Below are 70723 nucleotides of genomic sequence, written 5' to 3'. Positions count from 1 at the left end.
TGAAAAAATAGTTATGAATTTCTCTACTGTACAAAATTGCTGTAGTTAATTTTGTTGTTTCTTCCTCTTAGAAACCAACATCAGTAATTGAACAACAGATGAGACTGAAACTAAATTAAACAAGTAATTCCTCAAGTCATAAACTCATTATTTAAAAATTTAATGGTTTTGTGTGATGGTTTAGTAGATTGTTTTATTATTATGGGATGCCACTGTATTACTTAGCATATGCCATAATGCAAAGGCTTTAATGAGCCTAAGGCAAGTTGCTGTGTTGATGTTATGTTCAAACTGATGCAATTCTCAAAGTTCTGGTTTTGAACCTTTCATTAGGCTTTAAAAAATGCTTCATACAGTGAATATTGCTGTAGCAGATACTGTTTTTACCCAAGACTCTCAATAAGCAGAGTTGTTAAACCAATTAACAGCTACAAAACTGCACTGCTGGAGTAGCTCTAAGCAGTACAGACTATTCATACCTGCATGCCTCAAGATTACCTTTTTTCCACAAATACAAAGCTCATCCCTCACTTAAGCTGAAGCTGTTGTGGTGTCACTCATCAAGTGCAGCAGGAAACAGCATTGGCAAGAAGGCTGACTTTTAACTTGCTGTGCAGAAGAAATGCTGTACGTTTACAAACGTAAAAGCAGATTGTAAAGCTGAAATCCATTAAATACTGCAATCAGTATCACGATTAGGCGAAAGAAGCTACTCAAATTGCAGGGATCATTATCACTGCATTTAAGCTGCAGTTAAGTAGAATGCAATAGACATGGCAATCTTCGAGACAAAACAAACCAAAACCCAACAACAAAACAAACAGCACTTTTTATACTGGTGCCAGTGACTATCCTTAAAGGTGCTTTTTTTGATACTTCAAATGATAATGATGTTCATGTGTTCTAGTAGTCTCAAATAATCATTGTCTTTGACCAATGCTTCCAATAGTCAGACTCTCATACCCTGCCTGCGTATTCACCACTAGCAGTCTCCCGGAGGCAGAAATGGGCCAGTTTCAAGCTGTCCAGCTGGGTAAATCAAACATCAAGCCATAAGCAGCTCTGCACTCACTAAAGCTGCTCTCAGTGCTGTGGCACAGCCCGACCCACAGTCAATCCCAGTGTCACTGCCAGCGTCTCTCCACCATCCACAAGGCACGAACAACCCTGATATAAAACCAGTCCTATACTTAAGCTTTCACTTTACTGACTTCAGCCACAAAGATAAGAGTAACTAAACTAGGCAGAACAGCACTTTTACCACCCACCCAGGGCTCAGCTGCAAGGTCATTCTACATGTTCTTGGACCATTAGGGCTGAACAATTTTGAGTACTTGCAGAATATGCTTAGTCCAGCCAGGATAAGCTTCTATATCCATTGCCTTCTGCTACTATAATCTGTTCCCTGAAATTTCCTTGAACCCTGTCTCTAGTTTTATCTTTAAATGCAGGAAGCTATTTGTGGCCAATTTAAAATAAACAGCAGTAATAGGTTATTTCATTTTTTGGCTACCATGAGTTTTGCAAGTAATAACCTACTTCTGTTTTCTACAGTCCATTTTTCTTTTCTTCCTAATCACTCATCTCTCCTATGACAAAGAAAAGGAAACTTAAAAACAATCCATCTAAGGAGTTTGCAGGTGTTAACTAGTTAGCAATACTTTATACCATTACTGCCAAGTCCACAGCTCTGTGCTTTTAGCAAGATGCTTCACTGGGTTCTGTGTAATGTAACTGGTATGTAGATAACCTGTTTTTCCACTAGTGGAGCTTTGAGCCAGCTCTGAATTGTTCTTTCAGTTAGTTCTGTATTTTTAACAACAGCAGGGCCGTGTCAGGTGTGACAAAATCTCTCTAATTTGAAGGGGTTTTCTTAGTTTTTTCTATAACTTATATATTAATTGTATTCACAATTCTTTCTACTTCCTTATATTTTTCCTTGCCTGGTTTTGTGCCACCACTTTTTGAATGAACAAAGTAGCCTTCAAGGATGGATGGATCTTGAAGGGAGGTGGAATCCACTGTTACAGATCTGCTTGCGGCCAGAAGAGAAACCCTAATGGAGATTATGGAACTTCTAGGCATGCAGGCACCGCTGGGTGCAACAGCTTGAAACCAGCATGTTGAATTAAGAATTTAAATCCTAAATCCTGGTGGCAAAAGGGTTAAGATCCGGATCTGTGGGATGTAGCCGTGGTTGGTCCCCAGCCACCATGAGGAGCACTCTGCCCCAAGGGCAAACAGCACAACTGCTTCCCACCTATGGGCACCCTCTGCAGCTTCCCCTCTTCCCACTGCCATCCCAAAGCTTCTCCGTCTCCCCTGTCCTCTGAGACTGATAATGGCTGGAATGTCAAAAGTTCAGCTTTGAATTTATGCTTTGGAGGCAGAGTTTTCTCTTTTACACAGTGGAAAACAATGGTCAAGGCAAAGCAGCACCCCAAAGTCACATGCTGACCTGTAATCCCAATCTTCTTGCCTTACATTTTAATTTTTGCTTGTCTACCACACAAGCAAGCTACTGAGCTCTGCAGAAGGGTAAATGGAATAAGAGGGGAGGTTGCTGTTATTTTAGGTGGCTTTTTTAATGAATTGATGATGGCCAAGAATTTATCTCATAATGACTGGGGCAAAGTACTTGTTATCCATTCACAAGTCTATTCACAACTCAGCCACCAGTTCCTGAGTTACCAGACTGTGAATGGTTCTAGCAGAAAGATCAAAAACTCCCAGAAATATTTTTATTTTGACAGATTATTAGGGGGGAGAAATTTTTTCTTCACACTATCAGAGACTGAAAGCTTTTTCTTGTATGCCTTTGTTGCTAGGTTTAGACCTACTTCCCTTTTCCTTTGCAGATAGGAGATGAGGAAAGTGGCTACAATGAAAATCTGTTTTGCATTCCTAAGCATCATGAAGAAGATTTTGAAAAAGTCTTCATTCCTCATGGACTCATCCTGGACAGGTATGAGGGTAAACAAAAAGGAATAGGGACAGTGATGCCAATTTTTGTCCCTACAAATGAAAAGACTGAGGTCTTGCCCTGTGCAGCCCATGAGAAACATGGAAACTCTGCAGCCCTAACACTTCTGTCCTAAAGCCTAGTACAAGAAGGGGGTTATGGAGTGGATTCCTTTACAAGCCCAGTTAAGCTTCCATGTTCCCTCAAATATCTTTAAGCCCACCTCTTCTGAAGTATTTAGGTTTATGGATTAAATCAGCTTGTGCTGCACAAATACATTAAGTTCCCTATGACTTGCTGTGGTCACAATTAGCTACTTATAAAAACCAAACAGCAAGATCAGAATTTTTACTAGAACATTGCTTAATATATGGACAAACAACTATGATATGCAGAACACTTTCCAGAATTTCCTTTTGTTTTTTTTTTTTTTCCCTCACACGACAGAACGACAGAACGTTTGGCTAGAGATATCATGCAAGACATGGGAAGTCATCACATTGTTGCACTCTGTGTCCTTAAAGGAGGCTATAAATTCTTCGCTGTTTTGCTGGACCATATAAAAACACTAAATCAAAACAATGATAAATCTGTGCCTGTTACCGTGAATTTTGTCAGAAGCAACTTTCTTTTCTTTAGAAAATTTACTCTCTCCATAGACTGGCATTCTGAATACTGGTAGTTTGCATGAGAACCCCACAAAAATTGAGTGTATGTACACATTCTGTTCAAATTACATACTAAAAAGGAACTGATTTACTGATCTGCCCCCAAGGGTGGAAATTATACCTTCACTGGAATAAACATATAGCAGAACACTCAACATGACAAAGCCAGGGGGAGATCCCAAACTCACTCCTCTTGCAAAAAGCAAAAGCAGTACATCTTTCCAATATAGAGGATAACACTTTTGGGCATGCTTTATGTCATTTCCATCTCTTCTCTCTCCTTCTAGAATGATTCACCTGCAGAAAATATTAGTTTTGTTGGAGAGGAACTGTCTACACTAAATGGGAAGGTATGAATCAGCATCTTCAGCTTTTAAAGGGAAACAACTGTTCTTGTGTATTTTCCAGGAAATCCATTTTTACTAAGATTTTGATATTGCATACTTCCAGCCACTTAATATGGATTTAAAACAGTTGCTGGGCATTGAAACAGTGAATAATTCCCACTGATGTCCGTGTAAACTTAAAGTGATCAATAATGAGTACTCCCAAAGATCCTATTCTCCATTTTATCCCAGAACACCCAGAAATGAACCACACTAAACTGAGTCATTCAGTGTGGCTCTAGAATACTAGTGCTTTGCATAGAGCAACATATATACCTGACACAGGTACTTTTATCACCATATTTTAAGCTTTCATAAATACTTACAGAAAGACTCTTCAGAAAGCACCAAACTCAGTAGTTCAAGTGACAATCTCCTTCAAAATCAATGCAATTTCCTTGTAACTCAGGGTTTTAGCGTCCTTTTGTTGGCTGTATAATTTGCTGAAAATTACCATTTAAATATTCTTCTTTTCTTTTCTTTTCTTTTCTTTTCTTTTCTTTTCTTTTCTTTTCTTTTCTTTTCTTTTCTTTTCTTTTCTTTTCTTTTCTTTTCTTTTCTTTTCTTTTCTTTTCTTTTTTCTTTTCTTTTCTTTTTCTTTTTCTTTTTCTTTTCTTTCTCTCCCTACTTTCCCTATGTAACCTCTTCCAGAATGTGTTAGTAGTTGAGGTAAGTAATGACTAAAGAAGGGGTGGAATGACCCGGATTTTTTTCTCTCCTCTTTTTAAATTAATACATATTACATATAAAATTGTAATTAATTGTGTTACTGGGCTGCTAGGTTGGTATACTGTAGTTTGATCACTGACAGTCTGGTTTTCCTTTCAAATTGAAGGATAATTTATTTTTTTTATCTCTTTCAGGACATTATTGAGACTGGTAGAACAATGAAAGCACTGCTTTCAAAAATAAAAGACCAGAAACCAAGGATGGTAAAAGTTATAAGGTACAAGTGTTATAAATAATTAAATGATGGAGGGTGGAGTGAAAGTTAGTTGAAAAAATTGTAATCTGTTGATTGATTGTGCTGTTATTAATAAGTTGTGTAAAGAGTTAATTAATTGTTGAAGTTACGAATTGTTATTCAATTGTTGTGGGTAACTGGGGGGAGGGAGGGAGGTCATGACTGACAAGCTGTGGGTGTTGACAAGTTGTGGGCACTGACAAGCTGTGGGTGTTGACAAGCTGTGGATGCTGACAAGCTGTGGGTGCTGACAAGCTGTGGGTGTTGACAAGCTGTGGGTGCTGACAAGCTGTGGGTGTTGACAAGCTGTGGGTGCTGACAAGCTGTGGGTGTTGACAAGCTGTGGATGCTGACAAGCTGTGGGTGTTGACAAGCTGTGGGTGTTGACAAGCTGTGGATGCTGACAAGCTGTGGGCATTGACAAGCTGTGGGCGTTGACAAGCTGTGGTTGATGACAAGCTGTGGGTGTCGCTGGGTTGGTGCTTGTTGGACAGAGAAGGAAAGAACTTTCCAGACTAATTATGTCCTAAGGTGACGACACTGGACTGCATCATGATTGGACCATGCGCTGACCAATGGGAACGATGGATTTGGAAATGATTGACCCAGAATGAAGAGTGGTATGAACCAATCGCGAGGCGAAGAAGGAGCCAATCACCGAGGGGATTGAAAAACACACCAATCAGCACGGATCGGGCTCTATAAGAACCCCCGGCTGTGCTGTCCTGGGCTCCTCTGACGGAACTCGGGCTCCTGGGAAGTTATCTGTGCTGCGGGCACAGTTTCTGTAGTGGTTTAGCCTGTCGGGCTTACCGAGTGGGGTCTAAGCTTTTCTTGGGCTCCTGCCTTTGGTGCTTTCATAAATTAATAGCCAAGTTGTGTCTTTCAAAAGTATTTTCAGTTGCTTTTAACACAAGGATATAGCTACTAACTAACATACTCAAATCATCTGGGTGAACAGTCAGTCTATGTTGACAGGTGCTTTTTTGGCTTGAAGTTGGGGGGCAGGGAGCAAATGGAGGATGTAATCCTTATCCAGATGCTTCAAATTTAAGTGTTTCTTTATCTGGGAAATTCAGCCATGCACTACCATCTTCACTGCTCAAAATAATAAAACAGTTTTTATTGCTTTTTCTGTGTAGTCCATAATGCCTGATGGATTCCCTGTTTCCTACTTCATGTTTGAGGGAAATTAATCTCTCTCCATATGGTTTCTAATACCACCTCAACTGCCTCAATACTAGAATGACAACACTCTGAATTAATATCCTCAACAGTAGAAGTTTCCAGAATCTTAAGAGTCTCTCAGCACTTGGGAGATGGCTGCAAGTAGCATTCTAGATCTGCATTTAGTAGATCTCTGAAAGGAAATTCTGTGGAGTGTCCCTGTATCTGTCAAGTAATCACAATGCTTTATAGAAACAGCTGCTTTATGCAGCAGTTATTCAGACAGTACTTCTAGTGACTGTCCGGAAGGTTCTCAGTTTCTTCTGAAGTGCACAGGCAAACCAAGAACAGAAATGATTTTGCAGAAGAAATTGTCCTTTTCTCCCTCCCTTCCTCCCTACCCACTGAAATCATTACCAGCCATTTGGACATGCTTCCCCCTCTGTGCTATTCTAGTGTCCTGGGGCATTGCTACATGGAAGTGATCTGAGACACAGGACTGGAGGGATCTGAATACAAAGTAGACCCACTCTGGATCAGGGTCTTTGCTTCTCCCCCCACTACAAGGCTGAACACTACTTATTTCTCTGCAATAATTTAATTGTTTTAATTTAAATGCATGATTTTAGAAGTTCATGGGGAGGTGTGGCGGAAGGGAAGTCTACAGCTTAGAGCAAGACATATTTTATAAACCATCCTTCTCTGCCTTACAGCCTGTTTGTTAAAAGGATATGTCAGAGTCCAGGTTACAGACCAGACTGTAAGTGTTGTGTTTTTCTAGTATTTTTTTTCTGTACTTCCCAAAACACTGTCTTATGATTTTACTTCAGGTAGCACATCTGATGACTGGCACATAAGTTTCATGAAGGCCAAGAGAAATGGGGAGAAGCGGCATAAAAATTTATGAACTAATGACCAGCTATGTTATCCCCAAGACCTCATGACCATCTTTTTTCCCCTGGATGGCCTGAGTTCAGGTTTAGATACTTGATATACAAATTTAACTATTTAGATAGCAGAAACAGAATCAAACCTTAACTTTGTTTTGCTTTGCTTTGACCCTAGAGGGCATTTGTTTTGACATTTGGCATTATTAAACTTGCCTTGTTTCCAAACTGAAAAGTCCTACTCAATCACAGTTCATCTACTTTCACTCAAGTAAAATCTCACTCCTTGTCTTCTCCACCAGGAGCAACTCATAAGTAGGTTTTAAACAATTACTTTGTTAATAAAAATAATTCTCTTAGCACCCTGATTATATTACTGACTGATGGAAATGGTTTAGACTCTGTCATCAATTTACAGCTCAGATTCTTAAGGAAGCATCCTGAAAGAGATGATGCCTATTACTCTTAGCTCAAGTATGTGTTGAATAGAAACTGTGCACTTAAAAGCTACTTACACCACTGAAGCATAAAAAGAACTGTATTTTCTTACAGATACAGGCTTTGAAATTCCAGATAAATTTGTGGTTGGGTATGCTCTTGACTATAATGAATATTTCAGAGATCTAAATGGAAGTACATGCACATTCCTCCACTGCCAGGTGCAAGGTACCTACCTACCACAGGTACCCAGGGAGAATAGTTGCTTCTACTCAGAGCTTCTCAACAATTAAAAACCCTTCCATTCCAGTTAGAAACTTCCACTAAAGGAGAAAAAAACAATTTTAAGGTGCCAAGTTGGTAATGCAACGTAGGTACTTAAGAAATGTTTCTGCTTCACTGTTTTGCAATTCTACTCCACAACTCTCATGGCTCAGCCATGCTGCAGGACATTCTGACCCCCAGGATGGTGAGCAGCATACAGTCTGCAGCCCCATCTGAAAGTAAAGTAACTTGCAATTTGACTTTAATTGGATGTTTGTCTGTTTTAGTTCAATCCCATGTTGCTCTTTTGTCACCAGTCTTTAAAGCAGCCACGCAGGAGCTCCGTGTGAAGGTTTTCTGTACACTGAGGGATAACACGGCTGTAAGATCCTTCTTCCCTTGTTCCATTACAGCTTCCTTAGGCTGCACAGAGTAGTAGACCCGGAAACATCCTAAATTAATAGGCTTGATGGGTTTTCTTCCCCCTCCTTTGTTTTCAAAAGTACTTCTAAAATTCTGGGGAACTTGGAAAGTGTTTCACTTCAAGGTCTTTTTACTAAGACAAACCACTTCTGAAGACACAAACGATCTGTGCTATTGCTCAACAGCATGAAGGAGTATGCAGTTATTTAACAAACCTAAGTTCTTTAAAATATATAAACCTATGTATTACAGATAAACTTGGAAAGACTATTAAAACCGCAAGTTTACTGCAAGTAGGAAACTTGGAACCATTATGGTTCCAGCGCGTTTTAACTGCAATGCTGGTAATACAACTGAAAATCAGTCTTGCATTTCATTCGAAGATAGAGGTTGATAAATACTGTACTTTTTGGTTTTTCTTTTAGCACATCTTTATTCTGAAAGACAATGACAAAGAGAAATAAATACAGGATGTGGTAATGCCAGTCTTCTGGAGCACCAATTCCTGGCTGCTGATTAGGTGCTGAACCATGACACCAGGAAATTACTTCTGCTGCTTGTGTGTCCCTAAGAAGAACGGGAAGCTGCACGCTAGTGCCCAGGACCTGCAGCTCGCTGACTGGCACTTGCACGATGCGCCGAACACAAACTGTTGAGACCCTGGGTTTTCCCGTTCTGACGGGCGGCGCGGAGCTGGGTGCGAGGCTCTGGCGGTACCGAGCGCTGCCGCCGTGCCCGTCACGTTCCGGGCCCCGGAGCGGATCGCTCCCGCTCGGCCCGGGGACCGAGGGGCACCAAGGCTGGAACAGGCGGGGACCGAGCGGGGATCGAGGGGGGGAACGAGACGGGACCGAAGGAGGGAGCGAGGCCCGGCCGGCTCCGCCGCCCCCGGGCCGGCCCCGCCCCGCCTGTCGGGTGCCGCGGTTGCCCGGTAACCGCGAACGCGGCCCCTGCGTCTGCGGCGGCTTTGTGGCCTCAGCACCCGCTGAACGCGCTCCTGGCCCGCTGGTCGCAGCCTGAGCGTGTGCGGGCGGCCACACTGCGCCAGTGGCCAAGTGAATTGTTCTCAGAGCTTTGGTCTCTGAGGGCGAGAACTGAACTCGCAGAGCTTTGCTCGGGCCCTGCGAGCCGATGCTGAATTAGGTTTGAAGGTAAAGGTTGACTAAAGTTGCACTTTTTGGTTTTGTCACATCTGTGCTCTGAAAGAGAATGCCGAAGGGAAATACAGGATGTGATAATGCCAGTCTTCGGGTGCAGCAGTTCAGTGGCATGTACTGAACAGGGGCTGAGTGGATGAACAACATATGGTCTACTGATTGGGCTTTTTTTCACTGAAGACATGCAACTTTTCCGAAGTATACTAGTCCATACATTGGTTTCCCTATAGTGACTACTTACACTGCCTAAAGGTGAACGAGTTCTGTTCAAGTTTCAGTGAGTTGTTACCATCTGGTTACTAAAATTATTAGGGAGACACTCCTGAATTAAGGAGTAAATGAGACCATATGCCAAAGTAAAGAATCTGCATTTCATGGAAATGGGAGGAAGAGAGAGAGAAAAACAAGTAGAAAAAGGGAGGGAGGGTGAAAGGCGTTTGGGAAGGGGGGGGAGAAAGAGTGTCAGAGACGATTAAGTAGAAAATATCACCATACCTCCCTGGGGTGGGGCAAGTTTGACTCTGTCTCTTGGTACTTTTGAATAATATAGAATCTTTAGCACCAGTACATCCTTCGAGTCTGCCATGAACTGGGCTCTGGATTTTCAGATCTGTTGTGTTACTTTGCATCTCACGCAGTCATCTGGTGCAAGGCCTCAGGCGTGGGTCTGGGGGCACTTTGGTGGGCTATGACACCCCCTCAGCTGCCCCCGTGGGAACGTCCTCTGGATGTGGTCTCGTGGGAGTGGGGAGTTTTAGAGCTAAGCCAGTTTGTGTGAGGGAGGATGGGTGTCCACTGCCTATTGCCAGAGGTTACACCACACCCAAAATTTCCTCCTTCTCCCTCTCTTGACGGGAGGTTTGTGTGCAAACCTGGCCTCAGCAGAGGAGCCTGTGGCTATGACTTCCCCACCCTGAACCCAGACAGAGCTGATTTTCTGGACAGCTGCTGCGTTTGGCTTTGTTGTGGATACATTTTTCTCCCTCAGCCTTGTTTACTTCTCCCCAGACATGAGATAATAGGACAATAGTGTTGCCTGTACCTTGTCTCAAGTTCCTTTAGGCAGCTTAGCTCACAGTCCAAAGTTCCAGCCAGGAGGCATTTTCAGCAAGGGGTGAGCTTCAGTGGTCACAGCTTCTTCATACAGTTTTGTCACAATGGGCAAAAAGTCCTTTAAAACAATATTTAAGCCATTCGGCATAGCATTCCAGTCTCTCACAAGTCCTGTGAGGAGCAGCTGAGAGAGCAGGGGTTGTTTAGCCTAAAGAAGAGGAGGTCCACTCTACCTATTTTAAAGTAGTATTTTAGCTACAGCTTTGTCTCTTTTAACTATTATTAATTTTCAGATTTTTAGCTCTGCTTTTCAGTATGATCCATCTTTGCATTGCAGAACATAGCCATATATTTAAAGTCCAACTAGAGGCCTAACAATACTAGCTACTTACTTCAGACAAGCACTTAGCTACTTTCAAATAATATAAAATTTTTAGCACCAGTATCCTTTGAGTCTGCCATGAATTGGGTTCTGGGTTTTCAGAGTTCCATTGTTGCTCCTTCCAGTTTTGTTGAGGCATTATCGTTCATCTGTGACATCCTGCCTCCACAATGGCTTCTGCATCCCCGAAAAAGACATCGACACCTCGTCTTTTGTCCAGGGAAAGACTGAAGTCTATTACTGTAAGTACCCACTGGGGCTGTGTTGAGGCTGGAAACCCCCCTCGTGTCCCTCCTCTCCCTGCCCTGCCTGTTGTGCAGCAGCACTGTGAAGCTGCAGAACCCCTCCCCACCTCTCTGTGCCGTGTTCCTGTGGCTGGGGGCTGTCCTGGTGCAGTAGGGAACACCGTGTGTTTCTTCAGGAACAGTCCAGTGTCTTGCCTGGCTGTGCCACCGCAGCCAAGTTAAGCCAGGTTCAGCCAATGTAAAGCTGAAGCCCTGAGCATGTGCTTCTTTCCCTTTCCATTTCCCACGGTGATTCCTTCTGTCAGGCTGGACACTCACCTGTGCTGCTCTGACCAACCTGCTCCTGGGCATGTGAGGATGGGGGGGGGGAAGCTCAAACTCTGCCCAAAGCCTTGAGAGACACAGCTGGTCCCATCTAGAGGAGCTTCCACACCAGCTGCTCTGTCTCATCTCCTGTGTGGGGCACAGATCCAGCCCTGCAGACAGCAGAGGAGGAGTCAGGGCCACAGAGGTCCCATGGCTGGCTGGAGCTCACTTGACTGAAGATGCCCCAGTGCTGAGGTTCTGTCAAGGAGATCCCTTTGGTTTCTTCTGTGGAGGGGTCTGTGAGCCCAGACAGAGAACACAAATGCTAATTAACAGAGAGGGCTAAAACTTGGACACACTCCTGTGCACCTCACTCTTGGTACAACTTGGCTTTCTGTGTCTCTTGGACTCACCCGGCAGTGTTCTCTCCACGCTGTGAGTTTTGACTGTTGTGCAGGGATGGAGTTAGGGGAGTTCTGAGAGCTCCTCCCAACTCTCTGAAAAGGTCACTGCCTCAGGCCAATGACACAAAAGAGGAAACAGATGCCCAAAGAGCAGAAATCCCCAAACATGTCACATCTAATCACAGAGAAGCTAATGGCACAGAGCCATGTGTTTGGAGCATGTGCATTATGAATTTACTGATGCTAAGTATTTCAGCAGGTAACTTCCAGGGCTTCCAGAACTGTCCTAGATGATGGGGTCACAAATTATTCACCGGTGCCACTTGTTCAAGGAAAGCCTTTCTGAACAAGTGCATCTCTGAGGTTCTAGCTGTCTTTTTTTTTTTTTTTTTGCCTTTCAGCTGCTTCCTTCTAAGTTCCTGAAGGAGAAGTTTCTCAATGTGAAGGAGGTGGCCAGCACTGGGGCGAGTTTTCTGCCCAAAATTGGCCCATTTCGACACATGAGTGAGACTTGTCAAAAGGTAGCCTTTTCCTGCTCTTTTCTATTCTGTTTGATGCAAAGTTGGAAGAGGGCGTGTGCTTGTGACAGGCTTGTCTCCAGCAAAATACTTCAGTGTCCAGGTCCTGTTGTCATTGCCAACTGCTGGTAGTGGTGGACTTGGAGTCCTGATCTGCACCAAGCCAACACAAATAACCTCTGCTGAAGCTGCTGGGGTTTACTGGAATGTAGCTGCCATTGATAAAACAACAGGGGGGAAGGCTGGGGACACAAAGACACAAAATTGCCATTTGCCATTCTCCTGCTGAAATAGCCACCTCTTGCTTAGGTGTGGTCACCATCAAATGCTTGGGGTCATAGGATTCCCTCCAGAGTGGCAGTGTTGGCCTTTGAAGGCCGAGGACCTGCAGTAATTCCTTCAGATTTAACAAAACTTAATGTGTTAATGTTTTGGGTTGGAACAATGTGTTGGGACCCTGATGGGGTGTTTGATTTTGCAGGCTGCCAGATGTACAGGGGACTCCCCCTGGGCAGAGGCAATGGATGTGCTTTATCTGGATCAGTGCCTACATAGAGAGGTGTGTTTAAAGCTGCCTTTCTTGCAGGACTGGCTCAGTATAAAGCACTGTGCAAACAGGTAGGTGACCGAGGTGGGCTGTTGAGCAGGAAATTGGCAGCAAGAGACATGTAATACATGGGTTAAGGATTGCCCTGGAGAGGGGCCTTAGGAACACCTCAGAGAGGGGCACAACTAAGGGACAAGTGTGCTGCAGCCATTCCCTTCAGCAGATTGTGTCTCCTGTGAAGGCACACAGGAGACCTGCTTGTGTCTCTGCACTGACAGCAGTGCAGCTGGAGAAGGCAGACAAAGCAGGGGAGAGTTTTCTCAAAGCTATGTCTGCTCCAGAAGCATTTGCTGCTGTTGTGTCATTCCAGACGTGCCTCTGCAATGATATCAAATAAGAGAGCAATAATAGATTACAAGAAAGCACCCATTTAAAGCTCATGGAAAAAGGAGATACCAACTCTACTCTTACCCAAGTTGCTGAGAAAAGAACTGAACCTTATCATCATTCAGCATTCACTTCATTTGTCTTTTTCCCAACTTCTCTATTACTTTACTTTTGCCTTTACCTATGTTAGGAACGCACTGACGCTTAAATACAAGGGGACAAAATCATTGAAGCAGAAGAAAACTGTTTATTAGTAATGTTTCAGCTGAGGCAGGCGTGTCTCCCTCACCGCTGAGACAAACACACCCTCAAGTAAAATGGCAATCTTTCTATACCCTTTATACCTGTCCAGGGCACTCCCTGTCCTCTTTGCCAGTGGATGGGTACTGGGGAACTCACGTACTCTCCAGACCGCCAACTTTCCTGTGCCCTCCCCTCTCATCCTACTTCCTTTTGGTCAGGTCTTCAAGCCCATCCCTCTCCCAGCTCACAGCAATAACCAACCAACCAACCAGAACAATCCAAACCACAAACAACACACAGAACCAACAACTTTCATTCTTTCACTTAATAACCTTTTGGCTTCAGCAAAATATCACCTCATCTCTCACACCTCCTCTGGTACTGTTCTCTTCTTACTGATGTCTAAGTTCTAGATCAAAAAAGATATTTGCAACTGCGTTGGCCTCGGTTTCTCAGAGTAAAGGACATCCCAAAATTGTTTCCCAAGGGTCTCATGTAAATTTGCGGGTTTTACTGACTCCATGAGTGCTCAGTCAGTGCCCCAGACCTGTGTGATCACATGGGCACAGAGCTGTGCGTAAGGTAAGTGCTGCCTGGCATTCTGGAGAGGAAACCTGGAGAAATACATGCCAAAAGAGCAGCTTGGCTTGAACCTGCTCTGTGTGGCCCAGCAGCTCTTGATCAGCTCAGAGCGGAGGTGGGTGAGCTACTGTTTCCCCAATGTGTCCTGGGCACATGTGCTCACCCAGAGTGTGTACTTCAGTGGGGATCAGTGTAAAATTCTCCTTCATGAACCTTCCTCCCAGCAGCTGAACCTCTCCCTGCTCTCTCTTGCCTCTCCAGTTGTTGCCAGTTCCCCCGATAGAGAGCTTGCTCCAAGTTTCCCCACCAGAGATGGTATTTCAGAAATTCGTCGCTCATGAGGTCTCGGAAATGGTACTGTCTCTCACAAACAAGGACAAGGTAAGTGCTGGGACGTGGAGCTTCAACACTGTGCTGAATGAGGAGAGTGGTGTAATTCCCACAGTGTACAGCAAAGCGAGTTATCTGCTGCAGCACATGCAGAAGAAAATGTCACAGGTGGAAATCTTTGTGTGCTGGGAATTCTCCACTGACTTTGGCCATGCATTGATGGTATCCACTTCAAAGGAGTTTCCTTCTCTTGAAAGCTCTGGATTGATAGGAATGCTGGGGGCTGTACAGCTCTTACCTGCTCTCATGCTTTGTCTTGAGTGTATGCCACATCCTGTGTCTCCTTGGCTAATCTGGGTTCCTGGGAGGACTCTCTGCCTCTCTCAGCCTGTTTGGCTCCCTTTGTGCAGCTCACAGTCAAAGCCCAGAGGCTGAGTCTTCTCCAATTTATGCTGGAATCACTTCTCTATGGCATTGGCACTGCAGGAAATGTGTTCTGAGATATCCCTGCAATCAGACTGATGTAGCAGAAGCAGGAGGAGGCCTTTAGGTGCCACTTCAGGCTCCTGCTAAGCTTCATCCAGCTCCACTCAGGTTTTCCAAAAGCAACATGGCGCTGTGCTTTCCTTTTGGAGAAACCACAGCACATCCAAAGCCACATGCTCCTAGAGGTTTTCATCTTCGCTTGAAGAAGTTGAGATTGTTTTGCAGTTTCCCAAGAGAGCTGAATGGGAAAAAGGTGAAAATGTCAGCAGTTGTGTTCCACTGTAAAGAGGAAAACTGAGACCATTTGAATTTCAGTCAGGGAAACATTTTCTCAAATGAAGCTTGTGCCAAGGGTGGGCTGGTGGGAAGAGACAGGAGGGTCTCAAAATCAGCTGGTTTTGACTTTTTGAGAGCATGTTACAGGTGCTCAGGGTTGATTATCTAAGTGCTGCAAAATGCACGTTTGCTGTGTCTGTGGTTCCCAGAGGGCAGGACCTGTCAGGAATGCCCAGGAGCCCATCTTGCCTGCACAGGCAGCAGGAACCCCTGGAGAGCCAAGACTGGCTTTTAATACTGGAACCAGAGTGTGAGTCAGTGCTGGTCATGTTTCTCCAGGAAGAAAATGCCTTTGTAGCCCATAGTCGATGGGCACAGCCTGGCTGTGTTTCTGTCACCTTTAACAAGCTGATTGCTCTCATCATTTTGTGATTCTTCCTTGCTACTTTACTGCCAATTTAAATGCTCTTTGCCAGCTCCTTGTTTTAGGGATTGTCTTGCTGTGTTCCTTCTTTTGCTTTTCAGTTTGCTTCCATTCCCAATAAGGCCACAATATTTGGTCTCCTCTCTTGCTGGTCTGCCTGCATGGCCATATCCCCAGAACTGCCTTACCCAAACCTGATCTGCTAGAAGGGAATTTCTTCCTTCCCTCAGGACAATGTGCTGTTTTGCTTTCCGGTAGCACATCCCCCCTCTGGAACACAACAGCATGGCTGTGTGCAGGCAGAAGCCAGCAGGTGTTTTGGCCTTGTTGAAGATGCAGATCACTTGGTTCAGGGGCTCTGTCCCCATCCTTCTGGTGCTGACTTGCTCAGCCCTTTCTTCCCACCAGACATTGCCCTACTGCCCCTGGCCAAAATGCTGCACCCAGACAGAAGGGGTTCAAGTTCACCCTTGTGAATTATGTGCCTGTACCTCCACAGCTGCAAGTGCTTTGGAAAAGGGGTCAGGGAAGGATGTCACCAGGACATGGACAGGTCTCCTCTTGATCTGTTTCCACAAGCGGCAAAATCATTGTTTCATGTCTTTCCTGCAGTTTACTCGGCTGGTGAAGGTCTACATGGAGAGATCACCTTATTTCGAGCTGTTGTGCCCCAATGATGCATACCACATCATCCCACCAGGCACATCTTCCCATGTGCGCATCCGCTTCACCCCCGACGAGACCAAGGTGAGACTGGAGGAGCCAAAACACAGAATTATCTCCAATGCCATTGTTTTCCCTGCACTCTGGGTACGGCCCACTCCATGCTGTGAGCTTGGCTCCAGGCTGGGGACAGGCAGCCTGCAGCCAGTCACACCTTGGCATGTGCTGTCAGGCACTGCAGCCAGGCCTGACGGGCTCTGCCTGCCCTCCTTGCACATTGCTGAGCATTCCCGAGGGAAGATGCACAGGGAGCAGTCTGAAAATAACAGAGGGGTGTTGATGGATATTCAGCCATCTCTAGGTACATTGGAAAGGGTTTAATTAGATGGAAAACAGTAGCGGAACAAAGAGCTTTCCTCCTTCCTGGCTGGCAACAGTTTCCCTGCCTCACCCTGGGCTGGAGCAAAGATGGTGCTTTTTCACACCCTCTGTTCTCCAGCCTTGCAGCTGTGCTGTCCCAGAGCATAAGTGACCATGACACAGCTGCAAGGCCAGGCCAGAGCATGTGCTATGCCTGTGAGCCCAGCCTGGCACAGGCACACTGAACTCTAGGGGCCCTTAGTCAGCAGCAGGTTGCTGAGCTGCAGGGGACTTGGACACCTGCCTGAAAGAGCTCGTGTAGCACAGGTACAACCTGCGGGCAGACCTGTGACCCCAGAGCCTGTGGCGGTGACACTGCTGTGGCTGTGTCTTCATGCCTGTCACTGTGGTTGCTCTGTTAACTGGAACCCATTCCATGCCAAGCATGCTTTTGTGTGGAGGTTTGAATACCAGTGCTGAGGCCCTGGCAAGTCTGATCTCAGCGCTGTGATCTGGAGGCTTGTTCATGCAGAAGGGTTTAGGACATGGCATGGAAGGGAGGAGGGAAACAAAGACAGGCTCTTCCCAGTAGCATCCTGCTGCCTCTTAACACTGTTATTCTCCTGACTTGGTTGGAGAGGCAAAGTTAGAGTGCAGTTCTGAGCCAAGTGATGTTTCTACACCAGGCCAGAGGTGCAGGAGCTCTTTGGGTACAACTGTTTTCTCATCTTCCTTTTGCTGCTTAGAGTCACTTTAACACTTTGTCCTATTCTCAAATAGCGGGGATAGAAACCTAAACAGGAATGTCCTGTGTTCCCTAGCCCCATGTTCCTTAGAAGGAACTTAGGAATTACTTAACATCATGAAAATTTAGAGTAAAAATTGTGGTGGCCTAGAGCAGTTCTCTGTATGATCCAAGTGACACAAGATTTTAGTGCCACTGAGACAGGTTTTGCAAAGTGCACTGCTGCCTTTAAAACGTGACAGTTTAGTACAACTTAAGCATTCATTTTGGGGTGGAAGAGGTAAATTGATGCCCTCGAAGGGTTATAGGAAATGGCTTTTCTTCTGCCATGGGGATGGCACTAAATGCCCTGTGCTGAGACAGTTTCTTTTCCTGCAGGATTATTCCCACGAACTCATCTGTCTCACTGCAAGGGACAGGATAGTTGTGCCTATTCAGGCCATTGCTGCCCAAGCTATCCTGGACTTCCCTGACCAGCTGGACTTCTCAGAGTGCCCAGTCAAGTACAGCAGCCAGAAGACTCTGCTGGTTCGCAATGTTGGTAACGTGGAAGCTCATTACCAGCTGAGCACCCAGAGGTGAGGCAGCTCACGTGTCCTTGTGCAAAACACCTGTGGGTGATAACAGAGCTGGAAAAGAGCAACAAGAGAACCAGAGCATGGGAGCTGCTGCCCTGCAGCCCTGGCTGGAAATGGGCAGGATGTGTGGGGTTTGCTGGTGCTTCTCATGTTTTAAGCAGGATGCAGCCTTTGAGTTTTCTGTGTCCCAGATTTTCTGGAGGCTGCTGGAACCCTCCTGGGCACAAGCAGCTTCTGAAATGGTTACTCAGCACTGTCAGCCAAACAGACCCGTTCTCTGGGAGGCCAGAGGCATGTGGCTTTCCTGTGGTCCCTGCATCAAATGCCCAACATGAGCTGTGTTACAGGGAGCTGGTGCCGTTCCTGTCACTTAAAGCTGATCTGATTTCCCTTGTCAGCTGAGGGCATCAGTCACCTCTTCTGTTCTATGACAAGCCTTTGCAAGCCAGTTAAAATTTTCAAACAGATGATTTAAATCTCTGAATAAGGTCTTGCCCCCATTCTTTGAGATTTCTTTTTAAATACTCTGAAGTTCCTGTATTTCTGCTGGGTTTTCATTTTAGTTTGTGTACAATGTTTGCCAAAAGATCATGAATTCTTCCTTGGGAACCTTCATAAAGGGTGAGCTCCTCTAATGCCTGTCAACATACCACATGCCCTTAGGAACATGCACAGGTGTGTAGGAAATACAAGATATTTAGTGAATATGTGAAAAGCAATTGGGCTGATTTAGAAGATAGAAGTATAGAAGTACAGAATAACTTCTGCTGGATGGGACCTCTGGAAATCATCTGAGCAGACCCACTGCTCAAAGCAACACCGGTGTCTGGGGATTGCAAGGTTCCATTGGGAGATCTGGACCCGCCTTCAGATGCCATACAAGAAAACAAAACATACAAATGGACCTAGTTAAAAAGCAGAAGAAAACAACCCATTAAAAACTCCCTCCCTACCTTCTCTTTTCTGCCTTTTGGGTGCAGTAGTGATTCATTGAAAGGGTAGATCTAGATCTAGATCAGGATGAGAACTATCTTAAGGAACAGCTCACAATTAACAGATAAAAGGCCAAAATTTAGCCTGCCAGCCCCATCTCTTGGTAGTGGTTTCTTTTGGTTCTAGCAGTGTCAGCGATGTCTCCTTCACAGCTCTTCTATCTGTGGGCTCAGGGAACAGCTTCGTGATGTTGGCTGAAATTCAGAGGAATTAACTGCAGAGCTTGTGTCCTTGGGTCTTGGGGAGCCAGGTCTATGTGAGAGATGACTGCTACAGCACTAACAGGGGAGTCTGCTGGGTACAGCCTGGGGTGGGATGTAGGAGATGCAGGGGCTGATTTGCACTCAGTTTTTAGTCCTGACAATTGAGTCCTGAACTTGGCTGGATCCTCTTCTCCTGATCATTTGAAAATAAGAAGATCCCCTCTTTCTCAGGTGACTTCTGAAGTCACCCCCAGGACTGTTATTCCCATCCTGTCATCTGAGGGCAGGAGTATGTAACATGGGGCAAGAATGGGAATGGGATGGATTGAGATGGGATGAGAGGGGATGGCATGGCATGGCATGGCATGGCATGGCATGGCATGGCATGGCATGGCATGGCATGGAAAGTACTGCTGAAGTGTGGCCAGAGATTCCCTTAACTGGCAGCTTCTCTGTTCTGGCAAAATTTTTGGCAAAAGAATATATCCTGTGCCTTGCCCACACCAAGCTCCAGCAGAGACCTGCAGCAGTCCTGGCATCACTCCTGGGGCAGATGCAGGAGCACGTACAGTAATCCAGCTCTGGGGCTGGTGGGGTCTTGTCTTCCCTCCCCTCTTTCCTAAGTCTCTCATCCAGCACATGAACAGTGCTGGCCCAAGGCTTCTCCCTCAGCCAGTAGTGATGTTCTCACTGGTGGTAATGGGAACAGCTCAGGCCCATAACTGCAGCAAGAGGTCCTTAATGAGCACAACCTCAAGCAAGTTCATCAGCTGTCACTGCTCACATGAATAAACTTCAGCTTGCCAGATATTCTCCTTATTTTTGCATGTGATGCATGCATCACCAAACTCCACAGAACACACTCTTAAGTGACAGATTGACCACCAACAAATCACCGAGGCCAGGAACTTTTGTTTCATCGGTGGGACTGTAGAAGAGCACAAAGCCCAGTAGCTGCTGGGCAGAAGCACATTTCACCTGAGCTGTCCCTGAGCATCAAAGTACGGAGCCTTGTGTTTGTCAGGCAAGAGCTGTTGACCTGGTGACCAATCCTAATTGCTCCTGTTAAATCCAAAGTGCACCAACACATCTGCATAATTATTTCCAACACATTGCACAGAGTTTGTCTGGTGGGCCAAACAAACAGTTACCAGCCTGGATGACAACCCAGAGTCCCAGACTGCATTGCTGGTAAATACTCAGAAAGCTCCTGTTCTGCTTCCTTGATGTGCTCCTGATAAGGATGCTACATTTAGCTCCGATTGTATCTTTCACACTGTAAATGGCATCCTCCTTTTGGGTCTTGTTTCCAAAGTCACTGTATTCTCTGCATTTGCCCTCTGTTTCAGAGTGTGGACTGCTCCTTTTCTTAGAGCAGCTTCCATTGAAATGCTGATAAAATTTGCCCTTTCTAGGCTAAATCGGGATGTTATCAAGGTAAAATAAACCAAAGAACCACACTATAAATTCACAGAAATTATTCCTTGCTCTTCAAGGAAAAGTTAATTCTCCCTGTCTGATTCCTAGGCTGTAATCTCACAGGACAGGTAATGCCCTAACATTTGCATCTCTTGAAATGAGGTTTATAGGCAGCAGGAAAAGGGAAATTCCTGAGGCAGTCGGTGTCAAGTTGTGCATGCAAATAGCTCTTAAACTTCTCTGTGCTTTTCACAAACCATTCTCTGATGGGATTGCTGGCAGTCAGACCCTTGAGTCTCCTTGCAGGAGGCTGGATGCAGAGTACGGGGGACATGAGGTCATTTTATCCCACAGGATCTTCTGAGGGCTGGATCTCCTCAGAAGTGGGTCAGTAGCTGTTCCTGATCCTGTCTGTTCTGTCTGTCTTCTGTTGACTGTGATCTGTTTGCTCCCTGCTTGCCCAAGTGAGCTGAAGTGACCTGCACTGCAGAAGGAGTATCATCCCCAGATGTGGCCCTGAGTCCTGATCCCTGTCTTTGTGTTGCAGTCCTTTCTGCGTGATTCCAGACAGGGGAACTCTGGCCGCTGGTGACACCATGCAGGTGACAGTGGGATTTCACCCGCTGACGGTCGGTGACCATTCCGGGTCCCTGGTAGTGTGCTGCAACACAGGTGAGTGCTGGGCACTGCATGGGGCACAGGACAGTTCTCCACCATCACTCCCTGTTGTCCCATCCCCCTCGATTCCCTCTAGGTGTACCACCACCCCTGTTACAGCTTTACCCCAAAGAAATCTTGAGAACTCATTGGTGTTTAGGGGGTTGATAAAGTGAATCCCCTCTAACAGGGCTGGGATTTTTGGAATTGTGTTTTGCTGGGAGATGCTGAGTAGAGGAAGGAGGAATCCTGATTCTCCACTATTGTGTGGCTATGCCTGGGTGCAGTTAAATTATTTTATTGTTGGGCAGTGCTGTATGTGAGGCGTGAGGTCTCCAGCACAGTCTCTCCAATGCAATGTATTCCTTGCACACCTCTGTCCCCATGTGCTGCTTCTCCATTGGCACGGACCCTTTTTCTGTGTTGGCCTCTACACACATATCTAGTTTCTGTCCAATAACATTTTCAGGCCCTCGAGTTCCTGTTTGGTGACAAATCAAGACAAATTTTTCCACGTCCCCATTTCCTAGGCCGCTCATGGATGTTGCAAATTTCTCACATCTATCTCCCATTTGATTTGTAGACTGAGGAATCCCATTCATTCTTCATATAGACGCTGCTCTGTACTTATTAATATTTCTTTTGTCCCTTTTAAATTTAATTTTAAATGGGTCTTGAGATCAGAACAATACAAAATATTTCAAGACTGATGTGGCTGTGCGTTTGGACAGGGAGATGATGATGATGATGATTTTCATGGTGTTAATTTTGTAGAGGTTTGTCATCTTGCAGAGCCGGGCTGGTTGTGTTTCCTCACCTGTGTCCCCTCCTGCTGTGGGCTGTCACTTCACTGGTTCCTCTGGGCCTCCTTTTTCTGCCCACATGCCCCCAGGCATATTTGCTTGTCAGCAACAAGGGGTCCAACGGATCAGGAGAGACAGGAGTCTCATGGGATACCCAGGGGAGACCCTGGGCAAGGCAGGACTGAACAGGGCTCCTCAGCATCACCTGGAGGGCTTTGATGCAGAAATCCTGGTGATCTGAGTGGGTCACCTGAGCACATCTGCCCAATCTCACTGTACATACTGTCACCTTGGGGCCAAACCTCTACCAACGCAGTGAGAAATAAGGTGTTTGAGGAGGTGCCCAGGACATCCTCACACTGTACACACAGAGCTGTCAGGATGTGATAAATGTACTGATCCATAGAATGGTCATTCAGCTAAAAACTGTGACACTTCCTTGTGCAACCTGTGGTTTGCTCAGCTCCTTGTGCTTCCATCAGCAACTGAGCTGAGCAAAGACTCCTCTTTGCTTTGTTCCAGGTGAAAAAGGTATCTGCACAAACCTTCACGGAGAAGCTGTAGATGTCAACGTTGGGTTGAGCGCCAATTCCGTGAAGGTTGAGAACACTTTCATCACCACATCAAACTACACAACCGTGCTCATCGAAAACAGGAGTAACATCACAGCCCACTTCCAGTGGAAGACTTTTCCTACTGAGGAAGATGAGAATAAACTGAAGAGAAGGTTGGTTTGAAAGATGCATTTCAGAGAGATACATGGCCCAAGACTAAATCTAACGTATGGCCTCAGGGGGGTGTTGGTGCTTTTGAATGGTTTAGGCCAAGTAAACCATCCCTGGCATTAGGATGTGTGTCTTGGGCTTCAGGAGCTCAGCACTCAGCATTCCATTTCCATTTATACTCCAGCTAAGGATAGCATTTTGGGAAGGGAAGGTTGATTGCAGTGACTGGATTTCCTGAAGTTCTGATTGGGCTTTTGACTCTACTCTTCTTCCCACATGATTTGGCAACATCCTTAAACATTTCCTGAGTTGCCAGCCCCTCTTTCCAAAGGTGATACACCTACTTCCACCCCCACCCCCCCCCCCTTAGTTCCTTCAAAAGTTCCTTGCCCATCCAGGCTGGTTGTGTTCCCTGTCAGCTCATCTTTCAGCACACAGGGGCAGTCTGTTCCTGTGCCTCCAAGACTTCTTTCTTGAAGTATGTCTATCCTTCCTGGACCCCTTTGCTTTTAAGGGCTGTTTCCCAAGGTGCTCTCCAAACCCGTCTCTTGAACAGGCTGAAGTCTGCCCTCCAGAAGTCCAGAGTGGAAGTTTTGTTGATGCCTCTCCTTGTTTCACTGAATATTGAGAACTCTTTCACAGTCACTGTACACCAGACAGTGGTGAACAGATGAAGTACATTAGTTCTTAGGGAATCTCCTGCTGATATCCAGTACCTGGGTCCCAGGGAGGCAGCAGACTTCCCTGTGGAATGGATCTCGTCAATACACAGGGCCCTCAGTTCCCCTTACAGGGGAGTCACCCACTACCACTACCCTTCTTTTCTTCTTAGTACTTGAGGCTGTGATCTGTCTGACAGACAAAGTGCAACTGGGACACTCTCCAGACAGAATTTTTCCTTTAGTGTCATTTGCCTGACCCTCTGGATGCAGGGCCTCATACCTATTCTGTCAGGGCACTGGGTAGGTGATAGGGGTCAGGATATAATTTTATTGCCTCTCCAATAGAGAGCCATTTCCATTCCCCACTGTCTCCTAGGTCTCCTCCTTCTGCCTGATTGCAACAAGGGCAAGGCTCCTCTGACTCCTGCTGAGCTTCTCTCAGGGTTGGAAGGGTGTAACTCCACCAGTTAATTTCTGTTTTGCTCTCCCTAATGCTCCTCAGCCTTTGCACTTCCTCCTAAAGCTTTGCCACCAGACAGAGCAGATCATTCACCTGCTGACACTGCACGCAGGTGTCTTTTGCACTATCCTCTGATATTAACACCAGGCTCAGACCCTCCTTGCAGCCAGGGGCTGGACAGCTGAGTCCTTCCTGGGGGGTTCTGTTTGAGTTAGTACACTCTTGCTGGCAGCAGCAGCAATGGCTTTTGATCATTTGTAAACCATTGCTGGGGGGGGGAGGGGGGGGAAGAAAAAGAAAGAAAGAAAGAAAGAAAGAAAGAAAGAAAGAAAGAAAGAAAGAAAGAAAGAAAGAAAGAAAGAAAGAAAGAAAGAAAGAAAGAAAGAAAGAAAGAAAGAAAGAAAGAAAGAAAGAAAGAAAGAAAGAAAGAAAGAAAGAAAGAAAAAGGCAATCACCTCTCAACCAGCCAAAAGACACAATCCACTACACAACGAGGGTGGCTGGCTACACCCTTTCTGCTCAGCTGCTTGCATGAACTGAAGTGCAAAATTGAAAAAACACCACACAAACTGCTGTGCCAAAACTGCCATGTAAAAACTGCTGTGCCAAAACTGCCATGCCAAAAAACTGCCATGCCCAAAACTGCCTTGGCAGAACTGTTGTGCCAGAACTGCCATGTCCAAATTGCCAAGCTCCAGTTTCCTTTGGCTCAGGTTGCTCACACTCCCCAGAGTAATTTAAAATTGCCTCCAAAGCACCAGGAGATGGACCCTCACCCACTTGAATGGCTGGCAAGAGGATCCTTTAGTGCCCTGGACTTCTTGGTTTTCCACTGTTCTCTATCTACTTAGACAGCATCTCACTTCCATACAAGCTCCCTGTGCTAAAAGAAAATCCTCTTACCTTCTCTGGCTACTTTCCTGGGCTGTTGATTTCCATTTTTTCTCATTTGGCTGCCTCAGCCTGAATGCCAGTTGATCCACTTTTCCCTCTGAAGCAACTAGGTTTCCCCAGGGTAAATTTCCAACTGGTTTTGGTTTTGTGGGTTTTTTTCCCAGTTACATCTGTCCACATGCTAGTTAAGCTATCACCAGGACATTTTCTCCTTCCTTCCTTCCTTCCTTCCTTCCTTCCTTCCTTCCTTCCTTCCTTCCTTCCTTCCTTCCTTCCTTCCTTCCTTCCTTCCTTCCTTCCTTCCTTCCTTCCTTCCTTCCTTCCTTCCTTCCTTCCTTCCTTCCTTCCTTCCTTCCTTCCTTCCTTCCTTCCTTCCTTCCTTCCTTCCTTCCTTCCTTCCTTCCTTCCTTCCTTCCTTCCTTCCTTCCTTCCTTCCTTCCTCCCTCCCTCCCTCCCTCCCTTCTTTCCTTCCTTCCTTCCTTCCTTCCCTCCATCTTAGGGATGGTTTTATCTCCAAGACCACTGTCCTGCTGTCACAGAAGCTTCTGAGATCTCAGAGCAGAGAGGACTTGTTTATGAGAGGAGGTAGTGCAAGATCCTTTCCCTCTCAGGACATTCTACTACCATGTACTGGCATGGGACCCAAAAAGCTCTGGATCATGAAAAGGTCTCTCCAGGAGTTTGCTGTCTCCCTCCTGCACAACAAAGTCCCTCGCTCTCTCAGAGCCTCTCTTTTCATCCATATAAAACCTTGAATGTCACTGAAGGGGTGCGGTGTCTCAATTAATTGATTTCCTTTGGAAGTGCTCTGGGATGCTCTTGTGAAAGACAGAGTAGGGAACAGGCCAGGTCCAAAATGGAAGAAACAAAGAGTGATGCTGGTAACACGTAGCTGCAACCCAGAATTGTCTCCCCTTCCCAGGGAAGTCCTGCAGTGGGCACTCCGTGATCTTTATCTGCCTCCCCCGAGCAGCTCAGGGGTAGGAAAAGCCAGTTGAGGTGCCTGGGGGATTCTCCCTCAATTTTGGCAGAGGCTTTGAGCCAGGGGGTTCTTCTGAGGGGTGCTGGCTTTCCAAAACTCTCCTGAGCTTGCAAGTGTACAGTAAAACTACCTGCTGTGCCAGTGAACAAGTTATCCTCTCATTGATTTGGGACCCCCGTGGCTTGGGGTCAGCGCTTGCTGGGGAGCTGCTGCTGCTCCTCCCCAAGTGCTTTGCTCTCCTGCACTCAGACTTCTCTCTGCAAATGCGTGGTTTATTAAATGATCTGCTGGCTTTGTCTCTCCCTGTGGATGCAGGCAGTGCTATTTTCTGCAGCCACTGACAGAGGTATCGCTGGAAAACTTCATTGAGGAGAAGAATATAGAGCAGGAGAAGGGCTATTGTGAAGATAAAACTGCCCTTGTGAGCCACACAGTCCAGGAGGAGATGGCAAAGGTGCAAGAAGACCCCATGCTGTTCTCCGATGACATTTTTTCCATTGAACCAGTGGTAAGTGATAGCATTTTCCTCCTCTTCCTCCTCCCTCTCTTCCTCCTCCCACCCTCCCTCCCCATCCTCCTGGATGCTGATGCACTCACTCAGCAGATCCTCAGGTGGATCCATGTGCTGGGAGGAAAGACATCAAGTCTCTGGTGTGGCTGCAGAGCTCGCTGCTAAAAGCAGTTCTGCCCTGCAGGCTCAAGGCAGGGAGCCTGACAAGGCTGAGCTCTGCTGTCAGGGCTCCAGCTCAAGGGCACTCGTTGCGTGTCCTTGCACTGTCCACAGGGACCAGTTCTTGTAGGTACGTGGTGTGCAGGGTTTAGCAGAGGGTGTTGGAGCTCTGCCAGTTCCCATCTTGACCTGAAGCATGCCATGGTTTGCTGTAAAAAGGAGGCCAAATTCAGCCCAAAGTTAATCCTAGAAATGCCAATCCCTTCCTGCATCCATGACTTGCACTATTTCTGAGTCTCCCTTCCTGTGTCATCTGTGAGCCTGGACTCAAGGCTGGAAGGTCTAAATGGGCCTTTTGAGTTCTCTTGCACACAGGGACAGAAAGCCTTTCCTGTTTGTGCAAGCAAACCCCCATGTCCTGCCATCAACCAGAGCCCTGATTCTGAGTATTGGTATGGTGAGAGATGATGAATGCCTAGTGCCTGCACAGTGCAAAATCCCTTCTCATCCTGGAGTAAACCCTAGAATAATGCCAACCTCCGCTTTCTTTCAGAACACGGGAAACTATTCTTTTTATTTCCAAGTAAGGGGATCATGGTCTCTTCTTGAGAAGAGCCACCAGTGCACAATGGCAGTTCCACACTGCTGTAGCTGACAGCAGCATGATGTGACCAAGAGCTTGTGTCAGAGCAGTAGGATTGTTGTGGAGAGTGGGAGCTGATCAGCTGAGCATTAACACACACTTCCAGCACTGTGTTGAGCTGGGTTTGGAGTGTTTCCTTGGGCTCCTTGTGTTCTTCACTCATCACTGACGCTCTAAATAAAGGCTTAGAGGACTGAGGTTGAAAACAAGAAATGTGAAGTTGGAAGATTAACGTTTTGCTGTCTCTTTGTGCCTTAGGAGGGAGAAATTGGGCCGAACTGTTGCACCAAAATCAAGGTGACCTTTAAACCTGTAGAAGCACTGGAGTATCGAAGTGTGGCTTACTGCAACATCTCAGGTACAGCTCCTTTCCCCTGCTTGTCTCACCCACAGTGAAGCCATGGTGCAAGCCTGAGCCCGCTGGGCTCCCCTGTAACTGCTGGGAAGAGTCCCTGCTCAGCAAGGCAGAGCTGGCACATTCCCACTGTCCCTGCAGCTTCCAGGGAGTCTCTCGTGCAAGGCCAGGGCTCAGAACACCTGTGTCTGGATTACTGATCCCAGAACAAGCCAGGCAGTGCAGGGAGACGTTTTCATGCCATGACTTTGCCAGCATTTCCACAAAGGCCAAAGAGCTACAGAGCAGAACAGCTTTAGTGAACCAGCACTAAGCCCCTCTAGACCACTGACCTCCAGGATGGGTCCATTTGACATGGATCCATCATCAGGCAGTAGGAGCTGAGTTAGAAATGTGCTCCCTGCCCCTGGATCACATCCCACTGCCCAGACACCAGCAGACCAGAGGTGGCTGAGCCCTGCTGAGCCCAGGGTGTTTGTAGAAGGACCACCCTCAGCCAGCAGCTTCTTCTCTCCCTGTGTGGGAATTGTCGCCTTGCAGCTCTGTCTGTGGAAATAGAACAGAGTGCCGAGTGTCAGAAGTTGAGGGCTTTGGCAACAAAGTCGTGTGCTACTGGGCTAGACAGTTTGGTAGTTGCCAAACCATGAGCTTTGTGCCTTCATTGAATGGATTTCAAAGCTCCTCTAAGCGCATGGGAAGGAAGCCATAGAATCATAGTATGTTAATGATATTAAGGATGGAATGGACCTTAGTGGCAAGACCAGGTAGCTCCAAGCCCCATCCAGCCTGGCTTTGAACACTTTGGGGCTGGAACCTCCACAACTCCCCTGGGGAACCTGCTCCAGTGTCTCCCCACCCTCACAGTACAAAATTTCTTCCTAATATCTAACCTAAACTTCCTTTCTTTCAATTTTCCCCATTACTTCTTGGCCTGTCACTACAAGACATCAGGGATGTTTTAAACTCGGCAGATGGGTGGCTAAAATTGGAAAGCAGCCCAAGGAATGGCTTAGAAATTGGAAGTCAGCCCCAAGGAATATCTCCCAAGGGAAGAGAAGAGTCCAGATCTTCTCCTGTAGCAACAGGAGCTGGTTGCATCTAGCTCAGAGTCAGGGACTAGCATTGAGGTAGCCTGGAAAATGCAGTATAACAGAGAGAATTATTGTACTGAAATGGACATCTCTCCCCAGGCCGAGAGAGCAGGCTGCCCCTGCACCTCATAGGGGAAGGCCAAGGACCCTTCGTTGAACTCAGCTCTCATACACTGAACCTTGGGAACATTTTTGTCAACACCCCCTACGTCTATGAGGTGAGCAGCAGGCCTAGGGATGGATCCTGATGGCTCCTGAGGCAGCAGCAAGCCTGGTGGATCTGTGGAATTCCTGCCAACCTGGCTAGTTGTGAGCAGGGAATATTTGATGTACTGGTCAAATCTGGGAGGTCAGGAAGGTGTGTCTGTTGTTCATGAAACCCCAATCCCTGCTTTTGTGTGGCCTTCCTTGGGGATCAGCTGGGAGGCTTCCTGCAAAACAGCCCCCTGGCATATGAAACCAGCACTGGGTTCAAAAAGCTGCATGTTCAGAGGCTTTTGTGGCAGCTCCAGACACAAGGCACCTTTGTACTGAGCTGTTCAGAAGCAGCTGGAACAAACTGGCTACGTTTGAGCTTTGGTCCATTGCAAACGATTTTCAGTCAGGTGTCTCCTGCTTATTCCTGGAAGTCACAGGAAAGCCATCCAGCCCTCTGGCTCAGTGCTGGCCCTTTCAAAGGGCTTGGCAGTTCTTCCCTTGCTGACCAGTCCCGCACCACACTTCAGCCTTGGTGCATCTCTGACTCTAGAAAGAGAAGAGTGTTCCTAGGAATAAAGCAAAGGATTTTTCTACCTATTTGCCTTCCCCCTCCCCGCCACAGTAGTGTCAAGTTTGCAAAAGAAAACGGAGAACAACTGAAAGAGGTAAAAAATGAGGCACTACATCATGCTAGACACTTTCAAGAGCTTGGCTGTGGAAGAGAAAGACATGCTGAGTTTTCTTACCAAAAGATGGTGCTGTCTATACATTTTGATGCTGATGCCTCATTTTCAATGTATTGTTTTCATGATATGGGACAAGGTGAATGAGTAGATGGTACTGCTGGAGCTGTGTTAACTGGGGCAGCAGCAGCAGCTCTGTGGTGATTCACTGTGCAGCTGCAATCACCCCACGTTGCTCTCAGGGCCAGGTCTGAATGAGCTTGCTGATGCTGACCAGAGGTGGACTGCTCTGTGTCCATGGGATAGCCCCAGAGTGACTCTGGTTATGTGGACTTACCACTGCTTTGCATGCAAACCCAAAGGCAGAACTTGTCCTGTTGTATTTTTTGGATTTCTGCCATTCAGCATCACAAAGCATCTTCTGCCTTTTCTGGGTGTTAATTGTGTCATTAGACAACAATTCACACAAAGGGAAGACTGCACGTGCATTTCCGTTTTGCTTTCTTGCTGCTGCAGGTGAAACTGATTAACCAAGCACCTATTGATGCTCCCTTCACCTATATCTGTACAACTGCAAACGTGGGCTACTGCTTCAAGTTTGCACCTGAGGAGGGCATCATTGCACCAGGTGGGATCCAGACCATCCAGATCTCCTTCAATGCCACCGTACTGGGGAGGTTTGAGGAAGAATTCCAGTTCAGTGTGGCTGGATCTCCTATGCCTGCAATCCTGACAATCAAGTAAGGACTCTGGGAGCTTGCTGGGCACATCTGTAGCTGTCTCTGGGACATCCCCCACCGACCTCATTTTGGGGTCAAGAAGAGAAGAAAAGTGCTGCCTGAGGTCCTCATCTCTGCTCTGATTGTGGCATTGCCTTAGGGGGGAGGTGCCTGCTGCCCTGTGTGCTACCTGAGAGCTGGAATGACACCTCCCTGCAGGGATCTCCCTCTGCCTTGGGCCATAGCAGGCAGTGGGAGGGAACAGCTTTGGGCAGTAGCTGCTCTGGGATGTCCCACCTGAACACCCAGCAAGGCTCCCAGGGCTTTGGAGATGGGCCAGCCTGGGTGATTCTGCACCAGCAGCAGTGATTTTAAAAACTTCTGTGAATAATCCATCCCAAATGGGCAGCAGCAGCCTCACCTCACCTCTCATGGCCATGCTGTGGGGGACAATCTGTGCTCCCAACTCCTGTGCAGAGAGTGCTCTGGTACCTCCTTTCCACAGCCAGGAAAGGGCTGATCCCGTGGGCTGGTGCCATTGCAAGAGATAATCCTGGTCCAGTAGAAGGGAGAAGGGGTGATAACAGGGGAGGCCAAGCTCAGTCCTCAGGACCACAGCAGCATGAGGGCTTGTCCCTGCTAGCCCGAGCCATATGCTGGAAGGATGATGTAGTGTAAGCAGGAAAGCTGATGCTGGCTGCACTGGAGCTTTGGAGCTGGGCTGTTGCTGTTGGGAGGCCCTGGATCAAGGCAGCAAAGAAACAAAAACAATCTGCAGTCCATTATACCAATGAGATAAGGGAGATGGATAAAAAAGGACAAGCAAGTGATCACTTAGCAAGAGAAAAGTGGTGAGTAGGTCTTCCCACAGTAGAGAAACAATTATGCTGGCTTTGTCTTTGGAGTACTGCTTTTTTATTTTGGAAATTAAGAGGGAACCATCCACCATCAAATGATTGATTCTCCTCTCCCTCCCCCAAAGTGGTCACAGGATGTTATTGCATAAGCAGCTTTCTCCTTGAGCAAGGGCAGGTGTGCCCTGTTGAGGTGTGTAGAGCAGAGCCAGTGGCAGTCCCGTGAACACAACAGAAGGCACAGTTCACTGGTCCTGGATTTTTAACCAAAGGCCGAGTGGGCATTGATTGGCATCAGCCATGAAATAAACTCGTGAGTGTTGTGCAGCTTCAAGTGCTGATTTCAGTGGATGTTGGGGCCTGTCTGCTGAGTTCAAGCACAGCTGAGGTGGTGTGGTAGATTCAGGACATCCACGTCCTGAACGGATGAAGTGCAGTAGCTGTTGGCTGTGCCAGCTGGTGCACTGGTGACAAGCTGATCCTTTCCTGAAGCGATGCACTTCACTGGGCTCCTCTGAGAACGAGCTGTGCTTTTGGAGCCCTGAGCACACTTGCTAAAAACAAAAAGTTGCTGATAAAACAGGCGAAGGGCAGGTCTTTGTATGGAAATCCGAGGGAAGGTTTATTGGGTCTTGAAGGCAGTCCAGGGACAAAGACAAAACTGGGTTGAAGGCAAAGGGTTAACTATGGGACGAAAGAGGCACGTCCTGAGGATCAAGCTCCTATAGGGACAGGGAAAAGCAGTGCAGAGGAGGGGCAGCCAACCAGGGGAACCAATAGGGTAACAGGGCTGGAGCAATATGGGCATATCAGGAGCAATAGCGATCAGGAGAAGGGAGAACATTCTAGGAGGAATAGCAATGAGGTGAACAGGGGCTGGACAGGGGTGGAACAACTCTACAAGCCAAGAGAACTTCAGACATCAGCATGTGCCTGCAAAGGCCAATGGGAGGGAGGTACTTCTCACCCCAGCCTGGAGGGGTGTTTCTCCCTGCCTGCCCCTGCCTCTACAGAGCTGAAGCGGCACAGCCCCAGTGGCTGGCTCCTGAGCCTCCGTGCTTTCCTCTAGGATTCATCTGTTGACTGGGTAGAATTGTTGCTGCTGTTTCCAGAGAATTCTTGAGGCTCCCTTGACTCCATGTCTCAAAACTCTGTAATGATTGTGTGGGTTAAAATCTGCTGAGAAAGTTCCTCCATGGGAACACCAGTTACAGTTAAGAAGCAGCAAAGCAGGGAACCTGTGGCTGGAAAGGCTGGTTACAGAAGTTTGTGGGGACACCTTTATGTCTGTCATCTTACAGATGGGGAATCTGAGGCACAGAGCCATGTCTGGGTGTGTGTTCAGGGTCCTTCATGGGACCACCAGCAACTTGGGGGCTCTTCCTACCTGCCCTGTGCCCAAAGCCCCATCCGTGGCTGTGGCTGCTAGCCACTTGGGCTTTAGCTGCCTCCTGTCCACATGACACTGTGCTGAGCACATGGTGGTGTGTTGATCTGAAACCCACAGTGCCCCCGACTAGGTTTTCTGTCCCCAAGCCACTACAGCCAGACACTTTGCAATTGCCTTTAACCAAGCCATTTCCTCCTCATTGCAGGGGACATGTCTGTGAACCGACTGTACACTTCAACGTCGATGAGCTCGACTTCGGTGACATTTCCTTTGGTGAGTGTTCCCTGGGCTTAGACACAGCATGAGGGATCTGTGCATTCCAAAGTGGAACGCTTGAACGTGAAGGCATCCGTCACTCATGTTCTGCCACTGCAGCAGCCTCTTCAGGGTGTGAACTCCAGGGCTGCTGGTGCCTCAGGTAGCATTTTGCCATTGTGAGATCAAATAGTACCAGGGAATAGAAAGGCAGTATTTTCTGGTGTCTCCGTCCTGGTTTAAAAGACAAGATGTCTGCCAAGAAAGGAGGGAATCTTGCTGAATGGGAAGATGACTCCCTCCCTCCAAATTATTGTACCTGTGGAATTCCAGGGCTTCCAGGCAAAACTATGGGAAAAGGAATGACAGTTCTTTACTAGAATATAGCAGAACAGCACAAACAACAAGGCAGTAACAGAAGTTTCCAACCTGCCAAGTACTGTTTTTCCCCTTTGGTATAGTTACGATCACAGGCAGGAGGAGCTGTGGGATCTGGCAGGGCAGTGATCCCCTCCCAGCTGGCAGGGAAGGTGTGGGAAGGGAAGGTGTGGGAAGGTGTGGGAAGGTGTGGGAAGGGAAGGGAAGGGAAGGTGTGGGAAGGGAAGGGAAGGTGTGGGAAGGGAAGGGAAGGGAAGGTGTGGGAAGGGAAGGGAAGGGAAGGTGTGGGAAGGGAAGGGAAGGGAAGGGAAGGGAAGGGAAGGTGTGGGAAGGGAAGGGAAGGGAAGGGAAGGGAAGGGAAGGGAAGGGAAGGGAAGGGAAGGGAAGGGAAGGGAAGGGAAGGGAAGGGAAGGGAAGGGAAGGGAAGGGAAGGGAAGGGAAGGGAAGGGAAGGGAAGGGAAGGGAAGGTGTGGGAAGGGAAGGTGTGGGAAGGGAAGGTGTGGGAAGGTGTGGGAAGGTGTGGGAAGGTGTGGGAAGGGAAGGGAAGGGAAGGGAAGGGAAGGGAAGGGAAGGGAAGGGAAGGGAAGGGAAGGGAAGGGAAGGGAAGGGAAGGGAAGGGAAGGGAAGGGAAGGGAAGGGAAGGGAAGGGAAGGGAAGGGAAGGGAAGGGAAGGGAAGGGAAGGGAAGGGAAGGGAAGGGAAGGGAAGGTGTGGGAAGGGAAGGGAAGAAGGAAGGGAAGAAGGAAGGAATTGTGCAAACTCACGGGCAGCAGGGGATCTCCGCAGTGCCAAACAGCAGCAGGCAGAAGCAGGGAAGGCAGGCGAGTTTGATGATGGTGCTGAGCTGCAGCCTAGTGAAGTGCTGGGGACAAGCACTCAACCTCCCACAGCACCACACGGCCGAGCTTCCCCATCCCCGAGTGGAAGGAAGGAAAGGTCCGCTCCCTGCAAAACCTCAGGTCCCACTTCAAAAACACCCATGGCATCATGCCACAACTCCCAAAAAACCCTGAACAGAAAAACCCACCCCCCCACAGCCAAAACCCCCCAAACCCCTATCCCCTTCCCAGACCAAGGGGAAAATTCACTACAAAGCCTAAACCCACAACAATGAAGTTCATGAACTTTTTAAGAAAACGATTTGCCTTTCCTGAGCTGCTTCTTCCCCACACTTCATCACCTCTGAGGCACTTATTAAGTTGCTTTTTGAATCAATGAAGCAAGAAAGGCAACAGGTTCTGTAATAGCAGATTCATCCTGCTTAATCCGATTTCATTCCTGAGGTCTCTTCAGCTGAAGGCAGCTGTTGTAGTTTTGCTTCTTTTTAACTGTTGATTGCTGTCTGCATGTGGTGACCTCAGTCTCATTGGAGGTTTTGAAATCTGTGTTTGTCCTTCTTGTGGCCTCTCTTGTCTCCCTGCTGGAGTCACTGCTGGAGCTGGCACTGATCACTGTTGATGTGCGCAGAGAAGCCCTGGGCTGTGCCACAGTTGTTTTTTCCCCCCCATCTGTGTTCAAATGACTCTTGGTGAGCAGGCCTGGAGAGAAGTCTCCTCCCCACCGAGCTGGCCAGCCAAGCCAGACGTCCACTGCAGAGCAGGTTGTGGCTGGTGTCCGGGCTCTGCAGGACATCCTCACCGTAGCAGCGTGCACTAGAGGGTGAAGTGCCGCTACCTTCCTGAAAAGTGCCTTTAGTAGAAGGCGGTCAGGCAGGCACACAAACACACACTAAGTCCACACGGCCGCAAGGAGCAGAATAAACCACGGAGAAAAGATGAGAGGGATCCTCTGTATGGAGTTCTGATGGAGGTTTCTTGTAGCCACACACCAAAGGGGTCCAGGAGCAGAAGAGCCAGAAAAAAGGAGGGTCGAGGCTTAAGTACAAGGCAAGAGGGGGCAGAGTAGAACACGAGGGTCCAAGGGGCTGAGAGCACAGGGGCGATACAAAGGTGGGGCAAAGGGCAACAACCAACAAAGAAATGGGGGTGGAACACTGTGGAAAATTTGGGCCAGTGGGTAAAGAGGGAAAGGAGAACTTTGCAGAACTGGGGAGGACATTAGGGATGACATAACTGGGGTACATTAACATAGAGGAGCAAAGAATTGTGGGGAGAATCCCTTTTTGTCACCCTGGGTTAAATGCCCTTTAGACGTCTCCTTGTCTTTCCTTCCAGGGCATGGAGATTGGTATCTCCCTGGCAGGCCCCTGGGTCTCCACGCTTCACCATGTGTGGCTGTATCTCTGGCTTTCCAGCAGGGAAAGCAAATCTCAGAGCTAAAGCAGGGTAAACACTTGCAGGCAGCAATCACAGGGAGCAGCACGGGTATGATGTCCGGGTTTTTTGGGTGAGGTGGGACATGTTACTAATTGCTAATCTCAAAGCAAGGCTCGGGTTTACCTCCAGCTGAGTGGGCTCTGAGATGTCACGTGCTCAGTGTGTTTGGCCCAAACCAAGAGATGCCTTAAGGATCCTGCAGAGAGAAACTGCATTAGGGTACTTTGCATCATATTCCAGTTCCTGATTCCATCCTCACTTTCTTTGATGTAGCTTCTCTCAATGACGACTCACAGTTTATGTATCTTAAAAATTGTGGGAGTGTTGGCAGACTTAACAGGGAATTTTACAGCTTGGATTTTCAGAGTAAATGCTTGGTGTGGGTGCACACTCATCAGTGGGAAATAACTGGTGCTGGTTTGGGGCAGGTGAGGGAGCTCCTCCCCATCAGAGAGAAGCTTGCAATACTCAGCAGGGCTAAGAGTGGGCATTTTCAAGGCTGCAGTTTGGAATCAGCATCAAAGAGAACTAAATGACAATTAATTTCTCATGCAGCTTCTCAGTGAGCTGTAGTTCAGACAATAAAGTGCTGAACTCCAATGACACTTTAATCCTACCAGGATATGCACACCAGGAGTCATGACATAACTGGTGCCTAAATGGAATTTTATGTCCTTTTCCTAGGCTTTCCCTACACCATGACCTGTTGCCTCACTAACCCCTCCCCAGCATCCCTGAGGTTCAAGCTCCGCACTCAGCCTGCTGTTAGTAGCTTTGATCAAATACAAAAGCAGAGTGACCCATCCTGGAGGCAGGGAATTCATTTTTATGTGGAGCCAAGGGAGTTTACAATGAATCCCAGCCAAGGGACCATCGCTCCCCAGGGACACCAGGATATCAAGGTATGGGAAGAATCCAGCTGAAGCTTCACTGCAGTGTGGGAGGGCTTTAGCTCTGCTGCCAGCTTTGAGCATCGTGTGGGTGAGATCTGCACTGGCGTGAGGCCTCTGTTAGCTGGGTTAATCGGGACGCTCCTGAAGAAGCACTGTTTTGTTTCCAAAATCGTACGCCGAGATCACATACAAACAAAAAACTCTGTAGCTATGAACTGCCCAGCACCTGCTGGGCCACACTTTGCCCTCAACTTCCTGCTGTAAAGCTGATTCTGTGCAAGTCAGCAGATTTCCTCTGCATTTATGTCATTGTAGTGAGATGAAAAATTTGCCCCTTAATTTGAATACAGTGGTGTGTAGAGCTTTCGTCTAATGTTTTAATTTATTTGACCTATACCCTGATAGCAAGGTGTGTTTAACAAATCTGGTATCGCCAGGAGTCTTTTGTTACTCTCAGAGACTGTGCTCTACACATGGACCAGCAGAAGAATTAAGGCAAAATCCTCCCTCTCCTTTAGCATGAAACAAGAACTGGAGGATATCACACGTGGGTAACGAGCTTTTGTATGGAGGAATTTACTCCTCTCCCTCTCCTCTCCTCTCCTCTCCTCTCCTCTCCTCTCCTCTCCTCTCCTCTCCTCTCCTCTCCTCTCCTCTCCTCTCCTCTCCTCTCCTCTCCTCTCCTCTCCTCTCCTCTCCTCTCCTCTCCTCTCCTCTCCTCTCCTCTCCTCTCCTCTCCTCTCCTCTCCTCTCCTCTCCTCTCCCACCAGGTGACCCTGTGTTCCAACACCGTGATGGATTTCTGCCCGAGAATGCTGGTGGACCTGGAGGGTATTGGCAATGGAGTGGCATCAGTGACCATCATGGCCAGGTACCAGCACTTCCCTGGCCTCCCCCAGCACGCTGCCTTGACCTGGATTTTCTGGCTGGAGCTGCCAAGGAGACGTGTTGTTTAATGACCTCATGTTCTGCCCAGCCGGATGAGAGAACAGCAGTGCTTGGAAAGCAGCCTGTGCTGAAAAGCACCCCTGCTCACAGCCCAGCATGATCCTGGGCCTTTTTCTAAAGGGACCAGGAATGATGCGATTTATTGGCCTGGTTTTTGGTGCTTGAAGTGGAAGAAATTTCCCGGGGGACTCCTCTGCTCCTTCCTGCAAGAGGTGGAGTTGTGCTGGGTTGTAACCAACCTGCACTGGTTTGGGACACACCAAGCAGCTTGCTGAGAGTCAGGGCCTGGTTCTGTTAATGAGGGCACGTGACCGTGGGGAAGTGGCTCACAGCAAGAGTGGTGAGGGCAGGATCTTACAAGGGGGAAACAGCCCTTGAAGTGACAGGCCAGCTCTTGTTTTTCTCCTTGCCTCTGCTTCCCATTTTGAGCGTTAATGTTCTCAGACTAAAACCAAAAGTTGTTCTTGCTGCAGCAGCATTCCATCCTGCTATGCTGCCACAGGCGTCAGTTTAATGACAAGAGAGATGCAGTTCCCTGGTGCTGTTCCCTCTCCCAGGCAGAGCCATCCAGTCAATGCCTGGGCTGCAGTTTTTTTAAGCACGTGCAACTGGAAACAGGCATAGACCTGTGGACTGAAGGACTGAGGGAGATGTAGGAACTGGGAAGGGGTGATCACCCACTCTGCAGGACAGGTGGTGTCTCATGCCCTCCAAGGTTAGGGCAAATTGTTGAGTTCTCAGGCAGGGCAACAGTGCCAAGGGAGAGAAGGGAGTCATTTTTATTGAGACACTAGAGTCGTGTGTTCCTTGAGCCTTGGTGAGCACTGCTCCTTGTTGGGAAGGCTCCCCCAGAGCTCATGGATCACTAGAACTGTTACAGGAGTCCTTGTAAGCCTTCTTGAGTAAAGGAGGGGCTGAGGCAGCTGTGAGACAGCTGTGCTCTGCTTGGGGCACTTGGCAGTCTCTGGGTGCTGCCTCTCAGGATTTGCCCCTCCTTGACAGGACTGCTTGAGTGGGAAGACTTTGAAGGCAATTTATCAGTGTCGGGCTGTTAAACGTCTATTTGACAGTGACAAACGTGTTATGCTCCAATCTTTGAGGGTAAATGTTCTCCATCCTCTCAGTATCTCTGATTCCCCTGGGGTCATCTCATTGCCCAGATGTCTCGTTCCTGAGCTGCGAGTGTACCCTCACGTCCTGCTGTACGATGAGTGCCGCCTCAAGGTGCCCTACGAGAGGAAGTTCCTCGTTGTGAATAACACCGACCTTCCTGGCTGCTACGGGCTTATTCCCCAGGTTTGGCATCACATGCACCTCCTTGCAAATATTACTGAGGAGATTATTCCAGGGGAAAAGGGTTTGGGTAAGTCCTTGCTGGTTTCTATTCAGTCTTAAAGATCTGCTGAGAGCAGGATCCTACCTGAATGTAAACTTTAGGATGCAGTGTAATCTCCTGAGGAAACAGTTTATGTTTTAGTCTTCAGGGTCTTTTCTTGTGGGACACCTTAGAGGGCTGTGAAAAGCTGCTGCACCCCCAGACACCCATGCCTGTGTTGGCAGCCTCCTTGCAGGACCCCCTGAGGATGCTAAGCCTACAATTCTTGCATCTTGTTTCTGCCTTTTATATTTGCCCTGGGGATTTTTAAAAATGTGTGTAAGTTGCCGTTGTGGTGGATGTTAAGGAGTTTGAAATTTCTTCAGAGGTCCCTCCTAAATTGCATTTGATTCTGTCCCTTCTAGAAACGCAAGGAGGACGCTCCTGTGTTCTACTCCAGCCCCAAACCCTGTGGGATTGTCCAGCCTCACAGCATTGCAGAGATTCCAGTTACAATCGAAGTCCAAACATTGGGCGAGCATCGCACCAGTGTTCTTATCAGTGTGTTTGGGGATGAGAGAAACCCACGGGTGAGTGCAAGGGGAGATGTGTGCCTTTGTGCAACTTGTCCTGGCAGGCTGCAAAGGGTATGGGGATTGTTCTGGGGAAACCAGGCACAGGCTGCTTTGGAGGACAGGAGGGATTGGTGGCATAAACAGCTCATGCCTTATAGGTGGTAATCTCAGTGTCTGACACAGAAAGTAGCTCATCTAAGCTGGAATCGAGGATAATTCTAGTTAATTAACCTTTAAAATGCTAGTAACTTTGGAAACATCTGTTATAAAATGTCTTGTCATCTCTCTGAGCACAAAAGAAGATGTCAGAAGACTTCTGGGAACCTTGAGCTTTCTCTGAAAGAAAGGAAATGTGACATTTGAAGAGTTGTTGCAAGGATTTCAACTTCCATTAAAACCTATGCAAATGAGGATGCCAAATTCCCTGGATGGCACCAATCATCTGAACCTGGGCCACTGTGGCACTGCACAGAAATCAGTCACCAGGAAGGACTGGCAGTGCAGGCTGTGCCAGTGAACCTGAAGTTGGACAAAACAGTTGTTTCAACTCTCAGGCTGCTTACCTTTTAAGCTGAGTCTCTCCCCACCACAATAACTAGTTGTTCAACCGTCTGCCTGGTCTTAACCTGACATTTCTTCCAAAGCTTTTCCCTTGGGGCCAATAATTTGTACTTAGAAAGTTTGTCTTTACCTTGATCCTTTTGAATTAGGAGGTGAATGTGTAACTTTGTTTTCTTTTCCAAAAGCCCAGCATTTCAACTGGAGAGTGCTAGCTGTCCCTAAAGAAAGTAACTTAGGCAGTGTTGAGCTGCTTAAGCTTTTCTAGGTTTCCCTGTTGAGGTTTGTTTTGGTTTTTCAAAAAATCTTTCTTGCTTGCTTCCTGGAACAGAGACAAGAATTACAGAGCACTGGACAGCTGGCAGACATCTACCCGAGTCCAAGGCTGATAGAATTTGGCATGATCCCAGCACTACAGCCTAATTCACAAACTTTTACCCTCTTCAACAAACGTCTTGTCCCTACAGACTTCAGGGCAGAGATAGTAAGTATCTGTGGGGCTGTTTTCCAGGGAAATTGACTGGTCAGTAGCAACCATTACTTGGTTTTTAGATGCAAGCTAGATCGCCCTGTGTGAGAGGAGGCAAGATACTCCAATATTCCATCTGAGCGAGGCAAGAGAAACCTGGCTCTGGAGGTTTTAGCTGGGGCACCCCTCAGTGAAATCAGGGGCAGAGATGCTGGAGCACAAATTAGTCTGGGTTGTGTTGACAAGTTCTCCCTTAATTTTATGGAAGTCCTTTAGCTGGGTGTGTCACAGTTTTGGAGCTCTGAGATCAAGAGAAACCTGTGGTCCTTTGCTCCCCGGAGCGCATGGATCGCCGTAATGGTTTCCCTACATTTCCCTAGGGGTTCCATCTATCCATTTGCTTTGTGCCAAACTGCTGTTACTAGAGGAGGGCAGGCTACAAGGTCTGTCCTCAGACTGCTTGCGGGGAGGCAATTTTCACAGCTCCTGTGGGTCGAGCCAGTTGGGCTGTCCACACAAAGACATGTCTGGGGGTTGTGCACCCCCACATCCTATGGTCTCTGTGCCTGACACGGTGCCAGAGCTGCTCAGCCAGCTCCCGAGCCCATGCCCAGAGTGGCTGCTCCCCAACCAACGCTGGGCTGGGTAGCAGGAGGGCAGGGCTTGCTCTCTACAGCACACAGATACGTGGAAGCGTGGAGGACAGAGGCAAAGAGAAGACAGGGATCTTCCCTGTGGAACCCAAGGCAGCCTATTCCAAGGAAGGCCCAGGCACAATAGACACAGACACTGAGTGTGCAGGAACTTTTATACAGGGGAGGTTCTAGGGGAGGGTACAAATCCTCAAGCAATAGGGGGAAGATTGGGGAGGAGCACAAGGCAGGGTTTACAATGCTTTAACCAATGAGGAAACACAGGGAGAGGGAGCAATTCAAACAAACCCATGGGGCTTCAAAGCTTAGGGGATTGCCCAAGGGGATTTCCAAAGCAGGGGCTTGGCACAAGGAGGGATTGACAGCTTGGCAGGGGGAAGGGCAAAGAACATTCCACAGCAAGGGGCAGGTACAATGTGGGATTGACAATTCAGGAGGAGGAGGGACAGAGAACATTCTGTAACAAAGGGGAGGTCTTAGGGAAGATTGACAACTGGGTAGGAGGGTACAACTTGGACTAGACCAGCAATAGAGGGGGGAACAGGGGCAAACCATTAAAGAAAAAACACACCGCAACATGTGCCGCTGAAGAGCATCTTTGGGGACCAGCTGCAGAGAAAGGCAGCTCCTCAATATGTGGAGGTTGCATTGGGCAGAAGGAGCTGGGGCTACTCCCCAGGCAGGGGGAGCAGGGCTGGTGCAGCCAGTGGAGGGCTTGTAGGCTGGGGCTGGGACTGGGGGGATGACTGATGGAGGGGGTGATCTGTGAGGGGGTTGAGATTTGTTCTTCTTCACGTTGGGTGTGTTGAACTTGTGGAGCTGGTTAAAACCTGATACTACGGACTTGTTTGAGTCTGTGGATAAAGCATCAGGCCGTGTGGGAGAGTCCAGGCTCAGCCTCCTGGGCCAAGGAGGAGGGCCGTGAACTTTCCTCTTGCTGCTTTTCCATCTGTTTGGGGATAAATGTAACCTTAAAGTGAGGGATTTTTCCAGGACAGCTTTCTCTAGCTCCACAATGAAATTCTGCTTTCAGCCTGTGCAGGGAGCAATGCACCTTGGCTGGGTGGGCCTGGCGTGTCAAGGATGGGTTTCACAAGCTCGTACCAGGGCCGGACCTGCAGAGCTGTGTCCGTGCAGCTGTGCTGCTGCAAGGCCTTTCCTCCTTGCCTGGGGCACCTTCCCACTCTCTTGCCCAATCCATGAAGTCCATGAGAAAGCAGATGAAGAGAAGAGTGGTGGGAAGAGTGGGCCATGTCCACACGGCGCATGTTATCCAGTTTCCTTTTTGCTTCCTGCTTTTCTGCCCTGCTGTAACCATTCAGAGGTGACTTTTCCAAAGCAGAGGGCACTGGGGCGCCTCTCTACAGCTGATGATAAGTGGGAAGTGAGGGCTTCAGTCCTTCAGGGGATGTTGAGAAGCACTGATGGCCCCTTGGGAAAGAACAGTTTGGTGCTGGGGTTTTGCTGAACTGGTTTTGCGGAGTTAATTCTTCAGGCTCTCCGCAGTATCCTCCAGCTCTGTGGTTTCTGGAGTGGGATTTGAGCAGTCCTGGCTTCCTCTGGCCTCGAGCCTTTGTAAGAAGCCACGAGAGACAAAGCAGCTTTCCTTGGCACATAGTGCAGAGAAAGACTGGGGAAGGAACAGTCTCCTGTGGAGGAGTGTCCCGTCGGTCGGGCAAAACTGGGATAATTAGGAGAGTCTGTTAAAGGAGGGGGAAATACAGGTTGTATAAGCTCTGCTGTTTCCCGATACTATAGCTTAAATTTAGGGAAATTAAGCCCTTACGATTTTTTATCCTCCCCTCTTTATTCTTTCCTTTTCTTATATCCCCCAGAACACCAGGGTGTGTCATTTCCATCCTAAATGCGTAATATGCTTTTCTTACAGGCCTGCAATCCCCACTGCTATGTCATTGAACCCAGAGAAGGAGTGATCCCCGCTACGGGTGATATTCCTGTGACCATCACAGCAACCTTGGATGACACTGGGATTTTTGCTGACACTATTCAGCTTTTCATTGGGAACAGCCTTTGGACCACCTTCATGTTGCTGGCTGTGGGCACCGGCACCACAATTGTCATGGACAAACCATTCGTCCCAGAGCTCAGCTTGGGACACCAGTTCAGGTAGGAGATCTCTCCACTGCCACCTCTCCTCCTGTCTCAACAAGGAGCAGTTTTGCTGTAGTTCTTCAGAAAAGATCTTCTTCAGTTTACAAGCCCTGACACCTTCCCCAAAGGCAGAGACTCCTTTAGAAACATGGGATGGCCAGTTGAATGTTGTTAGATGCCCTCAAAAGCCACTGAAAGGGAAACCAGTTGCTAAATGGCCAGTGAATTGTCTTTAGTTCTCATACATTGTCCTGACTTGACCAAGTAATGCTCTCACAGGCTCCCCAGAACAAAAGGTTCTGAAATGGTGCCCGGATGAGGCCGTCCCTCCATGTGGCTGAGGGACCAAGGGAAGATGGCATCACAGCCTTCCCTTCCAAAATGGTGCCTCTCAGGCAAGCAGGGGCCCTGGGAACAAAGAGACAAGAAAGAGGGTGAGAACCCCCAGCAGGAGGGCAGGAGCTCTCAGAGCAGTTCCAGAGGCAGATGGAAACTTGCTGGTTTGTGTGGGGTCCACAGCAACGCTGCTGCAGCTTCCTCATGCTGTTTGTGGGCTCTGCTGCTGCCCTGCTTTGCCCAGGACCTCGCTTGGTTTTTTGCTGCCAGCAGAGTTTGCAAAGTTCACTTTAAAACAGCTTCTAATTGCGAAATGGATACCAGTGCAAAAGTTTCTACTTTAGAGTGAAAAATGTCATTGTCTGGGCACCATTGTCCTGGGAAGTTGCCTCAAAACATTAATTAAAACTAAAGACAGTAGAACAGATGATTAGAGATCTCTTGGGGGTTATGATGAGAGAGCCCCTCATCCAGAAATAAAACCCAGCTTTAGATAACAAGCTACAAAGCTAAAGACAGGGCTTCGTTGTGGAGCAGGTCATTATAGGCACTGAATGCCGGTCTGGGAATGGAACATCCAGGTTGTGTTTGACTGTGGGGAGCACTTGCAGCTCAGCAGGGTGACAGGCAGGCATGGCTCAACTGTGTCTCTGACGTGGCATAAGAAAGACAAGCAGAGTTACCCTGAGCACCTGCTTCAATTTAAAATGGGGAATGTGACCTGAGTCACCTGGGAGTGTTGGAAAATATCATCCAACCCCCCCAAGAGTGTCCGAGAAACATCCCTGATAAATACCTGGTAGAGCTGCAGAGTTTCTAGCGTTGGGCACTGGGGAGGGGGCTGTGCTGGCTCATCACTGGCCAGGTGTGCCCCTTGGTGCCTCAGATCTCACCTTCTTGGCTTGCCTTCTCTGTCTTTTCCTCTCCCACTGTGCTTTTTGCATCCCCACAAGGTGTTAATCCCCATCCTCTGGAGTTCCTCAATGCAAGCAGTTGCAGCTGCCTGCACCACTGCTACCAGTATCATCCCTGGGCTGTCTTTAGAACAGAGCTGCTCCAGCCTGGATTGAGAAGGGCTGGATCAAACCGTTTCTCAGTTCAACACACCAGCACCCACCCAGCAGCTGCATCCTGACCAGGAGCTATTCGTGCAGGTGTCCCTTCCTCCCATGGCAGGTCCCTGTTCATAGTTACATTATTTTACAGGCATGAGTGTTACCCACCTAAGTTCAAACCCCAACCACCAAAGGAGAAGAGAACCTGCTTGGATTACTCGGCATCTCAAAGGAGACGCTTCAAGATTAGAAATGGGGAGGACCCAGCCACAGCCCTCAGAGAATCGTGGGTGCCTGCCCAGTCTTTAGGAGCAGAGGTAGATTTTCTTGTACACCTACTGTGCACCTATGAGTCATGCTCCTTCTGTCCTCCCTTTTTGCTGCCCTACTGTCCTGTGCCCCGAGAGTGCGCTGGGCAGCAGGGCCACTGGCTGGACGTGGGGTGTGTGGGAGGGAGAGAGTTTTCTTTGGAGAAGCCTGCTGAGATCCTACAGACCTGTGCGGAGTGTGGGACTTTGTGGCCATGTTTTCTTCACAAAGGTAAGATGAGGCTTTTATCTGCATCATGATGATAAGACCTCCAGCTTCCTTCCCAGAGCAAGCTGTGATGAGTGCTGATCTCCATGTACCCTCTTCCCAACCCAGCCAAGACCACCTGTTTCCAGACCTCTGCTTTTACCCGAGAGCTGGTATTGCAGTGGTGGCCCTGAAGCTGTCTTATAAACTGAGACTTTGCAAAGTGTCTGTCTCTTCCTCCTAGCATAGAAAATGGCTTGTTTTTCAGGTGCTGCCATATATTTGTGAAAAGTATATCATCCCACTAGGCTTGGGGGGATTCAGGTTATCCACGGATGTACTGCACCCTCCCCTCAAAGTGGAGAATGTAAGAGGGAATCTGTCTCACTTCCACATTTTCAGTGTGGCAAGCAGGGCTATAGCTCCTAGTCCCTTTGGCAGCCCTCAGCATTGCCCACAGAGGGGCCTCACATCCCTCTAGACCCATCACAAAGCGCTGCTGAAGCAACTGGTTGTTGGAGAGGCCGTTCAGGACATGTTATAGGGCTGCCCAAAGACACTGGGCAGCACCTATACTCAAAGACCCATACTGAAAGATCAATGCATTAATTAACACCCCCTCTCAACAAGAGTAGGGTGGGATCCTTTCTCAGATGCAAACCTTGGGAAAGACCTTTGCTAACCAAGCACTGTCTTCCCTTTCCTCAGCGAACCAGTCAGCTGCAGATAGAGACAGTGACGAAGCTGATAAAGAAGCCTGCTCTGGAGCTGCAGGAAGAGCTCCCCTCCCATCCCCGAAACAGCAGGTTCCCTGACAAAAAGCTGCACCAGAGTCTTGTCAAGTGAGTAGGGACTCCCATCCCCATCTCCAGGTGCCTCGTGGGGAACACCCAGCAATGTTTCCTTGTCCTGAGAGCTCCTTGTGTCTGCAGAGTTGGGAATAGCCTGGACTTGAGACAGGATGTGGTCCTGGTGGCTGTGACACTCTCCATGTGAGCAGCGGAGTGTCCTCTTTTCCCCAGCACCGCACTGAGCTTTGGACTGCTCAGCTCCCCACAGGTGTGGGGTTCTGTCCCTTAAGCTGAGGGGACCCAGTGCAGACTTTCAAGGCCTTCCAGACAGCATCAATTCTGTCCCTGCTGACTAGCTCTGAAAGACACAGCTCCTAGCTGATATCTTGGTTCCAACTAACAGAACACCCAAACAAAAACAAACAAACATACAAACAAACAAACAACCAAAAAAAATCAAACAAACAAAGAGAAGAGAACTGCACAACGTTGCAAATCCTTTAAAACCCAAAATCAGATGGCTTGAATCCTGGTGGGGAGGCAGGGCTTATCTAGGTAACTTGGTCTGTCCCTTTACACCACCATGATGCAGCACAAGTACAGGATGCTTCAATTCAGGAAGAAGATGCTCTGCAGAGCAGATCATGTAATCTGGTTTCTGAGCAATGAAGATTTCCTGTGCAGGCCAAACTTATTGCTAGGCCCCAAAGCAATTTCAGGCTCAGGCTATACACAGGCTAAGCAGTTTCACTGAGATCAGTGAAGGCCCAGTGTACTCACCTATACTGGCTTTTCATGGCAGAGGAGCTGTGGTCAGCTAATTTCATTTTCACGTACCATTAGTAGCTGATAAAACCTAGGACCTGTACTCCTGACTTCCCAAAGTCATTGTCAGGTGATCAGGCCATGGATTTCATGGGCTTGAGCTGAGTTTTTACAGCAGAGAATAAAGATCTTGCCACTTTATTTATATCCCCCATCCACTTGGACATGTAGCCAGGCTGTGGTTTAAGGACTGTCCTTATTCCTCCTTGCAGAGCTGAGCTGCCCAAATATGTGCTGGACATGGGCACTGTAAGTAAGGGTTACACTGAGAGACGCACTCTGGTGATCACCAACCCTGGGCAGATCCCAGTGTCCTTCCAGGTCGATGTGTCTGAGAAGAAAGCTCTAGTGGACAAAATAGTACCAGAAAGGAAGTGTATACAGAGAGAGAGGTGAGTAAGCCTTCCATGGGTTACTGCTCAGGGTAGTGTCCCTGCAGGGTTTCCCTGCTCCAAGGACTCTGAGCTCAGATGTGTTTGATTGCAAAGTCAGCAGCAACACAGGATGGCCACTCTTAGCTCCCTGGCTCCCAAGAGAGGAAGGATCTTCTTCTGCTGAGATGGAACATCTTTTATATTTTAGTGGTGAGCTCTCCCAGTTTAGATGCTGCCTGCAGGGAGCTGGGCTCTGGGTTTGCCTTGGCACTACCTGTAGAAGTGTCTTTAAGTCTATGATGTTGATTTACACCTTCTTCATCATCTCTCTTTACCAAAACAGTGGGATTGTGGTATGGGTAGGTGTGGGGCCCAGACAAACCCTTGGTGCTGGTCTTGCCACAGATGAGGTCCTTGCAATGCTGATCTGCCAGGATTCTCCTTATGGTGGGACACCATCCATAAAAGCTCATGTCCTTTAGGCTCCCCTGCAGCTGCAGCAGTAGGCAAACCCAGGAGAAGCTCTGCTCCAGCAAGGTAGCCCAGGTCAGGTCACGTCACACAGGAAAAGTGTGGAGCTGGGAGAGGAGGCTGCTTAAAGGAAGCCTGTGTATCAGGTCTTCTTTCAGCTCAGGCTGAAGTTGGTTTCATGGGGAGGAGATAGACGAGGCTGCTTCAAGTAGTTTCCATGGCAGATAGCACAAGTTAGCTGGGTTCTAGCAGGAAATCTGTCTGACAAGAGCATGTCTTGCAGGAGAGGAATTCCTGCAGCCTTTGCTTTCTGACTGATAGGATTATTGTCATTAAGGAGCAGGCTATGCCCAGAGAGAAGTGGGGTGAATGAATTGAGTTAGAATTGTAGGAGGGACAAGCAGATGTTAGCAATTTGTGAAGTGCTTTAAACTGGGAAATCAAGAGATGAAGGGCGTTTTCAGTCATCAGTGCAGAGAGCTGGTGGATCAGCCTTTGGCAGTGGGCTGGGGGTGTCTGGGTGTGCCTTAAGAGGGTTGCACAGTCGAGACCTTACGATGGCAAGGCTTAGGTTTGGCTGGTGCTGGAGGGCCTCTTCCACCATTCCCCTCACTTGGGATGTTCCCAACCTGTGTGGGTGGAGGAAGATTGTGCTTCTGCCTGGCCTCAGGGTCAAGCAGTAAAGTGCAGGGCCAGCCAGGACTAGTGAGCCCAGGTTTGTGGTGGTGACTCTCAGAGATATTTTCTATTTTGTTTGCTGAAGGGAGCTGAAGCGGCTGGCTCAAAAGCTTGAGGAGGAGGAGGAGGCAAAAGCTTTAGAGGAGGAGGTGAAACGGAAGGAGGAAGAGAAATGGAAGAAGGAAAAGAAGGATTTCTCCTTTGGGAAGCAGCCTGCAAAACCAGAGAAAAAGGAACACAAATCCCCAGAGAACAGGGGAAGGAAATTTGCAGAGAAGAAGGAAATCAAATCCCCAGAGAGGGAGGAAACCAAACCCCCAGAGAAAAAGGAACAGGAAGCCCCAGAGAAGAAGGAAATCAAAATACCAGGAAAGAAGGAAACCAAACTTGCAGAGAGGAAGGAAACAAAATCCCCAGAGAAGAGGGAAATCAAAATACAAGAGAAGCAGGAATCCAAACCCCCAGAGAGGAAGGAAACCAAACTTCCAGAGAGAAAGGATAGCAAATACCCTGAGAAGAAGGAAACCAAAATACCAGAGAAGAAAGGAACCAAAACCCCAGAGAGAAAAGAAAGCAAATCCCCTGAGAAGAAGGAAAGCAAATCCCGAGAGAAGAAGGAAACCAAACCCCCAGAGAGCAAGGAAACCAAAGCTCCAGAAAAGAAGGAAAGCAAATTCCCCGAGAAGAAGGAAACCAAAATAGCAGAGAAGAAGGGAACCAAAATACCAAAGAGGAAGGAAACCAATCACTCAGAGAGGAAGGAATGGAAATCCCCAGAGAAGAAGGAAAGCAAATCCCCAGAGAGGAAGGAAACCAAAATACCAGAGAGTAAGGCAAGCAAATCCCCAGGGAAGAAGGAAACCAAAATACCAGAGAAGAAGGAAACCAGACCCCCAGAGAAGAAGAAAAGCAAAGCCCTAGAGGATAGCAAATCGCGAGGGAAGGAAAGCAAATCCCGACTTACAAAGGAAACCAAATCCCAAGAGAAGAAGGAAAGCAAATCCTCAGAGAAGGAAACCAAAATACCAAAGAGGAAGGAAACCAAACACTCAGAGAGGAAGGAACAGAAATCCCCAGAGAAGAAGGAAAGCAAATCCCCAGAGTGGAAGGAAAACAAACCCCCAGAGAGGAAGGAAACTAAAATACCAGAGAGTAAAGCAAGCAAATCCCCAGGGAAGAAGGAAACCAAAATACCAGAGAAGAGGGGAAACAGACCACCAGAGAAGAAGGAAAGCAAAGCGCTAGAGAAGGAAAGCAAATCCCCAGGGAAGGAAAGCAAATCCCGACATACAAAGGAAACCAAATCCCAAGAGAAGAAGGAAAGCAAATCCCCAAAGAAGGAAACCAAAATACCAGAGAAGAAGGAAACCAGACGCCCAGAGAAGAAGGAAAGCAAATCCCGAGATACAAAAGAAACCAAATCCCGAGAGAAGAAGGAAAGCAAATCCCCAGAGAAGATGGAAATCAAAATCCTAGAGATGGAGGGAACCATAATCCCAGAAAACTGGAAATACAAAGCCCCACAGATGTGGAAAATTATAATCACAGAGAAAGGGCAACCCAAAGCCCCTTGGGAGGGGGAACCCAAAGCCTCAAAGAAGAGGGAACCTAAAGCGCCTGGAAGGGGCGATCCCAAAGCCCCAGAAGAAGGAGAACCCAAAGCCCCAGAGAAGAGGGAGAACCCAAAGCCCCAGAGAAGAAGAACTCAAAGCCCCAGAGCAGAAGGAGAACCCAAAGCCCCAGAGAAGAAGGAGAATCCAAAGCCCCAGAGAAGAGGGAACCCAAAGCCCTAGAGGAGAGATGTGGAGGGAGCAAGGTCCTCACAAGGCTGCCTTAAGAAAGCTATCCCCTAGATAAGAATTGCTTTGTCACAATGACTAGTCTGAAACCCTTCTCCTCGCTTTGGACCCTGCTTTATTTCCTTGTACCACTATTGGTCATATTTCCTTAGCCCCATTCCGTTGGTCATTTTGTCAAGCCACACCTTCCCTATAAAGCCCCCTACTTTCACCCAGTTTGGTGGATAACTGCTGTCCCTGGACTCCCCTTTGCAGAGACAATAAAGAACCCTGTGGAACCTTCCATAGTGCTCCCAGTCTCATTTCTCTGCGCCGGCCAAAGGTACCTTGAAAGCCCAGCTGAAATCACTCTGAGCTGAAATCACTGTAAGAAAGCTGATTGGCTCAATTCCAGGCCTTGCTTGCATATTGGTACCTTGTGGTTGAAGCCTTCCTGAGATGCCAGGACAGACTGTTCCTTGTGGAACTCCTGCCCGGGCACATCGGTGGCAGCCAGGGCTTGGACCCCAGGCCTTAGGCCGCTATAGAGGGACAACTCGAAGCCCCAGAGAGGGAATGCAAAGCCCCAGAGGAGGGGGAACCCAAAGCCCCAGAGAAGGTGGAAACCGAAATCCCAGAGTACTCAGCTGAGATGAAGAAGAGGTTTCAGATCTATGAGTCATCGCAGCAGGACAACGCACAGGTTTTCTCCTCCTGTGACGGGGTTCAGGGTTCTGTGCAGTTACCCATGATCCAAAACAGAAACAGGTTCCAGCCTTCAGCTGAAAACAAGCTTCACAAGACCATAAAGCCTCAGGAGAAGGTGGAGAAGAAGCCTGAACAAAAAGGTGGAGGCCAAAGAAGTCTTCAGTTATCTCAGCTGGAGACAGAAAGCAAAGTTGCAGAATGGGCAGTCAGAGATGAGCATGTCAGGGTGTGGTGCTTGGACATCCAGGTCACAAATCCGAAGGCCATGATTAGGGAGATCCTGAGGGATGGGAGGCTGCCAACAGAAGATGAGGTAAAACCTTGCAAGGCTCAGGTTTTGAGCATGCTGTGGTCTTGGGTCCTGGAGTATTGTGTCCCCCCAGGTGATAATGGCACAGAGCCTTGTCCGGGCCCCTGATGATGTTCCACAATGACTCCGTAGCATCTGTGTGGATGGGGAGGTTATCACCATCCATCCCTCAGTGGGCAGAAAGTGGGAGTGCTCTGTGTACAAGTATCCCATCTGTTCAGAGTTTCCCAGCCTGGAAATCATTAGAAATGGTCCCAGGACAGGGCAGCTCATGGTCATTGTTTTCTTCAGCTGAGTCACTTGGGAGAGGTTTCTGTCCCAGTCCTGCTTGTAGCTCTTGCCTCTGCTCTGGAGCCTGCTCACCCCACTGGGCATAACAAAGCAAAGCACTTGCACTTCATATAAATGAAAAACCCCATTGCTAAAAGATCAGTGCCTTTAAAGAGGATGAAGGTAAGAGAAGTATAAACAGGACTTTCTGTTTCTGTTTTAGATGCTGAGACATCTGGGACTGCATCCCGAAGGGCCTCCCCTGCCCCCTGCTGCTGTCTTCTCCATAGTCAACTACCCAGAGGAGCGGTTGGGTTCTGCAGAGTGTGTGAAGCCCTTCACCATTGTTGCACCGGAAGGTGCTGCTATGGAAGACAATCGGGTGGGTGCTCCAGTGGTGCTGGCACTGAAGGTGCCAGGGCAGGGACCAGGCTAGATGGGGGCATGGGGGACAGGTTGGATGGAGAAGGATCACTGTGGAGAGGTAGAGAAGATGTGATGGGGCCCCGTGTCTGCAGGTCTCCTTTCTGTCAGGGATGGGACAAAAGCGACAGCTCTGCGGGAGACAGAACAGTTCTGTAAGACAAGAGGGAAAAAAATCACCTAAAACTGTCAACTTCCTTTGAGAACAGGGTCCTGAAGTGAGAAGGGGTGTCCTAGGTAAAACAAACACCAGTAAGGAAGACCAAGACCCTGGGCAGGTGGACTTATTTGTTTATTTATTCTCTCTTCCATTGGTTGAGAAATACCTGCTTTGCTTTCCAGGATGGGGATGTCTTAGGGCTCACCTGTCCCTCCCTTTTCTCTCTCCCCTTAGGCCAAGGCCCCAGATGCCAAGGGCAGTTCTGCCGAGGGCCAACCAAAGACACATAAAGCAACCAGCAGAGACAACTCTCCAAAGGAGAACCAGATCTCCACACACAGAACAGAAAGTCCCCAGGATTCCTCTGCAACCAGATCCAAAAGTGTGCTGAAAAGAGCCTCAACCCCCACAGAATTCCTCAGGTGAGCCGCATGGGAGGAGGTGATGCCTCTGCTTTTTGGTCCTCTTGCCAAACAAGGTCCGTCATCCCCAGCTCCACAGTGACCCTGTGCCAGTGCCTCCACGGGATGGCCAGTGCACCCTCCTTGTTTCATTTGCTCCTTAGCAATGTCTGAAGCCTCCTCTTTAATTGCCAGGCTGAAACGGTACCGATGGATAGTGCCTGACCACGGTGAGGTGGAACTGAAGGTCCACTTCTCCACCAAAACGTCAGGGAAGTTTGAGCACACACTGAGGTTTGAGCTCGTGGAGACAAAGCGCCAGTACGAGCTGCCCTGCAGTGGCACGGGCGTGTACCCCAGCATCAGCCAGAACCCGCGGTAAGGCTGGCCCTTGGCAGCCTCCCACACTGATGCCCCCTGAACTCACAGCCAGGGCTGCCCCTTGGTGCTTCTGGCCTGGGCAGGTGGTGCTGCTTGAGGTCACCCAGCATCTCTTCCTGTGCTGGGAGCTGGGAAGGCAGATGGTGCCTCAGCCACCAGGAAGGGTTATGGCTTTCTGACTACATTTCCTATTTAGAGCATCTCGTAATTCCTTCTTCCCCACTTTCTCTGCCCAGGCTGGTGTTTCCACAGTGGAGGGAGACCATGGAGGCAGATGAAATCATCTTCAAGGAATATGTTGAGAGCACAAAGCAATTCCACTTTGGACCTCTGCTGTGTGGGAAATCAAGAGAGTGGTATGTGCTCCCTGCTGGGCCTTGTTCTTTCCTGGACATGCTTGGAGAGACATGCTGTCCTGCTGGCACAATCCAGGGCAGTCCCCAGCAGAGTCCTGGAAGACACATGGGTTTGAAGGACCACAGATGTGTGAACTTGAGCAGATAAGAGGCAAATGGGCCTTGGAGGAGCTGCTCTGCCTACCCGGTGGGTGTCTTGGTGGCCGCCTTGGTGGCCAGAGCCGCATGCTGCTGCCAGACCAAAGGAGACTTGGGGGGCAACTTCTGTCCCCCTCCACATCTCAGCTTCACCCTGTAGGGAATGAACTGTATGGTGGTTTTAGAGGTGCTTTGAGCTCTGCAGGTAGCCTGATTGAGCAATTCTTCTGTAGATGGTTTTGTGAACCTTTCATTAATCTGTAATTAATAATAAGATTTATGGTTCACCTGCCAATGGGTGTCAGGGGGAATGTACAGCATCATGTACATTTTCCTGTGATGACATTGCATCCTCACTGCTAGGTAAAGTCTGCCTAAACATGCTGTCATTGAAGCTGTTGTGTATTTCTACTTTTACTGTCACTTTTTTTTTTTAAATACTATTTATCATTAAGTTCTTGTCTCCATGGGAGATCTGGAGGGCTAGGTCTGTTTTGGCAATGCAAGGAAATGAAATCGAAATAGTTTAAAAAACCAGACAATCTTTAGCCAGGTTGATGGATAATCTGGGATTTCTATTTGCCTCTTTAACCCTTTCACTCCAAAGTCATTTCCACACCTGAGAGAAGGGTCGCTTGTTATCTATTTGCATTCCTCTTGGGAATTGATGCTTTATATTTTTTCTCAGATGTTGAGCTAACGCATGAAATCCAACGGATTTTCATGACTTTTATGAAAGAGATTAGCTAAACTTTCTTCCAAAAGAGAAGAGTTTAAAGAAAGAGTTTTCTTTCTTTATACCCTGCAGGGAAGGCACCCCAAGAAGGGGAAAGAACCCATGTGCCTGGTGTACTGTTGTTTTTCTAGGCACCTTTGAATTTACATTGTATTAAAAACTCTTGAAGTGCCTGAGCATCATCAGGCTTCTGGTGGAGGCACCAAGTCCAGGGGAAGGCATCAAAGTAAGGCAAGTGTTGCGAGGAGCAACCAGAGTCAGACACGTAACACTCATAGAGTTATGGTGAATGCACCACTTTATTATACAAGCCGTTTTCTTTTATAAAGTTCTGACATACGTGCATGTGCTCATGCGCCTAATACTAATATTTATTGGCTACAAGTAACTGTTCATGTGCCGCGACTACCCCACTAATTGGTTACAGCATTTTATGTTTATGTTCTACTTTCTTGTTCTTGTGATTAGCACATCCTGGCTTGCTGTCTTATTCTTGCCACCTGTTTATCTCTTATTCTCAGTCCAAGGTTAGCATGCCTTTGCTAGCACTAAAATAGCCCAATTTATCCCAACACTGCAAAGCAACTCTCTTCTGCCTCACTGGCCCAAGACTCCTCCACAGGCAAGGATGAGCACACGTCCATGCCCCTGACTGGGATTCATTTCCCTCACTTGTTTGTTAGAACTGGGTGTGCCAGCACTGCTTCTTCGAGTGCACATGGTGCTCTCCTCGACGTGTGGCAAAGGCAACAGTCTCCTCTGCAGCCTTTTCCCCTTTTGTGGACAAGTACAAGGCCCAGAACTGTCCCGGCAACTCAGAGAATATAACCATCCTCAACAACTCCCCTGTGGATGCAGCGGTCCAGTTCTCCTTTGAGAATGATGGGAAAGCAGTGACATTCCTTTTAGACCCTCCCAGCATGACACTAAAACCAGAGGAGAAGCAGGTAGGAGGAGGGCAGGTAGAGCAGGCACTGTACAAGTGCCCAGGAGCTGCTCCTCCTGCTCACACACAGTGCTCTTTCTATTTCTTTCTGTGGGGCCGGGTCCAGGAGCTGACCATTTGGGCATACCCCACTTCCCCTGGCTTCCTGGAAGACAAACTCATCTGCTGCATTGAGAAGAACCCAGACCCAGTGGTCTTCAGCTTGTGCTGCCATGGGGTGCACGTGATGCTGGAGATCATCCCCCTGGAGCTGTCTTTTGACAAGCTGCTTCTGCACAGGTCAGTCCTCCCACAAGCACTCCAGGACTTGTGACAAAGAAAAAATGTTTGACCTGGTTTCCAGGGCATGGATGGAGCTGCTGCAAGTTGCATTCAGTGGTGAGGCTGGTGTGACCGTCCAGCAGCTGATGCCAAGTGCCTTCCTGTCTCTGCAGGACTGACAGCAGGACCTTGGTCCTGAAAAACAACACCCTACTGCCCATGGCCTGGCAGCTCACTGGGCTGGATGACCTTGTTGAGGCCTTCTCCTTGTCACAAGATAACGGCATCATTGATCCCCACTCAGAGTTTGAAGTGACCCTGAATTTCAAGGCCAAGCAGATTGGCAGCATTAAGAAGACCCTGCGACTAGAGGTGAGAGGGACTGGGCCCTGCCCTGCAGCTGTGTGCTCTTAGGGATGGACTCAGGAAGAGCTGCACCTGACAGATTCAAGGGTGCTGTGACCCCAACCTCTGCCTCTACACAGCATTTGCCAGGATATGCAGTGCATCCACAACCCCCCAGATAATCAGACACTGCATCCTGAACCTGTACCACAACCACTTTGTCCCTGTGAGTGGTTGAAGGCTGTTGTTTGGTTGTACAGACTGCAGTGTTACCTCTACATTCTTCCTGGACCTTGTCTGAACCTCTTGCATAGTGCAACAAACTCTGATGTAACTTTCTCTTTTCTCCTCTGCCCCTGATATTCTTGGGCAGGGGAAAGTTACAAGGTATGTGTTGGGGGTTGCTTCTTTCCCTTTTCCCTCTGTGGAATTTTCCCCATTGTCATGCTAAGATACCTGTTGGCTGGGCCCTGGTGGCAAGGGGGAGGGGAGAGAAGAGGGAAACCCCGCGAGATTCAAACAGCCAGAAGAGGAAGAGGAAGCGGAAGGCTCTGGCTTGGCCCATTTCCTCAGCAGAGTTTGGACGAGAAGGACGATCGCCGCCTCTGACCCATTCCTGCCTTCCCAGCGGCGGGAGCCATCCTCACTGCTGTCGGACCCTGCACTGCTGCCTTCTCGATGTAACCTGCCACCATCCAGCACTCTGCTGAGCATCGGGACCGACGCCGTGAGCGGAGGGCTCTCTCTCCATCTCTCTCTCCCACCTGGGACAGCGCTGCCATCACCCCCAGCCCTCCTGCAGCTCTGTGGGACCTGCCCGTCCCCAGAGCCGGGAACTGCAGCTCAGGGAAAAGGTGCCTGCAGCCAGAAAGGGACTGGGACTGAGTTACTGTTCTGTTTGTGGGCAATTTCATAGCTGTTGTTGTTCTTGTTTGTCTTGTTAGATATACTAGTAAAGAACTGTTATTGCTATCCCCATACCTTTGCCTGAGATCTCCCTTAATTTCAAAATCATAATAATCTGTAGGAAGGAAGGATCATATTTTTCAGTTCAAAGGGAAGCTTCTGCTTTCCTTAGCAAACACCTGTCTTTCAAACCAAGACATGTTGTAATGCACATTTATGGTTTTGTGTTGCACTGAGGATGGTTTGTTCTGTTTCCCCCTCTGTTTGTATTGTGGTTGTCCCCTTCCCTTAACCCCTCCCTTTCCCCTGGCCAGCTCTGAGTGGCTGTGACCTGGGGTTCCTCCGCCCCTGAGTTGGGGTTGAAAATACCCTGCGTTTCCCATGCTATCTCTCTTCTCCCTGGAACCCTTCAGGACAATAAACTTGGATCATCCCGGGAAGGAGAGCCTCCTCTAATCTTTTACCTTTGTCCATGTCAGATAAAAAATCCCCCATCTCTCTGACCCCGAGCTAGCCGAGGCAGGTCAGAGAGACCAGGGGGAAGATCTGACAGTTCTGTGTGCAAGCAAAGCAAAATAGGGATTATTCCCTGTTTGGAATGTTGAAGCAGTAGAATGATCTCGAACAGTATTTTTACATGATGCTACATCAAGCAAACGAATAGTAGGGCTTGAGGAATAAGGATATAAATGAAGTTTTGTTGAAAGTACCTTTTTTGGTCACTGTGTGATAACTGTCATCACCATGAGGTAAATATTTAACAATCCATTTAAATTTTCCTAAATTGTATTCTTTTGTGATCAGCTATGATTAATTTAATTTCTGTTGTACCCATCACTGAATTATCTGACCACAACCTCCAAACAAGACAAATGGTAAAGTAGCAAAGGGCTGCAATAACTGAGCAGCCAAGAGGATAAGTCATATTGGCATATATTGGCTCTGCCAAATTCCGTGGCAGTGCTTTCATTTCCTGTCCTCTGGTTTAAAATGCAACACATTTTCATTACTTGACCCTGGACTGGGCCAAACTGGTATATCTCCAAGCATGGAACTTGAAATTACATAACACCAAGCTCAGTGCTCCTGCGCTGCCTGCAAGGTTACAGAGCGGACGCTGATGAAGACAAAGAGCCTTCATCGGAAATAAGACCCCGAGAGGATGAGAGACCCCTAACTTTTAGTAGAGCATGCACAACACAATATAGTGACATAGATTTTAGGAATAGAAACTAGGAGGAGTTTTCCAGAAAGTTTTGTATTAATATGTGTTAGCATATAGTATGGAAGTGGGATTTTTGTCCTGATCATTTGATATGTGAGGAACGGCGGGGTCCTGCCTGCGTTATAAATAAGAACATGTTCGGGGGTAGAGTTAAAGTTTGTTGTAGAATTGTAATACGTTGATTGATTGTGATGTTATTAATAAGTTGTGTAAAGAGTTAATTGTTGAAGTTATGAATTGTTATTCAATTGTTGGGGGTAACTGGGGGGAGGGAGGTCATGACTGACAAGCTGTGGGTGCTGACAAGCTGTGGGTGTTGACAAGCTGTGGTTGTTGACAAGTTCTGGGCGTGGACAAGCTGGGCGCTGACAAGCTGTGGGTGTTGACAAGCTGTGGTTGTTGACAAGCTGTGGGTGTTGACAAGCTGTGGTTGTTGACAAGTTCTGGGCGTGGACAAGCTGTGGGTGCTGACAAGCTGTGGGTGTTGACAAGCTGTGGTTGTCGACAAGTTCTGGGCATTGTCAAGCTGTGGGTGCTGACAAGCTGTGGGTGTTGACAAGCTGTGGTTGTTGACAAGTTCTGGGCATGGACAAGCTGTGGGTGCTGACAAGCTGTGGGTGTTGACAAGCTGTGGTTGTCGACAAGTTCTGGGCATTGTCAAGCTGTGGGTGCTGACAAGCTGTGGGTGTTGACAAGCTGTGGGTGTTGACAAGCTGTGGGTGTTGCCGGGTTGGTGCTTGTTGGACAGAGAAGGAAAGAACTTTCCAGACTAATTATGTCCTAAGGTGATGACACCGGACTCCATCATGATTGGACCATGCGCTGACCAATGGGGACAATGGATTTGGAAATGATTGGCCCAGAATGAAGAGTGGTATGAACCAATCGCGAGGCGAAGAAGGAGCCAATCACCGAGGGGATTGAAAAACACACCAATCAGCACGGATCGGGCTCTATAAGAACCCCCGGCTGTGCTGTCCTGGGCTCCTCTGACGGAACTCGGGCTCCTGGGAAGTTATCTGTGCTGCGGGCACAGTTTCTGTAGTGGTTTAGCCTGTCGGGCTTACCGAGTGGGGTCTAAGCTTTTCTTGGGCTCCTGCCTTTGGTGCTTTCATAAATAAATAGCCAAGCTGTGTCTCCAAAGAGTCTTTTCAGTCGTTTTTAACACCTTTATCCCTGGTCAATTTAGGTTATGCTTTTATACGAACCTAAATCTTACTAAATTACTGCCAAATTTTGTATATTTTTAAACATGTACATTTAGTATTTGATTGTATTCATTTATATGCAATTGCTGCTATTAAAAGAATTGCTGCTAATTTTTTTGTTGTTTGGTAAATTGGACAGATAGAGTAACACTTATAACCATGGAGATGGAATAAGGTGATCTTTCAAGTCCCTTGCGTGTGCTATGATCGTGTGACGAATACAGCGCTTTCACGGTCCTTCTCCCACTGGGAGCTGCCGGGACCGCACGGAACCGATGGAGCCGAGCAGCGCCAGCGCCGCAGTCCGGGACAGTGAGCGAGCGGGCCCGCGGCTCCCTGCACACCGACACGGCAGGGAGTGGGAAAGGGAATGATCGACCCGACTGGCGGGGTCGTGTCGGTGTCGGGGCGGGGCCGGGCAGGGCGCAGCCGCCGGCGGTGCCGCAGATGGCGGCGGAGCGGGAGCTGGGCCCCGGGGCTGCAGCGGGTGACCGGGGCGCGGCCGGAGGGTGCCCGTGCTCCGCTCTGCCCGCTCCTAGGCAGGGGCTCATGGAGGAAGCCCGGCGCCCCCTGAGGGAGTTCGAGGTCGGGGACAAGTTCTGCCGCTTGCCGCTGCCCAGAGCCGCCGTGCTGCTGCCGCTCGTGGTGCGGCTGGGGCGGCTGCACCTGCTGCTCACCGTCCGGTCCATGCAGGTACCGGGGGGCTCCAGGGGCGCGATCCTTCCCGGGACACCATCGGTGCGCGCCCTCCCGGCACCTGCGCACCCCCGATCCCGCCCTTGTTCCCAAGGGCACGGCCAGGTGTTTCCACCTTGCTGGGATCTGGCGTTTGCCTGCCAGGAACACGCCGGGTCCCCGGAAACCCGGGACAGGAAATGACAATTTCCAGAGTCGGCAATGATTGATTACTTAAATAAGGAAATTGACAACGCAGTGCGGCTTTATTAAATGAGATTCCTTGGTCTGCAGTTAATATTACTCTTTTCTCTCTTTAATGCATAAAAGGCTACAGCCTAAGGCTCCCAGAACTATTTCTCCAGGATTTTGTTTCCTTTCACAACTCTTGTTTTCTGTCCCTGCCTCACATCAGCTGCCTGTACGCAGGAATTACTTCTTTCTGTTGCTGGGTCTTGCTTAAAAAACAAATAATTGCAGTTCCAGAGCTGATTCATTGAGTGTAAATGTGATTTTTACTGATTCTTGATGCACAAACCTACTACTGGAATGTACTTAAAGGTATCGTAGAAATAACTCCCTTTTGATGTGCAGTGTAGGAGGGGACACAGTCTCGGAAGCAATAACTAAGTAACTATTCATTTGGAACGAGTCTGCTGAGTCGCGTGTGTGTCTGCGTCCCGAGAGGCAGAAACACACAGGCACACTTCGACAAAATGGCAAACTTTTATAGCCTTTTGTGGCTGGGGGTGGTCCCTGTCCCCTTTCCCACTGAATGGTTACTCAGGAACTTAGGCTCTCTCCTGACCGCCAGCTCTTCTGTCCCTTCCCTTCTCATCCTTCTTCCTGTTTTGGTCACATCTTCAACCCTGCCCCTGTCCCTGTTCTCAACAACACTCAGCAGATTAAACAAAACCCATCCCAACTATAGATAACAACAAATAGGAAACAGAACCAAGCATTTTCATTCTTTTGCTCCGTAATGTGTTTGGGTTAAAGCAAAAGTTATTTCTTCCTCCTACTGGTACATTATTTAATTGTGTCTTTCGGAAGTTCTTGCTCTGAGAGTATTTTAATCTTGCTCTACAGGTTATCTGTCTGGATTAATCTGTCATTTATGCAAACAAGATGATGCAAAATGTAAACTTTGACATACAAAAGCAGAAGTTACAGTATGAATTACACAACACTGCACAGGTGCAGTGCATGTTTGATAGCAAGGGTTTATGGATTAACAGGGAGTAGGCTCAGCATTCCATTAGGTAGCTACTCTTGCTACCTTGCATGTTTCCTTTTTGCAGAAACCTTAACCACCATTTCAAGCTTCTTTGACTGGAAAGATAAACATGAAGAGATACTGCAATACCAACATTCCTCTGTGTGGATCCAGTAAGAATATAAGCCTTGTTATATTTAACAGTAGTACATTCTGGTCCTGTGGTCCTTTTCTAGCTGAGAAGATCACCAGGGGAAGTGTGTTTTCCAGGAGGTAAAAGAGAAGCCACTGATGATGATGATATTGACACTGCTCTCCGAGAAGCTAAAGAAGAAGGGTGTCTTGAGCCAGAGAAGGTGGAAGTCATGTGTAGGCTGATGCCTGGAATTGATAAAGTGAGTCAGCATATCATTACAAAATAAGTTTGGGTGGTTTGCTTTTGTGAGGTTGGCAGTGACCTTTTCAAACCTGCAACCTGCTTCTTCAGGTGTGCAGCCCATTTGTCCAGCAGAGCAAGGGAAAAGGGTTCTTGCTGTGTTTGGTATTTGTGAGACCACCTTTGGGGCACCAGTTAGTGATGCTCTGGAGTACCACACAGACAGTGCTGCGCTGGCAGGAGTTTAGCAGAGAGCCACGAGCACAGTCACAGGGCTCCAGCGAGTGGCTGATGAGCAGAGAGGCTGAGAGAGGTGGGCTTGCTCAGCTTGAAAGCCACCACGGGGTTTGGCTGCTTACTTCTTCTGGGTGGTCATAGAGAGGACAATACCAGAACTCTTCTTGAGGCAATGGACACAGCAGCAACATGGACATTTTGATGAGATACAAGAAAAAAATACTCTTCACCATGACGTCAGCCCAAAACTGGAGCAGGTGTTCCTGACAGGCTGTATAATCTCCATCCCTGGAGCTGTTCAGAGCTCACTCACCCAGGCAGGGTCCCAGCAGGCTGCTCTAGCCTCACAGAGGTCTGCTTCAGTGTCTGCTTACTCCAGGGCTCTGCAGATGGAGAGGGACCACCAGAGGGGATGTGCACTGGGATTGTGTAGAGACCTTTAGCAGGGAGACTGCTAGAGGTGTCTTTGGAGTGTAGGTCACCATTTGTAAACTAACAGATTCTTAATTTCAATAGCAGTGTTCAGTATTACATAGGATCGGTTTTCCCATAGAACAGAGGAATTGCTGTTTCTGAGAACTTTTTGTTCACCAGGTTTATTTCTGTGCCTGCTGTTTTCCTATCTGTTAGCAATATCCTCTCCCCATTTAAAAAGGGAAGAACTACTTTGGAAATTGTATTGCAAAAAGCTTTATTTAACTTCGTAAATTATAATTTCTGTACAGGTAACCACATAGTTCAGAGGCAGTGTATAAAAAGATCAAATTTTCCCTGTTTACCAGTGTTGAGGGTTAGTTCTCTCCCTTTTTTCCCTCTGTGGAATTTTCCCCATTGTCATGCTAAGATACCTGTTGACTGGGCCCTGGTGACAAGGGGGAGGGGACGGGAGGGAAGAAGCAAGCCCCGCGAGATTCAAACAGCCAGAAGAGGAAGTGGAAGGCTGGGCCTCGGCCCATTTCCCCCGTGGAGTTCGGACGAGAAGGACGATCGCCGCCTCCTGCCTCTCTGTCCCATCCCAGCGTCGGGAAACCACAATCGGACCCTGCCCTGCTGTCTTCTCGCTGTGAACTACCACCATCCAGCACTCTGCTGAGTATCGGAACCCACACCGTGAGCGGAGGGCTCTCTCCATCTCTCTCTCTCTCCCTGGGACAGCGCTGCCATCACCCCCAGCCCTCCTGCAGCTCTGCGGGACCCACCCGCCCCCAGCACCGGGAACTGCAGCTCAGGGAAAAGGTACCTGCAGCCAAAAAACACTGGGACTGAGTTACTGTTCTGTTGGTGGGTAATTTCATAGCTGTTGTTGCTCTTGTTTGTCATGTTAGGTATACTAGTAAAGAACTGTTATTCCTACCCCCATATATTTGCCTGAGATCTCTCTTAATTCCAAAATTATAATAATCAGAACATTCACTTTTTTTTTTTTCAGTCCAAAGGGAAGCTTCTGCTTTCCTTAGCAAACACCTGTCTTTCAAACCAGGAGAGATTTTGGCCACCCAACATGGTGCCCGAGGGCATTGAGAGAAAAGGGTGAAAAAGGAATAACAGTTCTTGAGTTACCTCAGTTTTGTGTTAGGTGGCATCATGTTGTCCAGCTTACCGTGGTTTGGGCTCCATGTGGCCACAGCTCTGTCTCTCCCATTTGCAATCCCTTACTTGAACATGGGTCCTATAACTCAGGCTGCTGTAACTATTATCCAGTTCCTTTTGTGGGCTGATAATGTGAGAAATTCATGGATTTTTAACTTCCTCTGGAAGGTCGGCACATGGATTCAGAGCTATCACACTCTAACTGTATGTTTTTGGGGTTACTTTAATAATGGTACATACTGTGAGGATATGACACCAGGGAAAATTTTGTCCCAACCCCTTACACAGTTTTTTGGGTCTGCTCCACCAGCTTTTGAGGGGTTCAAATCTCTTCTAAGCAGTAATGATATCATACAGTGGCTGACATTGCTAATAGGCCTTGTAAACCTGTTCTATTTAACATTCCGAGATGAGGGGAGATTGACTTGGATGACAACCCTGATACGTCCCCCAAGGAATAGGGATCCTCCCCCAGAGCCTGGCCCTGCCCCAGAGCCTGGCTCTGCCCCAGAGACTAAGGATTCTGCCCCAGAGCCTGACCCTTCCCAGCCCCTGCTCCAGAGACTAAGGATTCTGCCCCAGAGACTAATGATTCTGTCCCAGAGACTAAGGATTCTGTCCCAGAGCCTGACCCTGCCCCTGCCCCAGAAACTAAGGATTCTGCCCTAGAGACTAAGGATTCTGCCCCAGAGGTTAAGGATGTTGCCCCTGAGCCTGATTCTGCCCCAGAGTTCACCTTAGAAAGGAACCATCCAGAGTGGGTGGGGTTTCTAGTGAAGGAGATGGGCCAAATGCTGAAGGAGTACCTTTCCCCAGCTCTTGAGAAACTCTCCCCCTGCCTTAAAGAGGAAGAACCTGATGGTGCAGCAGTGGAACCCACAGATGTTACATCTCGCCGGGCTTCAGCTGAACTGCAAGGGCACTCACAGCCAGCAGTAGTTGCCCCTGTGGAAACTAGAAAGTCCAAAGTGAAAACAAAGCACCTGGATAATAAGGACCAGAAAGCAGGGCCCTCACAACCAGCAGGGGAGCCAGAGGTTGAGATCGTCACAGAGTCCCTGTCATACGAGAGTCTCCGTAATCTGCGTAAAGATGTTGTACGAAGGGGCCGTGAGGCTTTTACAACGTGGTTACTGCGGGTCTGGGACCTTATGGGTACAGGTGTGCAACTGGATGGTACTGAGGCAAGGAATTTGGGACCCCTGACCCAGGACTCAGGTGTGGATCACATATTCATAAGGCAACCAGGCCCCCTTTCCCTCTGGGAGCGGCTTTTAATGAGTGTAAGAGAGAGGTTTGTCCATAGAGAGAGAATGCAGGAGCACCACCATAGAATGAGCTGGAAGACCGCTGAGGAGGGGATCCAAGAGCTGAGAGAAGTGGCAGTACTGGAGATACTCTTTGGGAGGGGTGGACAACATGACAATGACCCCGACAAGGTCAGGTGCACAGGGCAGATGTTGTGGAATCTGGCACACCTGGGGCCATCTCAATACACTACATTCATTGCAGCCATTAATGCTGACACCAACCACGAGACAGTGGGTTCTGTTGCCAATAGGCTCAGGAATTTTGAGAGTATAATGAACGGCCCAATGCAGGCTCAGGTCTCTGCTGTGATTAGGGAACTCGAAGAGGAGATGAGAGAGATGAGGGAGGAGATGAAGAAGGTCAGTACAGCACCAGTGCGAGTCACAGATGCCAGAGTTAGAGCCCAACGCCCCCCAGCTAGGGATAGAGGGTACACCCCACGAGCTGACCTGTGGTTTTTTCTGTGTGACCATGGGGAAGACATGAGGAGGTGGGATGGGAAACCCACTTCTGCCCTGGCAGCGCGGGTGCGTCAACTCAGGGAGGGAAACACTAACCAAAGGAGCTCCACTAAAGTGAAGGTAGCCTCAACTTCCCATAACCAAGATGCAGGGTACTACAAAAGGGAGGATGATTTGTCAGATCCCCTTGAGGGAACCTCCAACATGTATGCCCAGGAAGGAAATAATAACCAGTGCTAGAGGGGCCCTGCCTCTAGCCAGGGAGAGGCACGGGAAAACCGGGTCTTTTGGACGGTGTGGATCCGATGGCCTGGCACATCAGAGCCACAAAAACATAGGGCATTAGTTGACACTGGTTCACAGTGCACCCTAATACCATCAGAACATGTGGGGGAAGAACCTGTTTCTATTGCTGGGGTGACAGGGGGATCACAGGAATTGACTTTGCTGGAGGCTGAGGTGAGCCTGACTGGGAAGGAGTGGCAGAAGCATCCAATTGTGACTGGCCCAGAGGCACCGTGTATTCTAGGCATAGACTTCCTGAGGAATGGCTATTACAAAGACCCAAAGGGACTCAGGAGGGCTTTTGGAATAGCTGCTGTAGAGGCAGAAAACATTAAGCAATTGAACACCTTGCTTGGACTGTCAGAGAACCCATCTGTAGTGGGACTCCTGAAGGTGAAGGAGCAGCAAGTGCCAATTGCCACCTCCACAATGCACCACCGGGAGTACAGGACAAATCGAGATGCCGTGATCCCCATCCACATGATGATCCGTGAGCTGGAGGGCCAAGGGATGGTCAGCAAAACCCACTCACCCTTCAACAGCCCCATCTGGCCTGTGCACAAGTCTGATGGAGAATGGAGATTGACTGTGGACTATTGTGCATTGAATGAAGTGACTCCACCGCTGAGCGCTGCCGTGCCGGACATGCTGGAACTCCAGTACGAGCTGGAGTCCAAGGCAGCAAAGTGGTACGCCATCATTGACATTGCCAATGCATTTTTCTCTATTCCTCTGGCAGCAGAGTGCAGGCCTCAGTTTGCTTTCACCTGGAGGGGCGTGCAGTACACCTGGAACCGACTGCCCCAGGGGTGGAAACACAGCCCCACCATCTGCCATGGACTGATCCAGGCTGCACTGGAAAAGGGTGAAGCTCCAGAACATCTGCAATACATTGATGACATCATTGTGTGGGGGAACACAGCAATGGAAGTATTTGAGAAAGGAAAAAAGATCATCCAGATTCTGCTGGGAGCCAGTTTTGCCATCAAGAGGAGCAAAGTCAAAGGTCCTGCCTGAGAGATCCAGTTCCTGGGAGTAAAGTGGCAAGACGGGCGGCGCCAAATCCCCACTGAGGTCATCAATAAGATCACCGCGATGTCTCCACCAACCAACAAGAAGGAAACACAAGCTTTCCTAGGTGCCATAGGCTTTTGGAGAATGCACATTCCTGAGTACAGCCAGATCGTGAGCCCTCTCTACCTGGTCACCCGGAAGAAGGAACGAATTCCACTGGGGCCCTGAGCAGCAGCAAGCCTTTGCCCAGATCAAGCAGGAGATCACTCATGCTGTAGCCCTCGGCCCAGTCAGGACGGGACCAGAGGTGAAGAATGTGCTCTACTCTGCAGCCGGGAACAAGGGCTTGTCCTGGAGCCTTTGGCAGAAGGTACCTGGTGAGACCCGAGGCCGACCACTGGGATTCTGGATCCGAAGTTACAGAGAGTCTGAAGCCAACTACACCCCAACAGAGAAGGAGATCTTGGCTGCTTATGAAGGAGTTCAAGCTGCCTCAGAGGTGATTGGCACAGAAGCACAGCTCCTCCTGGCACCCCGACTACCAGTGCTGGGGTGGATGTTTAAAGGGAAGGTCCCCTCTACCCACCACGCCACCGATGCCACATGGAGCAAGTGGATCGCCCTCATCACACAGCGCGCCCGTATGGGAAACCCAAATCGCCCTGGGATTTTGGAAATAATTACAAACTGGCCAGAAGGTGAAAATTTTGGTCTTGCTGATGAAGAGGAGCAAGAACAAGTGACCCGGGCTGATGAAGCCCCGCCATACAACCAACTGCCAGCAGATGAAACTCACTACGCTCTTATCACTGACGGTTCCTGTCACATCGTGGGGATGAACCGGAAGTGGAAAGCAGCCGTATGGAGCCCCACACGACAGGTTGCACAAGCTACTGAAGGAGAAGGTGGATCAAGTCAACTTGCTGAACTCAAAGCCGTTCAGCTGGCCCTGGACACTGCTGAAAGAGAGAAGTGGCCAAAGCTTTACCTTTACACTGATTCATGGATGGTAGCCAATGCTGTGTGGGGCTGGCTGGAAAGATGGAAAAAAGCTATCTGGCAACGTAGGGGAAAACCAATCTGGGCTGCTGATGAGTGGAAAGACATTGCCAGTCGGGTAGAGAAGCTACCCGTAAAGGTCCGTCATGTAGATGCCCATGTCCCCAAGAGTCGGGCTAATGAGGAGCACCAACACAATGAGCAAGTAGATCAGGCTGCAAAGATAGAGGTGTCACAGATAGACTTAAACTGGCAACACAAGGGAGAGTTGTTCCTGGCTCGATGGGCCCACGATGCCTCAGGTCACCAAGGCAGAGATGCTACCTATAAGTGGGCACGAGACTGAGGGGTGGATCTCACCATGGACAGCATTTCCCAGGTTATCCATGACTGTGAGACGTGTGCTGTCATCAAGCAAGCCAAGCGAGTGAAGCCCCTCTGGTATAGGGGGCGGTGGTCCAAATATAAGTATGGGGAGGCCTGGCAGATTGACTACATCACACTGCCTCAGACACGCCAAGGCAAGCGCTACGTGCTGACCATGGTGGAAGCCACCACTGGATGGTTGGAGACCTACCCTGTGCCTCATGCCACTGCCCGCAACACCATCCTGGGCCTGGAAAAACAAGTCCTTTGGAGACATGGTACCCCTGAGAGAATTGAGTCAGACAATGGGACTCATTTCAAGAACAGCCTCATAAGCACCTGGGCCAGAGAATACGGCATCGAGTGGGTGTACCACATTCCTTATCAAGCACCAGCGGCTGGGAAAGTGGAACGGTGCAATGGGCTGCTTAAAACCACCTTGAAGGCACTGGGTGGGGGGACTTTCAAGAACTGGGAGATTAATCTACCAAAGGCCACATGGTTAGTGAACACCCGAGGTTCCACTAATCGAGCAGGCCCTGCCCAGTCTGAGCCATTGAGAGCGCCAGATGGGGACAAGGTTCCAGTGGTGCATATGAGAGGCATGCTAGGAAAAACTGTTTGGGTGAACTCTGCCTCCAGCAAAGACAATCCAATTCGTGGGGTGGTCTTTGCTCAAGGGCCAGGTTGTACCTGGTGGATCATGCAAAGGGATGGAAAGACCCGGTGCATACCCCAAGGAGACCTTGTTTTAGGGTGAACTACCTACAATACTGTGCCTGTATCTGTAACTGTATGGATGTGTATAATTTGAAGATTTTAATTTGATTTGGCATGATGGTAGGGGAAAATTTGGGGTGGATAATGTTGAGGGTTAGTTCTCTCCCTTTTTTCCCTCTGTGGAATTTTCCCCATTGTCATGCTAAGATACCTGTTGACTGGGCCCTGGTGACAAGGGGGAGGGGACGGGAGGGAAGAAGCAAGCCCCGCGAGATTCAAACAGCCAGAAGAGGAAGTGGAAGGCTGGGCCTCGGCCCATTTCCCCCGCGGAATTCGGACGAGAAGGACGATCGCTGCCTCCTGCCTCTCTGTCCCATCCCAGCGTTGGGAAACCACCATCGGACCCTGCTCTGCTGTCTTCTCGCTGTGAACTACCACCATCCAGCACTCTGCTGAGTATCGGGACCCACACCGTGAGCGGAGGGCTCTCTCTCCATCTCTCTCTCTCTCCCTGGGACAGCGCTGCCATCACCCCCAGCCCTCCTGCGGCTCTGCGGGACCCGCCCGCCCCCAGCACCGGGAACTGCAGCTCAGGGAAAAGGTACCTGCAGCCAGAAAGGGACTGGGACTGAGTTACTGTTCTGTTTGTGGGTAATTTCATAGCTGTTGTTGTTCTTGTTTGTCTTGTTAGATATACTAGTAAAGAACTGTTATTCCTACCCCCATATCTTTGCCTGAGAGCTCTCTTAATTCCAAAATTATAATAATCAGAACATTCACTTTTTTTTTTTTCATTCCAAAGGGAAGCTTCTGCTTTCCTTAGCAAACACCTGTCTTTCAAACCAGGACAACCAGTCCTGCTCTGCTTCCAGCTTTTTAATTTCTTGACCTGATCTGCACAGAAATGGTACATACTGCACAGATTGGTCATGAGATCTCATCTTTTCATTGGTTTTAGTGCATTTGCATACAGAAATCAGCTGTCCAATTAATAGCCTCAAATCATGGAAGTTTCCTCCTCCTTGCTTTCTTGCTTGCTTGCCCACTCTCCTTTCTTCATGTTGTTTATGTTTATAGGGCCTGAAGTTTGAAGAAATTGTCCTTGAGTCCCCAGCTGGAATAGGACTGTTTTGTCTTCACTACCCTGTGAAAAGATCCTAGTAACCCTTAATGTAAAAACTAAAAGCTTAATATAACACCAAAGCAGAACAGAAAAACTTACCAGAGGGACCTGCCGTGCCCAACGCGTGACAAACCTGAGCAGCAGCTGCCTGATTGTGCCCTGGGACTGTGCTGGTACTGCTCATCTCCAAGAAGCACCAGCTGGGTTCCAGTTCCCATTCAAGACGGCTTTTGTCCAAGCTGCCTTGGTGCTGGCTGGGGGCAGGCAAGTCTCTGGAGCTCTGGAAGGTTCCTGGCTTGTCTGCCTGGCCAGATGAGGCAAACTTTGCTAACAGTGGCTGGGCAGGTGAAGATGCTGGAGTTAACTGCTGTGGAGATGAGGTCCTGGCTAAGAGAGCAGGAGGTGTCACCAGCACTGAGCAGCCAGACAGGAGGACCCCACACCCCCTCTCAACAGGAGCAGGGTGGGATCCTTTCTCAGATGCCAACGTTGGGAAAGACCTTTGCTAACCAGGCACTGTCTTCTCTTTCCTCAGTCAAACAGCTGCAGATAGAGATGGTGATGATGCTGATAAAGAAGCCTGCTCTGGAGCTGCAGGAAAAGCTTCCATCCCATCCCCCAAACAACAGGTTCCCTGACAAAAAGCTGTGCCAGAGTCTTGTCAAGTGAGTAGGGACTCCCATCCCCATCTCCAGGTGCCCCGTGGGGAACACCCAGCAATGTTCCCTTGTCCTGAGAGCTCCTTGTGTCTGCAGAGCTGGGAATAGCCTGGACTTCAGACAGGATGTGGTCCTGGTGGCTGTGACACTCTCCATGTGAGCAGTGGAGTGTCCTCTCTAACGCTGGCCATGGATTTATGCACAGAATCACGAACGAGACGGGACTGCTGTGGAACGTGTCTCGAGCTGTTTCTTTTCCAGCATCAGTCTCATTACATGGTTGGGACAATGGGAAGATGCCAGCAGCTCACGTCCTCAGCAGCAGCTGCAGAACTCAGTGTTACAACTCACTTCAAAAGTGTTTGAATGACACAATGCAAAAGCATGTTGACAGTAGTTTTATGCAACTGCTGTAAGTACACGTACCTTCGGTTAAAACAATGGTTGTTTATTTTGAGTACAATACCTGCTTGTAAGCCTTAAAATACAATGCACTGAGCTCCATTATTAAGCTTAGATCTTCCTAATATCTTGCCAGATATACTTCTCTGCAGCTTAGGGAGTTACTCTAGGCAAGCATTGATACACAGACCATTGTTTTATTTGTCCTTGCCTTCTACATCTCATAGAACTTTTCTGATGACAAATCTTACGGGTACTGCTTAGCTCTAATTAGACTTCTGCTGTTTCTGAGGCCTGCTTTTTGCAGCTTTCCCAAAACCCCTTCAATTTTAAGGATTCCCACGATTCCCTCTCTCGGTACAACTGAAAAGAAACTTGTAACCTTGTCATTTATTAACTACCTTGCGTTTCATAGCTTTACTATAGTATATCTTCTAATTACAGCATCTTGTTTTTCCTTGCATTAAGTGTTGCCAGGTTACAACACAGAAATTTTAATGCTGTGAAAATCCAATCTGTTCAAAGGATGTAAGTCATATCTGATAGCAGTTACCATTCATTGTTTGAAAAAAATCTTGCCTCTTCCAAAGTCTTAATTCAAAAACTTACTCCACGTCTATACCTTCATCCACTATCTCTGTAAGGTTTTGAGAACTCTCTGTGAATCCATTTCCTACCTCTCTTTTGTATGATAAAAACGTCTTTGATAGTTTTGTCCATCATTTGTCATGCACAGCAAAATCTGCAGGGCATGGCTATCAATATTACTGCTAAAAAGACCAACACCCAAAAACCTATGTTACAAAGTTTTCTTACCCAAGGTGCAAAGCTCAGTTTGTTGAGCCAGCCATCTAACAATGACCCATCATCTTCTTGAATTTGAGCTGAGGGAGGGGATCTATAGATCCTCTATAGAGGGGATCTGTAATAGAACAAAACAAAAACCACGCTTTTGCCAAAAGAGCTCAATGAAACCAACAGTTAACACATTTATAAATAACACAAAATCAGAGT

At 48.4% G+C, this 70723-nt stretch overlaps 2 protein-coding genes across 2 annotated transcripts; both read left to right on the top strand.

The window, feature by feature from the left end:
- The first annotated feature begins 2450 nt into the window (after positions 1–2450).
- Positions 2451–9394, top strand: LOC134048130 (hypoxanthine-guanine phosphoribosyltransferase-like). The gene is given in 9 exon segments (XM_062499727.1): positions 2451–2477; positions 2859–2965; positions 3410–3586; positions 3908–3980; positions 4668–4685; positions 4880–4962; positions 6861–6907; positions 7587–7662; positions 9346–9394. Coding segments are annotated over 9 exon segments (657 nt in total).
- A 49328-nt stretch (positions 9395–58722) lies between these two features.
- On the top strand, positions 58723–69467 carry LOC134048168 (uncharacterized). The gene is made up of 5 exons (XM_062499768.1): positions 58723–58968; positions 60403–60561; positions 60738–60855; positions 69184–69313; positions 69404–69467. Exons 1-5 carry the CDS (start codon positions 58723–58725, stop codon positions 69465–69467), a joined length of 717 nt encoding a protein of 238 aa, XP_062355752.1.
- The last annotated feature ends 1256 nt before the right edge of the window (positions 69468–70723 follow it).

This window comes from Cinclus cinclus, chromosome 11, assembly GCF_963662255.1.
Source record: "Cinclus cinclus chromosome 11, bCinCin1.1, whole genome shotgun sequence".
Taxonomy (NCBI): Eukaryota; Metazoa; Chordata; class Aves; order Passeriformes; family Cinclidae; genus Cinclus; species Cinclus cinclus.
This window is presented reverse-complemented; position numbering and strand designations above follow the sequence as displayed.

What these genes read in the sequence shown, in the direction of transcription:
- LOC134048168 (XM_062499768.1), top strand. Translation starts at nt 58,723, where the DNA reads ATGGCGGCGGAGCGGGAGCTGGGCCCCGGGGCTGCAGCGGGTGACCGG. An exon ending in TCACCGTCCGGTCCATGCAG is followed by an intron (nt 58,969 to 60,402) that starts GTACCGGGGGGC and finishes GTCCTTTTCTAG; the next exon opens with CTGAGAAGATCACCAGGGGA. An exon ending in TGATGCCTGGAATTGATAAA is followed by an intron (nt 60,562 to 60,737) that starts GTGAGTCAGCAT and finishes TTGGGGCACCAG; the next exon opens with TTAGTGATGCTCTGGAGTAC.